The 60,948-nt window shown below is 39.9% G+C and overlaps 1 protein-coding gene across 4 annotated transcripts; it reads right to left on the bottom strand.

Moving 5' to 3' along the window:
• Positions 1–212: 212 nt before the first annotated feature.
• On the bottom strand, positions 213–49,199 carry ARID4A (AT-rich interaction domain 4A). Of its 4 annotated transcripts, none has more exons than XM_053946116.1 (25): positions 49,113–49,199; positions 48,439–48,500; positions 47,148–47,258; positions 44,829–44,894; positions 43,813–43,903; positions 34,320–34,399; positions 34,126–34,220; positions 33,434–33,566; positions 31,956–32,035; positions 30,173–30,249; positions 28,539–28,705; positions 19,016–19,088; positions 16,630–16,724; positions 16,212–16,309; positions 14,581–14,809; positions 12,705–12,955; positions 11,167–11,364; positions 9,978–10,062; positions 9,683–9,815; positions 9,454–9,516; positions 7,345–8,475; positions 6,633–6,737; positions 4,946–5,161; positions 4,575–4,721; positions 213–4,120 (listed from the first exon to the last, which is right to left on the bottom strand). In XM_053946116.1, the coding sequence occupies exons 2-25, from the start codon at positions 48,442–48,444 to the stop codon at positions 4,017–4,019; spliced, it is 3,834 nt and encodes a 1,277-aa protein (XP_053802091.1). In that variant the 5' UTR covers positions 48,445–48,500; positions 49,113–49,199; the 3' UTR covers positions 213–4,016. The 4 variants fall into 4 exon arrangements, with proteins under 4 accessions (XP_053802091.1, XP_053802092.1, XP_053802090.1 ...); XM_053946117.1 differs by lacking the exon at positions 49,113–49,199 and adding an exon at positions 48,160–48,345 and having other exon boundaries at positions 47,148–47,254; positions 48,439–48,573; XM_053946115.1 differs by lacking the exon at positions 49,113–49,199 and having other exon boundaries at positions 48,439–48,572.
• Positions 49,200–60,948: the final 11,749 nt, after the last annotated feature.

The following is a 60,948-nucleotide window of genomic DNA, read 5'->3' as shown; positions in this document are numbered from 1 at the left end:
CACATCTCCAGAGCCTCACACTGTAGCAAATAATAAAATCCCAAGACCAGAGAAGGAAAAATAACCAAGATTTCGGTGCATAATTTTTGCAAAGGGCAGGGGCACAGTGAAGTAACAGCTCAACATATTTTGTGAACACATTAATCTTTTATTTCAGCTGGTAAATCTGGCACATGTCAGATTTCTTTCAAGCCATCAAACCAAAACTGCTCTTTTCTTAAAAAGAAGACAACAGCATTTCTTAAGACGTACTGCTGTTAAAGAATTCCAGTAAATGCTGCCCAGAAAATCCACGTGGCTGCCTCAGCTATCCAAGAATATTTTTAATGGGAAAAAAAAAAGAACATGTTATGAAAGTATTAATTTTTTAATGTAATATTCCACCTGGTTGACAAACCTGTCTGCAAAGAGAAGGCTCTCTCAGCAGTGGATTTTCTGACTGAGGCACAGGAGCTGACAATCCTTAGATTCAGATTCTCTTCCCAGCTCCACATCAAAGCCATCCTGAGTAATTTTGGTAGCCATTTCTGCATGGCTCCCCCTACAAAAAATGAGAATATGTAACCATTTAAAAAACTTCCTTCTATTCTAATACTGCACCTTCTAAAAAATGAGATTGAAGCATGCATAAAAGCACAAACAGTGATTTAATCACCTTTTCTGCTGCTCCTTGTGAAGGTCATATACATCATCCTTCATGAAACCACACATTTCTTTGCCCTTATTATGCTTCTCATTCACTGATAATTACTACTGAAAATCTGTTTAACCTCTGTCAAAACAATGACTTGTCATTATTGTTCTGACAACTCTGCTTCTCTTGCCTGATCTGTTCAGGCTGATTAAACAGGAGAAACTTTCCCAGCCACCAGCAACCTGATGGAGGAGCCAAAACCAAGCAGGGATTTAACTGGGTGTTGCTAAACTTTCACATTAGAAAATAAAAACTCATTAGTACAAATGTAGCTGATACACTTGATGGAAAGTGAAAACTAAAACAAGTAAAGAAATTAATCTTACCTTATCTCCTTGCCTGGAAACGTTCTGAGTTTTCCATCTTTCAGATTTTTGCTAATACAAAAGTAAGATATCTGCCAGCAATCTGACAGCTCTTCGTATCAATTGCAGAAAATTGAGGAAGATTCTCTTACAACCTTGATCTTTTTAACAGTGTTGGATCCCATATCTTAATTTTTTTTTTTAACCTCCTAAGGAAGCTTGAAATAGCAAGGATCATTTTGAGGAAAACCTGGGAAATCAGAAGGCATGAGAACAGCACCAAGAGTGCCAAAAGGGTGCTTTATTGCTGCTTGGTCTCAGAAACACAATCTAATCTCTTATTTTAAAAAATCCTAATTTTGTATAATCATAATTACTGTGTCTTCAACAGGATAAACTTCCAGCCAGTGAAAGACACTTTGGAATTTATATCAACAAGGCTTTAATAAGGGGATTATTGTAGAGTTAGAAATCGTAGATTTTATTAGGGTTTCTTCTTGATTTCACCTTTAACCCAGGACAGCCCAATGATCCCAGTTAGTTTTCTTTTCCCCATGATATTTTTAAACAACACAGGAAACTACTGCAAACTTCTACTGAATAATCTGATGTGCTCTTTCCCAGGAAGATAAAAACCAGGAAATCAGTGACATGCTGGAGGGCTTTGCCAGTGGCTTGGCACAAAATGCATCTTTTCCTGCAGGTTCAGTGCTCTGCCAGAGTAACACCAGCTGTTTTTGGAGTGAGCACTGTCAGGGAAGAAGGTGGGAGAGGAAGCAAGGGAGGAAGTTCTCCCTGTCAGTGGGTTGGAATGAGTTTCCATGGTCCATGGGAGCATACCTGGAGCCTTCCAAGTAGGGTTTTAAACATTCCTAAGAGACAGGAGCAGCAGTCAGCTGAGAGCACACGAGGGGAACATCCAGACCAGGGCAGCAGCTCCTCCATGCTCTGTGCCTGTTTAAGATCTCACAGTGTGCACACAGGTTAGATATCACAGATCTGCACAAGATGTCATTAATCCTCTTATTTCTCTGGATTTTAGATTGCTTCTGTAAATATTAAACATGTGACCCATGTTACTTCCTTTTAAATGAGTATTGCTTTTTATTCGTAGCTATTAGAAGATTAACAAGTTAGCTCTGAAAAAAGTCTTTACAGTAATTTATGGAGATTAACTTTCCTATTTAGGGTAAAGTCCAGACATTTACAAGAACAATCACTTAAATAAAAATAGAATATAAAGCCTATGTTTAAAACATGGCCTTTATTAGCGCTGTCTAGTGAGCTCCATATTTATCTTACATTGAAATACTTCTGCTTTGCTTAAGAAAAGACAGAAAAAGTGCATTTACAAGAGTACTTTTTCTTTAATTTTCTGCGAAAATGGAAGGAATTGGAATCACAAGTTGACAAATGCTGTAAAATGAAATTTCAAGAAACATCAATTTTAGTAATGCTACGCCATCACTAGTGTTTCCTCCTGACCTTCTGCTGTGTGGAACCAGAATATCCTGATATACAGTCTAGAGCATCTATGTTATTACTCTACAGCATATTAAACACAGAAAAAGGGGCTCAGACCCCCTTTCAATGTACAAACATGAATAAAAAAATTGTTTAAAAAATCACTTTTTATACATAATGTATATGCAAACTGCTTTAAATACATGGGTTTGGAAGAGTTATTTACAAGCTGCATCTGCCCGTGGGACAATCCACAGGCAGAGCACACACAGTTGCTTTTACTTTATTGGTGCATCTCAACTTTGGGAGATATAAATTTATTCGGCAGTACAGCAAACACAAGAACTTGTGACAAAGCATCTTAAAGGGCAACCCAATAAATTTTGTTCCTCCAAACAAGGTTAAGTACTAGGACTGCCAAAGTTTCCAAATCAGGTTTTATTTGAACCCAGATGCCTGCTGGCAGATCTGTGTGTTGGAGGATATGTAGACAGACCCATTGGAAGTACAGGTTTGGCTACTGGATAACTCCTCCTGAAGAACCAGAACTGATAAGGATGTTTTGTCCAAAGAGTGAACTAACCTAGAATTTTTTTTTCCAATTTTATTAATATTTTAAAAAATACATAAAAATACAACATCCAATGTCTGAATAAATATATTTAACAAGTTGCAAGATACCTTATTTTACACAAAAATTTCAGCTTTAGAAATCTTGTTAAATAACTTCATTGTTGTTATATATTTCATTTTTCGTCTTTTTGTAACAAAATAAAAACTCTGAAATTACATAGAAAAAAGACAAAATATTTTTGTCAAGGGATAAGATAGTCCACTGAAAACCTATTCACAATTCCACTGTAAACATTAATAAACATTAAAACATTTGCATAATTGTGTGCTCAAAAATCCTATAAAAAGTGGAAGACTTATTACAACTGTAGTTTTCAGTCAACTACACTTCCTTTCACAATTTATTTTGTCCCATTTACAGCTTTAAAACTGGGCACATTGCTGAACACATACTTTGGCAGTTCTGTATAGCAAGTGCTTCCACAAAGAGGAACTACTCACCAAGAGTTACCCACAGCTCGGTGAAAGTGCAGCAGTTACTCAGTTCTTTTGGATAATACTCTGATATCTGCTTGGTGCACTTGCTGGTTTTTTTTTGTTTTTTTTTTTTAAGATCACCCTAGAACACCTGAATGCTTCATTGGACATAACTTTGCAAATTTGATAAGTGCCCTTCCTCTGTGTTAGGAAAAAAAAAAAACAAACCCAAAACAAAAAGAAACAAACAAGGAACAAAAACAAACACAATGACAAGGATGTCACATTGTGCCTACAAACCTTCAGTTACCAATGAGCTTAAGTTCTCTGAACAGTAAATTAAACAAAAGAAGAGGGTAGGAGGGGGGAACAGGTACAGTCCAGCAGTGGAAGTGTGTACAGGATATACTTGGCAATGTCCAACCAGTTGAGTGCTTTCTGTGGCTGAATTTCAGGGTTTATGTCCATGGCAGCGAGCTGCTGGCAAGGCAGAGAAATGTTTATCACCTGCACTCCACAGCCAGCACGTTCTGGGGAGGAGAGGATGATGAGGGGCTCATTCCAGTGTCTGAGGAAGCAGATGACATGGATGCTCCTGTATGGGACACTGAACACACAGAACAACAGATCAGCATTAGGTTGTCCAAGCTCACAGCTCACAAGGAAGGTTTCCTTGTTTCTTAGGTTGTGTAAAAGACATCAAAGCAGTAGCACAGGCACAAAAAACTGATATAGAGGTTTTGCCATCTGCTTTCTCTGCTGTATTCACAGACACAGGATTAGCCTTCCCCAGTTATTTGAAAGGAAACTCAGATGAGTCTAATGGAAATACTTGCACTGGGAAGTCCAAGTTTCTACTACACAGTTATAAGTCAGCAAACGTTTCTGTCAGGTTCAAGTTCCAAAAAGCCACAAATATTCTTTCTAAATACATATACAAACAGATGGTAACACTTTCCTTTCTTCTAAAATATCATTAATTAAACTCAAATTGCTCTGAATTATGCACTTCCAAACAAATTAACCCCTCATGGGAATCATAAAGCAAATCTCAACCTCACCTTCTCTGTCTTTCTTTTTTAATCGTTTCCTTCTCCTGTCTATGGTTGCTACTTCTGACTTCAAGGACATGTAGTATTTTCTTATCTCCTGGAGTTTTTCTTGTAGGAAGGAGATCCTTTCAGTGCTGCTCATATTGTCCAGTTCATCTGCAAGTAGAAAGAAAAGGAAAAATAGCTTTGTCAAGGTGATTTTAAACATATGAATGCAGTTCTTAAGAGGATGTAAGGCACAGCATGGAAGATAACACATTTCCATAACTACGCCAGAAAAGGCCCACACCTAATTTAGAATCCCAAAATTTCCATGTTTTTCTTTCAGAACAAATTTTCTCACAAATTCCCTGTAATCAAATCATTTCAAGAATCCTTACTGAGCTGGAAGCTCCATTTGTACACTCTGGGTGAAGCATTCTGGTGGTGGTGCTTGTCCCTGTGCTTGTCCTTCTCTCCATCCTTGATGTGAGGAGAAATCACCCTGGCAGGGGAGCGGGAAATCTTCTGTGGTTTGGATGTATTGATGTGTTTGACAGGAGTACATTTACTGGAACTGTCCAGGACAGGGAGATCTTCACTGTCACTGCTTTGTCCTGCAGGAAAAAGAATTAATTTGGACTTCAAACCTTCACCTTGACATTTTAAAAATCGGGGTTATAGTAAAGAAACAATGATTTAAAATCCCTGCTGCTTCTTGCTTAGAAGATCCCAAAACACACCCAAGGAATAATGATCTCAGATTTCATGGATAACCTGATCAGACACATCATGCACTGAACTCTCAAGTGGAATCATCGTGGCTGATGCAGGAGAATTCAAGGGCTGACTAGGCCTAGTGAAAAAGTAATAGCCAAACTTCTGTACAGAAATAATAAATAACTGCACCAAAATTAGAATATTAAAGCACTGATAAACTGTCTTCCATCACCTATTTTAGCTTTCTAATATAAAGCAGACATTAAAACCCCTTTCTTAAAGATTAAACCTGTATTACTATGGGTAGGTAGCACATGATTGTTTAGTTGTCAAACTGCTTTACACATCTAAAGGAACAATTCTGAAACATGACTGAAACAACAGAAGTTCAACATGTAACAGAAAATTTTTAGCTCATATATTGAAATATTTTAGATTCCCACAATAACTGCCAAGTTTTCCACAGGCATGTTAAATATATCTGAATAGTGTATGTCAGATAATTAGTATTTTAGTTTGATATTTAAAAATATAGCAGTCTTGCCACAAAGCCAGAACCACTGATTCAGTCATGCAATGATTGTCAAAAATGTTGTGACAGGACAAGAGGGAATGTCCTTAAGCTGAGGGAGGGCGGGGATAGATGGGATATTAGACAGAAATTCTTTATTTTAAAGATGGTGAGGCCCTGGCACAGTGAGCCCAGAGAAGCTGTGGCTCTGCCATCCCTGGAAGTATTCCAGGACAGGTTGGATGGGACTTGGAGCAGCCTGGAATAGTGGAAGGTGTCCCTGCCCATGGCAGGGAGCTGGAACAAGATGATTTTTAAGGTCCTTTCCAACCCAAACCACCTTGTGATTCTCTGAAAAAAATGAGCTACAGAAGCACAAAAATCCAGATTTCCACAGCAAGTTATAAAATAGATGCTTGAGAGAAAAACTAGACAAGATCCCCTTGGATGAAAAACTTTTCTTTAGCATGCAACACTTTTCTATATTTCAAGAACGTTGATTTTTTTCCCCAGGAGAAACACCTGTTTTAAGACTTTAAGTGTGCCCTCTGCCAAATTCATAACCATTGCAATATTTAAAAATCAGCATAATGGTAAATACATACCAGCTACTAATATAAATAATAATTTAGACATTTTTCTAAGTAATATAAAACAGGCAAGAGATTTTCCAGTTACACTACAGAGCTCAGAACTCCTCTCCAGTTTATCACCAATAATCACGATGAATAAAAATTTAAAACCTTGAGAGGGAAGCCCCATCCACTGGAAACTGTTTGTAGCATGAGAACAGTAGGTTCTTACACATATTTACAGGCCAGGACAACCTTCCCCCTCCTCTCCCTGCAGGAATATACCTGTTCCATTCTTTTCATTTTTGGCTGCAGCGCTGGTTCGCTTTGGAGTTCGCTTTTGCTTTTTTGCCAGTGTTCCACTATTGCTGTCACTGGGTCGTTTTTGACCTATGAGAGGAGGGGAAAAAATCAAAAATAAAATATAAGACACCTTGAATACTTCTGCTACTAAAAAGATCTTTTTATAAGCAACAAAGAAATCTAAAACCAGACAGGCTGAGAGAGTAGAGGCTGTTCACAGCCTGGAGAAGAGGAAACTCTGGGGAGAACTTAGAGCCCCTTCCAGGGTCTAAACGGGCTCCAAGAGAGCTGGACAGGAACTTGGCACAAGGGCATGGAGTGACAGGACAAGGGGGAATGGCTTCAAACTGCCAGAGGGCAGGGTTAGATGGGATATTGGGAAGGAATTGTTCCCTGTGAGGGTGCTGAGGCCCTGGCACAGGGTGCCCACAGAAGCTGTGGCTGCTCCATCCCAAGAAGTGCTCCAGGACAGGCTGGATTGAGCTTGGAGCAACCTGGGATAGTGGAAGGTGTCCCTGCCCATGGAAGGAGACTGGAACAAGATGGGCTTTGAGGTCCCTTCTAACCCAAACCATTCTGTGAATCTATAACCAGCAGATGAAACAGAGCAGCAATTTTTAGCCAAGTGACACCAGTCTCAAGCCACCTTCAGCAATGCTCAGAGCAGGGAGTGACTCCCCCAGGAACCGCTCACCTTTCTCTCCCGTCTCCCTCTCCTGCCCGGCGATGCTGCAATTGCTCGACGTGGTGCTGGCTTCGAATCCATTGGCAGACTCGCTCTCACAGAGCCCTTCTTGAGACTCTTCTGCCACACTGTCCACCTCGATGGTCATGTCACTCTCACTCTTGATGCTGCGGGACTCGTCCTGGCTGAGGGCCAGAGGAGAGGCCACCGGGAAGCTCGAGGGGACGCCGGGGGCTAAGGCAGAGGGGGCAGAGTTGGAAGCATTGGGGTCTGGCTTTTCTGCTATTGTGTCTTCAGTGCTGCTCTTCTCCTTCTCATCCAAGTCATCCAGGTCTACTTCATGGCACAGCAAGGTTTCAGGACCAATCTGAGGCATTGTGTCATCCTCATCTTTCAAGGGAACGCTCTCGTTGGCTTCGACCGGACGTTGGAAGTTGTCATTCCTTGGCTCCGGGCCGTGCGGAATCGATTCCGCCACCAGGGACGGCATCTCCTCGTTTTCAGTTCTGAGGGACTCCTCAGCATTCAGCCCTCTACATTCCTCTGCTCCAGTACATTCATTGGTCCTCTCTTCAGAGACAATATTTGGCACTTCCATCTCGCTCTCTCGCCGATTTCTCTTCTCAGGTGATGCCTGTTCCAAAGTTTTCCTTTTCAAAAGCTTCTTATCTTTTGTGGAGGGCTCCGTTTCACTTTCAGTAGTGCTGGAAATGTCTTTACAGTCCAAGGAAGACACATCTAATCTTTCAGGTTCTGTAAGAGACTCATTTGCCACCTCTTCCTGGCTTCCTGGTGCAATCTTCGCATTCTCCAATGAGGGATCTTTTGTCTTGCTCCTTCTCCCTTTTCCCTTAGGTGATTTTTCAACCTCTCTTTTGATTTCTTCCATTTGATCTGTTTTATTTCCAAAAATTTGAACAATTTGTTCACTTTCCTCAACTTCCAGTTTCAGTGTTTCTAGTGGCTGTACTTGAGTCCTGTCGTTTTCCTTCAGCACATGAGAAATCTTTGGGTTTTCCTCATCCAGCTTCTCATCACGGAGTTTTTCACTTTTTTCCAGTTCTGAAGTTTCTGGAGAAAATTCTTCATTCAAATTCTTTTCAGATGACTCATCTGCTTCACTATCAGATGTGCCAGAGTCTAAAATAATTTTAAAAAGAAGCAAACAGCACCCTAAATAATTGCAGCATGACTTTTTATTTGACCCTCACAAAAACCCTGCTTTCAGTAATCTATGGTGTTAACATTAGTTTACAGTAATAATTTTAAACTTTAAAAATCTTGCATTACTCAATGCATTTGCTACAGTTCTTATCTTTACATAAAATTTCTATGAAACTGCAGTAGTGGTGGTGCTGTCAGAGTTCAGGAAGCATCTGGATGATGCTCTTAACTCAGGTGATTTAGTTGAAGTCTATGATTTCCTACTATTTCCTAAATAATCCAATACAAATGAATTACATTTTTTGCAGAAAAAAAAAATCCCATGGATACTGCCTCTCCCATGTGACACTACAAAACCAAAAAACAACACTTCTCCCCTCCATGCAGAGAAAAAAAACCAAACCAAAAATAAAAACCTTCTAAACCCCAATATGGACATTCCGTTGTGAAACTTTTGTACAAATGATGCATCACACAGAGAGCAGGCATGAGTACATTACCAGAAGATTACTCAGGGACCTGTACTAAAAGGAGACAGTGATTTCACTTCAATTCTTGTTCAGAGGCTTAGAAACACCAAAGATGTGCTGCCATTTGTGTATAATTAACAGCTCTGCTGGATGATGGAGTATTGAGGTTGAGGACTTAATTAGCACAATAAAGACTATCATTATAGCACTGATTTGGTCTGTTCAGGACTGAAAGGCTCTGGCTGAAGAACATGGGATGACTTGTACTTGTACAGTCACTGCTCTTCTGTGAGCAAGCTGTGCTCCTCAGCAGTGTCAGCTCAACTGCTTACTCAACAAAATTTACAAGGAGAAAGGAAAAAAACCCAAAACCAAAAAAAAAGGTTTTTTTTAAAAAAAAAAAAAACAACCAAAAAAACCAAACTTCTTTTCCAAAAGGTACTGAAAAAGCCTCCAAAGCATACACATGGCTGAGATCACTCACCGTTTGATCCTCTATCAGAATCAAACATTCCTGAGCTACGTCTGGTCTGCCTGCGAGGTGTTGCTAAAATTAAAATCGAAAGAATTAATTTGTATCGAGAGGAAGCAGCGCCGAGCCCCGGCGCTGCCGGCCCGAGGGGCGGAGCGGGAGCTCCGGGCTCACATGCAGCTCCAGGCCGCCCCAGCAGCCTGGGCTCCCGCTGCTCCTGCACCTCTGGAGCCGCATTTACCTTCGCTGTTGGGCGTTTTGGGGAGGCTGCAGGACGTGTTGGATGGGAGAGTGGATTTCAGAGGGGGCCGCCCACGCTTGGATTTTTGTTTCTCCTCGTCCTTCTTCTCATCCTTTTCACCATCTTCTTTATTCTGCAGGGGAAACAGTGGATTTTTATTAATGTTTCACTGCTGATTATCAAACCTTTTGCTCTATTAAAAAACTAGACTGTGGCCTAAATAATTTTTTTTTTTAAACAGGGACAGTGCTAGTCAGTAAATACAGTAGTACAACAAACTTATTGAAATTATTACTTTTGTTTTTTTCTTCTGTTTTCTCTTTGGTCCTCCTTTTTCCACTGGCCAGATAATCCGATCAGCTTTCACCCATTCGTCATACCTGAAAGGGAATGAAACCATGCTGTTATCACTGCACATAAAAATGTTGTTTGAATGAGGAGTAAAAGACTTGAATTAACACAAAATATTTATTAATGAGGTAGGAAAAGGCTAAAACCAGGTTGGATGGGGCTCAGAGCACCCTGGGATAGTGGAAGGGTCCCTGCCTATGGCAGGAGGGTGGAATGTGATGGGCTTTCCTTTCCAACCCAAACCTTTCCATGACAGCAGAGCATGTATTTACAACTCATGCAGCATTCTGGCCTTAGAAAGCTGAATGATATTTCCAGTCCATAAAAAAACCTTATGGGATGAGGGAATTAGGGTACAAACTTCCCTGTCTCTCACTGGAACACTCAGGGGACTGAGTCAGCTCTAAAGTGTCAGTTATTCCACATCATACACATAAGACAGTTTGTACCACACCATACCTCAGCAAGAAAATGTACTTTTTTTTTTTTTTTTAATTATGGCAACAAACAGATGAGATTCTGAAAAGCACAAACACACTGATGCTCCACAAAACTTCCTGAAGGTATTAATAAGGTAAAGTGAACCTGTAAATATTTGGGGAATATTGCCAGACTCAAACTTCATGTTGCCACATAAAGAAACTTGCTTATGGATTTGAAATACCACAAGTTACATACCAGAAGTATATAAAGTACTATTAAGACTTGCTGCCAGAAGCATTTTTACAATCCCAGTTAACGTTCAATACAAGAATATATTTTATTGCCAAAATTCCAATGCTTAATACATTAACTGTCAATATCTTCACCATTATCAATGGTTCCCTCAAAGGAAAGTTTGCTAGTGCTAACTCTGATAGACACAATAAATATCAGGGACATTCCTGGAAGGGGTGAGGATTACTAAGGCAGATGGACACTTGGAAAAACACAAGTATATTCTGACATTTCAATGCAACACCATGAACAGAATCACCAACACTGAAAAGTGAAGAAGTCAGAGCTTGTTATGTTGATGATTCAATATGGAGCCATGTCACTGACCAGATCTCACTTTATTTCCCTAAAAACAAAAATTTCTTTTGTAAATAAGCCTTTGAACGAAGAAATGAAAGGCAGTTTGTTATCCTCACCTTACATTCCAACCGTAGTAATGAACTAAATATAAAACCTCTCCATCATCAATTTCTGTGCTTTTAATACTGGCTTCATAAATTTTTTGAGTTTTTCCACGTCCATATTTTACTTTCACTTTGGTTCCAGTCAGGCAGGGTTCTGTGTCCTCCTCATCTTCTTCACCTTCTGATTCTCCTTTGTTCTCAATTTCTTCCCTGCAGTAAAATGTATTTAAAATGCACGAATTAGTGACAAACATATTTTAAAATTTAGAGAGTAGTCAAGGTAGAAAAAGGCTGCAAAAAGAAATTAATTTTCTGTACCCTGTCCTGTCTCTGAAGCTTGCTCAGAAACAGGTTTTTTAAATCAAGAACAGAACTTAGGGAGAATAGGGCTAAGTGCCAAAAATATCCAGAAAGTTTTATTAAAATTTAAACACAATTTATAAAGCATACAACTACCTCAAAGCTTAAAGATTATTTTTAAATTGATATTTTGATAAGACAAAGAGGAATAAAAGTTAATTCAGTGTGTGTCTCCTAAACAGCATAGGAAGAACTAACTTCAGTTTCTGAAATACTGATTTTGGCATATTATTTATTTTAAAAAAGGTACTTTTACAATGGGCTTAACATGCTACAGTTTATTAACTGCACAGGAGTTTGAATTGCCATCACAGTGATCCTCTCATGACATAAACAACATTCTACTGGAAAAAAACTTGATCACAAAAGTATTCAGCCAAGCTTAAAAGTGTCTGCACAGCTCTTTATTAGAGACATCCACCTCTCATTACACCTTTAGCAACTGTTTAAATATTATACTCAAACATATTTTCAAGAACTACAATCTAACCTATTTTTAGCTATAATTTCATGCCTATTTAAGGGACAATTTAGGAGTTACTCTACAAAAAAGGAGTTACATAATTTAGAAGTTACTCTACAAAAAAGTCAGCAAGAAATAAAATACTAAAAAGGACTATGGGTTTGCTTTTAATGAAATAGATTTGTTGGTCTTCAGTGAAAGATCACAATTATCTTGTGGCAAGTAACTCAAAGGACAAGTAACACCCTCGCAGCTTAAAGAAAACTCTTTGATGCCTTGATAATCTGACACACAAAAACAAGGAGCTTACAGCTTCACCAGCCATCAGGAAACCCTTAAAAGCACAGGAGAAGAAGGATTTGCCATTTCTGTTTCAACTGCCCAGGGAAGTGTCCCCAAGCTGTTCCCACCCTCACAGCACCTGGCAGACACACAGCCTGGTCAGCTTGGTGTCTGGAGGTATTGGTGTGCTGAAACACCAACACAGCTTTGGCAAGTAAAATGACAGTGAAAAATACAGCCTGGAATCGAGCACAAGAAGATGCTTCCAGAAAGTACAGCAGGCTCTACAAGCTTGAAATAAAATGTTCCCTTCCCTGCCTGTCTGAGAGAATAAGGCTTCTGATTTTCACACTTCAGTCAGATCAAGTCTGTGTTCTCCTGCCTGGAGAACAGCTCAATCAAGGCACAGAGAAACTCAAAGAAGGTGATACAGGTTAGTGTTTACCTCTCCCTCTGCCTCTCTTCCTCCTCATCTGACTCTTTATCAGAATCCTCCTGCTTTTTAATTTTCTTCTCTTTTTGCTTTGGTGTGCTTTTCTTCCCTAGCGGAGTTTCATTTTCTTTCTTTTCTGCATTCTCAGGTGTTTCCTCTACATCTTTGTTTTCTTTGTTACTGTCTTTTAATTTGTCTTGGGTTTTATCCTCTTCACCCTCTTTTTTAGCAAGGACTGCATCACGAGCAAGTCTTCTTCGTCCCTGGAACAGAAATAAAATCAGTTTAATGACTCCTGTCCCCTGCTTTCTTCATAATCTCTCCAAATCCCAGCAAAAAAGTGAGACATGCAACTCCTGTAGAAAAGAAAGGCTGGAGATGACAAAAAAGTGCAAAATAGTAACATTAAAGTTTTTATATTTGCTTCATTTGGAATAATGAGGATGAGTTTCTGATTAACTGATGGAGGATTTCAGGGCATTTGTTTGGACCTGTAATGCTTGTTACTCTGATAGGAAGGGCCAAAATGTCTTGTTTGCCTACAGCAATAGCATTACTTGAAGTGCTTGTATAGGAATATTGAGGGGAGGCATCTTCCCCTCAGCACCTTCAATCCTGACAGTCACCTGTGCACATCAAGGGCAGAAATTTGTCAGCTTTCAAAAAACTCTAAATATCCCATTTTTAAAAAGTACCTTGAGTACTCAAGACAGTTGCTGCCTGAAACTATCTGCAACTGATTCTTAAGACATCTAGCACAGGACTATCATTTGATGTATTAAAAGTCTCTTGATAGAATTATTGCTTTTTAGTCAGAACAAAGAGCCAGTTATTAAAAAGACAAAAAATTCTTACATTTCTTTATCCTTCTTTTGAGCATTCTCAAAAAGAAAAATTAATTCCAAAAATAAATGAACAAACTAAGAACAAAGCTAATGTCATGTCAGGAAGTTCAATGAGGCTGATGTAGCTTGGAACAACCACTTTCATTTAAACAGAAATATAACACATAACAGAAGTCTGTGTTTACACCATGTCCTTTCATCTATTAATCTATAAGGCCATATATTTGCTTGAAAAGCTGGTTTGCAAGAAGGACTTCAACAGAATGACATTTTATTCAAACAGAATCTTTAGAACTTGAACAATTTAAAAGCAGCAATTCTTGTCCTTCAGTGGTCATACTCTATTGAAGAACAAAAAATGTTCTTTTAATGTAATTAAATGAGTGCTACAGTCATATTCCAACACCTTTAAAGTACTGTCTGTACTCCTCATGGTGTTCAGTATCCTCCAGCTGTTGGGCCACTGATCTGATCTAGGTAGCTACTAATACAACCCTCACCTCTACAGCATTTAAAGACAAATGAAGGCTAAACTTAATTGTTCCTCCCTCTACTTTTGTCTATGTACTCTAATATTAGAGTGTTTTTTTCTATTAGAAGAGAAACTGTGGTAAAAAACAACTCAGAGAAATGGGTCATCCTTTGATTCTTAGATCCATAGCAAGTTTTTGATATTCCTGTTTCTTGCCAGAAGGCTCCAAGGTTCCATGTGCCTGTGGAAAAACCCTCACCCACAACCAAGACTGTCCTGCTGTATTTCACTGTTCTGATGAGAACAGCTCCAAGCCATCCCTGAACCACAGCACATCCAACTGAGCCTAAGCAAATCCCATGCATGGTGTGAAATATGAAGGCATAATCAAACCAGACTCTGTGTCCAGGTAGAACACAATTAACAGTTAACACTCACAGAACTCCACACTTGTACAAATGCAACAATTCCAACGTGCAGCTGCTCCACAGGGAAAACTCATTATGGAAACTGTTCACTATACAAAGGGGCTTTGTTAAGGACTAAACACAAATCACTTCAAACAACTCACCCTTGGGGATCTTAGTTCAATTTCTTCTTTCTCACTTTCACTGCTGGAAAAATTTTCTTCTGCTTCTTTTTTAACTTCTGTTGGGGGCATTTTTTGTTCCTCTTTCACACTTTCCTCCATTGGTTCCACGAGTTTCTGTGTCTCTTCTACCACTTTTGGTTCATTGTGATGGATGGTCCTAAACTGAATGTTTGCAGAACGGCAGTACTCTTCAAAACCATAAAGATACCTACAGACACAAGGAAGGTCCCATTTATATTCCATGGTTTATTTTCCATTTATTGAAGTACATAAAACCTATTTTCCTGCTCAGTAACTTCAGGAAAATAATAATAAAGAAAAAAAACCAAAAAAAACAAAAAAAAACAACAACCAACCAAATGCAAATAAACATATAAAAGCTAGAGAAGATTTTGAAGTGAAACAAGTTCAAGTCGAATGCTGAAAAAGAATACACAGAGGTGCTTCCCACATATTTAACTTCATCCCCATCCAGTTAAGAATTCATGACAGTAATGCCATGCATGAGCTTGTTCTCTGGAAACTGCCTGTGCACACTCTAATCCAGTTATAGGTGAGAGAGGTATGAATTAGCTTATTCCTCAAAGAATTAGTATGCGAGTTACAACACACTATCACTGTCACAGCACACATTCGTGTGTCCACATTTCGTGTGTCATCATTATTTCCACTGTAACAGCAACCCAGTACACATTTACCTATTAACCTTTCCAGGATAAACACTCTTCTCTGTAAAATACAGACCTTAAACATGTGCCCAGTTCAAATCCCACTGAAGAGAGTCTCAATATTCTCATCTTCATTGACATTAACATGAGTTGAGTCATTAGTCATCCCTATTTCCAAATTTCCTTAGGTTTGGGTCAAGAGAACCTCATTCTTCCCTTTTACTCAAAAAGCCCAATTGTTTCTTGTCAAACTTCCAGGAGGATAAACAATAAAAACAGTTTTTATTTAGAAAATGAGCTTGGAAAATGTCATTCCTGAAAGATTTCCAATTCAAAAGTTACAACACAGCTGAAAACGAGGGTCAGAAAAAAAGATTTATGCATTTGGTCAATGTAAATAATGATTTTACTATTAACTCACATTCACCATAGCAATGCACACAGTTAAGCCCTACTGCCATTACTCTACAAATTCTGCAAAGATTATATGTAAATATACAATCTGAAACATGTCTTGTTTCAGTCAACACCTTTCATGAAGTTAAAGCAACTGGTAAAAACTTCTCCTCAATGCATATGATATCTAAAGAGGAAGGAGTCTGTTACTGTTCATTGCCTTAACTGGCAAGACTGAATCTCCCAAAGTTTATTTTATAAATTTCATTGGTGTACTCTGGAAGGCCATCAGCACAGGAGCAAAGTGAAAGTTTCTTGGTAAAAAAATGAGCAGAATTCTGATGTACTGGAGCAACAGGAACTTCCAGCCCTGACTGCTCCCCCCTTTCCTCCACATCAGCACTGGAAAATGCTCAGAACTGTTCATTAACTGAAGAATATCAAGTGCTGTCTATAACTACCAAAATCCTCTTGAATATTGCACAAGCTACAACCAGGAAAAAGACAGAAAAAGTGTTTTCACCATTATCCAGTAGAAGAACTTACTTTCTATAAGCAGTTTTTACGTTGTAGGAAGCAGCTGAGTTCAAAATAGGAATGCCAAGGTCCATATAAATTTGCTTCCATACAGCACCACTTTCAATCTTTGAGGGAAAAAAAAAACCAAAAAATGAAGTCTACAGGTTTTGTTAAAAAAGAACATTAAGGAATAATATCTAACAGAGTTACAAGCCAAAGTCTTTTATAACCATTGAACATTTTGGGTTGGAAGGGACGTTAAAATCACCCAGTTCCAACCCCCTGCCATGGGCAGGGACACCTCCCACTATCCCAGGTTGTTCCAAGCCCTGTCCAACCCAGCCTGGAACACTGCCAGGGTTGGGGTATCCACAGCTTCCCTGGACAACCATTTATAGATATGAATGAACAGCCAGATTTAGTTGAGGGAACATCCAGCACTTACATTGTCACACCCACCCTGCTGATAAACCAGCCTAAAAAGTTTGAAGAGGTTAAGGTCCTTGTAGCCCAGAACTGGTGGTTTATTGATAGGAGTACCTGGATAAAACAAAACAGAAACAAGTTATCCCAAAGAACAGCACAGTGCCTCTTCCATTCCTTTAGCATACATTTGATTACAAGTATTCTTCTGCATTTTAAAATTTGTATTTAATGGCTTAAGGTATGTTCCCAAATCAGTAAATTCCAATGACCAGTTAAGGCTTCACCCTGTTTTGAATGCATCATTATTTCTGGGTGGTTTATCAGCCTCCCAGGTTTATTAACAACCCCCATTGACCTGGCTGCATCCCACTGCTCCTCTCGTGAGCAGGAAGGACAGACAGAACTACAGAAAGTTCCAGAGAACACCTGAGGAATGCTGGAACAGAGCAGTGTGTGAAGAGATTAACTAAAAACACCGTGGGCTGAAAGGAACGAGGAAGAAGCAGAGATGCTGGATTAGGAAGAGACTCAGGAAAATTGTCAGAATGTGGAAAAGCACAAGGCCCTGACAGGACATGAATATTTGGGACAGTTCCAGGGAAAAGAAACAACTCAGATCAGCTGAGTGGCAGTGACATAAAGAACAGTAATTGTGACATAAAGAACAGTAATTATCTGCAGAAGGAGAAACCAAAAGTGACTTAGGGCAAGTGGCTTCATATGTAGACAATACTCCTCCCAGCAAGGAAGAATACCAAACTTCCTCCCTGCTGCTTTGTATCTTCCCTCATCTTCATGCAATTATATTTGGAATCATTAAAATAATTTTATAGGACTTTGGGAATACTGTCATGATTCCATGAATCAAAACATTTATACTGAGAGAACAGAATGTAGAACAAATCTGCTGGGAACAGAAGTCTTGCTATAAGGATGGAGAAGGAAAATAAAAAGCAAACAGGCGAGGGGAAGTCCCAGTCCTGAAGAAGTCCTGCACATTGCTCAATCCACATACTGGCTTAAAGAATATTTCATGGACTGAGTCTTCAAATTAAGCATACAAATGCTTTCTTCTTCTGCCTTCACATGCCTACCTGTTTTGTAGCCTGTGAGTGTTAAGAAAGAATGAGAAAGCAAGAAAACAGAGAAGTGCTAAGAATCAGGCTACATTAAAGGAAAACTCTGGATTAGCGCAGCAGCAGAATGATTTCTTTTTTCCCCCCTGACTTAGCCTTTTATTCCTCTGAGGCAGCTCACTCTTCAGAAACACTGGTTATATACACAGGAGGCCTTCAAAATTATATTGGATGAGCTCCAGAACACTTTGCTATAATACATGCTCAATTTCTAAAGCTATGATAAGAACTGGCAGTATTGAACAGCTTTTGAATTGTTCTTTTATGATTCTGTGGTATAGAACACACCTTCTTAGAAGGCATACAGACCCTCTTTTACAAAGGCAGCTTGATTTCCCCATTGATTTTAACAATCTCCCCCCCTCAAAAAAAAGAAAGGGGCAAATATTCAGACTCTGCAAGTACTTCATGTTTTACCCTTAGCTCTGGTCATTTCAAATTCAAATACATCAACATTTGCTGCACTCTGTACTGCTATGGAAATACCATTCAGGTAGTTGCTATCAAGAGAAAAGAAATATAAAAAAAAGGGAAAAGGGCAGTAATTACACCTATGATCTACCTCCACACCAAACAAAGCTACTGCAGGATAAAAATGGTGTTTGAAATACAGGATTGAAATGGTGACTTCATGAGTAAAATTTATCAAACCAATATACTCTAAAAGACAAAACTCTGCAGGCTTGGATATATATTTTTAAAATGGAGCATAAAAGCTTCCATTTTTGTGTCAGTCTCATCACAACTGCAAAGGCCTTATGCAACAGCAGCTCTCCCAAGGCAGCAGGTACATCCTGCTCCCTATGCAGAACACATGCACTTCTGATACAGCTCTGAAGCCAAGACTTCAACTATTCTAAATTAAGTCTCACTTAATTCTGTAAAGACAGATGTTTAAAATACATTATTTTATTGCTCTAGCTACAGGATAAAATAAAATCTTTTAAATTGTCTCTTCAGTTATCACTGCTTCATTTGTGCACGAGACTAGAGGAGGGCACATCTTCATTCTCTGCTGGCTGGATTTCACCATCCATGGACAGACTCCACAGCTTCCAGCCTGGGATTAACAGCAGCAGAACTCTCAGCCATGGCTGTCACAACCAGAAATCAACCAAGGGCTAATTGAACAGGTGTTGTGAACGTAAAAAAGGCTTTGTGAAAGCAAAACTAAACCAAAACACCTCAGGGAGGATGAGTTCCCTTTGAGTGCTGTGCCATTAAAGAAGTGGACTGGAGATTAAAAAAAGCAAGAAAATTCAGTGGTACCTCTGTCTTCCATAAACTTGTAAAGCTGTTGGAGGAAGTTGTCCCTCTCTTCAGGATCAAGCTCTTCCTCAGGCTGTGAAAATAAATGCAGTCATAAATGAAAACAGCAAATATGCTCATTTGTACAAAAGCCTAAGAGCAAGAACTAAACCCAAACCACTTCCCATTTGGCCCTGAATCCATGTAATGGTGAAATATGCAGAAAACAAAATTTACTCAGGAGGACTGAAGTGGTACCTCAGGAGGAAAAAAAGAAAATGCAGGTCAGGGAAAGCATCAGTCCATGACAGAATGAATGAGTGCCCCTCAAAATGAAAACACTAATACACGTAGTGTACCTGCCTAACACAGAAGAGGTCTGGTATTTACAAGACTGAAAGAATTCATAGGAATTCCAGGGTTTTTTTAGTTAGGTTCTGTTTGTTCAGGGCTTTTTTGTTTAATTCATTTTCCTTATCCCAGCTTTAGCTCAGGTTACAGAACAATTCTTTCTCCAACAATACCTGTTGGAGATGCTCCAGACAGTATTTGTTTTGTAATTAAGCTCCAATGCTTGATTTCAGCTTATGTTTGGAAACACCTTTAAAATCACTTCTATAATTTATTATTATTATAAATTCCTTAGTTTCACCTTTACAACTTAAAGCCTCAAAGAGATAAACACTATGAGATAAATTTGTGGCAAGTAATCCACAGCATGAAACAAAGATATTCTTTTTATTCCAGTGAAAATTATTTAAAACAAAGTAAATGTATTGGGGGGGGGAGGGGGCAGTGGAAGGGGCAGGCAGAGGAAATAATGTCTACATATCTTTATGGAATTTTGAGATTCTAGCAGAGAGAAAAAAAAAAAAAAAAAAAAAAAAAAAAAAAAAAAACCACCAAAAAAAACATTTTCCCTGCAATGCTTTCTGCATGCCACTTTCTTCCTGCCAGCCTGGCAGTTTGCACAAGGCAGGCTGCAGCTGTCTTGAAGGAAAGACGTACAGTACATGTCAAAAAATCTTATCATTACATTATTAAAAATAACAGGAAAGTGACAAGCAGTTCCAGAAGGAAACCAGAACAACAATTTAGATTTCAGTCATCCCTGCATTCTGTAAACTTTAAGCTTCCAGGCAAGGAGATAGGCAGGGAAATGGGGATGTACATGCTAGTGCCTTGCTAACCAGCAAACAATCTGCCCAGCATCAGAATGAATCCCAGCCCTGCCTGCTTCACTGAATCCTGAGCTTCTAAACCCAACAGGGCTCAGCTACAATCAGGCAGAGACAATATCTGTGCCTTACTTCACTAATTTTTCTTCTGGAATAATTGGAGGAAATTAAATGTGTAATCACAATGCTGTACAGCATCAGTTACCATTTGCTCAGCACATCACAGGGATTATATAAGGAGAAACAGTTATCTATAGAATTAGCATGCTCTTCCAGGTTATCAAGTGAAGTATTGCTATAGAAACCACAGTTTTTTTCTCTCCATCCAGACTGCAAAATAACTTCAAGATCGAGAAATTTCTACCATTTACTGTAATGTTTACTGGCTGAAGGCAATACAGCTCAAACTGTGCAAACTAAATACATCTAATAACAGTAAACATCCAGAAATACTTCTGAATAGTTGAATTAAAGCCATTTCTTCTGTGTGGGCACAAAGCCAAACCAGAACTGTGGGTCAGAACAGCAGAAATGCACATTAAAACAGCAATCCTGCTGCCAGAATTTAGCCCTTCCACTGAGACCAAGTGCTTTCAGCTGAAGAAATGGCAAAAAGGAAAGATGAAAAGTGTTACAGGGTGGGGGCATAAAACCTAGCTGCAATAATCATCCACCTGTGTGAGACATCCCAAAGTCTGCACCTGCTTCTCTCTGTTGATGGTGTATGAGCCCCTCGACAGAGGGAGTCTGAACTGTGCCTGGTACTGACGTCAGAACAGGCAGCAAATCCTTCTGAGAAGTCACTTGAGTAAGCCCTGAGTGACTGCCACCACAGAACACATCTTGGATCAGCTGTTCTTTTGCTTCTGGCCAAACTGAGAAAGACCAACCCTTCCTGGATATGCTTACTGCAACATGAAGATAAGATGTCATTTTTTTTACCAGGGTTATCTGGTCTGTTTGGAACTGGACATTAAAGAATTCCAAAGAATGTCTGCTGTTCTGAGAAAGTTTTAATTTAAATATATCAGCTGTCATAAAATTATAGAATGGGTTGGGGTGGAATGGACCTTAAAGACCATCTAGTCCCAACCCCTCTACCATGGAGGTTCATCTAAGCTGCTGTAAATCTGCACCCAAATCAAGGAAACACCTGAGAAATGTTGATGCCACAACTTGTGATCACCATCAGAGAGCAAATGGAGAGTTGAAATTCCCAGCACTGCTTTCCTGCTGGAACCAGGATGACAGTGCTGCTCTCCAAAACTCACAGCTACTATCCAGACATTGGTGCCCATTTTAGACTGGGCATAAGTAAGTTCACAGTGATAATTGTTTAAAACCAGTTAGTGAAGAGAGTTCTGTCTCTCCATTTCATTATTTCTTATACACATGTTGCAAAAAGGGGGAGAGTGTAGCCAAAGATAAGTCCAAGTGAGAGGCAAAACAACATGAACATTTTAAGCTGCAAGAGTTCAAAACTGAGACCTTTCTGCTGTTCATCCAATGCCCACAGCTAAATGCAACATGAGAAAACCTTTTTTATTTCAGAATGAAAGGCTGAATTTCATTTAAATGAAAATAAATAAAAATCTCTAAGATGCCCCTTTTCTAATTTAAAGATTGAAATTTTATGGGTTTGAGATTTTTTCCCCTCCCTTCTGACAAGTAGGCCACATCTGTTAGGAAACACTGGAAGCAGTAAAACAATAAAATTGACCATGAACATAATCTTTTTATCTTTGTATAAATGGAGATGTTCCCTTCTCAGCTCCATTTCTTATGGTTTTCCAAACAACATTAACAGCATTCATATATTTTCTAGAACTATCTGGTAAGTACCAGCAACATGAAGCACACAGAAATGTGTAGAACACTTGTAACTGGTTTTGAGCCACCTAATTTACCATGAGCTTTGTCTCTGTCCTTTGCATGATTTTCAACGAGAATGTGGCTCTGTTATACTGACTCATCATTTACTCTACAGAAAGATGTTAAAGCTTCTGTGGGTGCCAACCTTTAGAGCTGAGTGGGAGCACAAAGGATGAAATAGTTTCTTCTACAAAAGAAAGAATGAATCTCTACCTACAAGCACGTACACCCTGAACTCAGGCAATCCGAGGTGGAGCTACCAGGGACAGATCTTTCTTTTATGTTATAAATAGACTGACAAGACCATAAATGCTTCTGTGAAAGAAATGCAGGTGAAGAGGAAGAGCAGCATACAGAGGATTTGGAGTTCAGAGGAAGAGATGATCAAGACAAGCTGCCAGAATTACAGTTAATGTAATTTTGTTGCTTCACAGTACTTCAATGAGATTTCATCACTTGCACATTTGCTTTCTAACGCCAAGCTTGAAAACTAATTAAGGAAATGACAAGAATTACACTGATTGCAACAAGTTAACAGCTTTAAACCACGTGGAGATGAGCATGGTCTTAAAATGTTAATTTGTACCAACAAGAAACCAGAAATTCCACAAACCAACAATGACTCACTCCAGAGCTGCACCACAGTTTGCAACTTCTTTTGGAGTGACATTCTGAGAATGCCTCTTTGCATAAAACTGTGAGCAAGAAAGTCTTTAAAGAACATTTGTGCATGGCATGATGCAGGCTGTGCTTCACAGTAGCCAGAACTCCTACAAATGCACACATGCATGAGAAGGAGGATTAGTTAATCAATGTTTAGCTATTTTTAAAGGCTATTCTGTGCATTACACATCACAGCTGCTTAGGGGATTTTATATATATAAATCACAGAATCTTAGAATGGTTTGGACCGGAAGGGATCTAAAAAACCATCTTGTTCCATCTCCTGCCATGAGCAGGGACAGCTTCCACTAGACCAGGCTGATCCAAGCCCCATCCAACCTGGCCTTGGACAGTCCCAGGGATGGGGCAGCCACAGCTTCTCTGGGTACCCTGTGCCAGGGCCTCACCATCCTCACAGGAAAGAATTTTTTCTTAGTATCTAATAAACCACTTTTTTCTGGATATCACTCTTCATTAACTTTGAAATGACTGTTTTCCTGTATTGAAATTTCTGAGTCAGCTATTTCAATGTTATTTTAAAATACAAATAGGTTGCAATGGCAATTTGGGTATGATTTTATGTGATCTCCCACAGTTACTTAGAGCAAAGCCTACACAGGAAACAAGAATTATTTTGAAGCAGAATGTAAATATTTTAAGAGTTGACTACTGATTATTTGTAGGAATTTCAAGCCTCCTAAAACACATCATGGATTTCTCATCCTTCCTTTACGGACTTAATGCTAATAAAATATATGGAAATAACTTATCATGAGAACTGAAATCTTGCTTATTTGCAGAATAGGAACATTGGAAAATGTCTCTGGCATCTTCCCTTTTCAACAATGTAAAGCAACCATGACTGATTTTTTTGATGCCATTGTGATGCAAGAACCTTAAAAAGTTTAAATGAATGCACCCCATTAAACATGCTACACATACATCCTCAGGTGACCGTCAGAAAGAAGCCTTGAAGAAAATCCCTCTTAGCAAACACCTGGAGGTGCCACAACTCTTCCCTCAATGAGCCATGGAGAACAGCTAGCTGGAATTTTTTTCTGAAGAAATTCCTTGCCTTTACTCTGGTCTTCAGTGAATGTATCTGTTGAGAATGTGTACTGAGATATTTGAAGATATTTGAAATAACTGCACATTAAGATCTTCATTCTAATGGAATCAGAATGGCTTGCAGGGAAACAGAGCCAAATCCAAATACTGCTTACACATCCCCTTGTAAAACAGGGAGTATTTCAATACATAAGCTTGAGAAAGAAATGTGATGGATCACAGTGGATTCCACAGCTTCTCCTACCAGCACATTTACCTGTCTGGAATCCTTTGCTTCACTGTTTTATGTTTAGATTAGATTCTTCTTCCCTGAAAGAACAACTCCAAGACAAGCAAATACAGTAGTAGACACAACCTATTTTGAATAAAAATCAGGTAATGCTCAATATTCCAAAAGCTTTTGTTTCTAGGTGGAGATACTGGAGTTAAGATTTTCTCTTTCCTTTTAGCTGCAGTGCATAGACTGCCAAATGTACCCTCCAAACACAGCTGACTATCTTCCTCTGACATGTTGAAAAATGGGTAAGAAGCAAAAGCAATATCCAGATTTTTATCTGGATTCAAATTAATTGAATGGTTCTTTTAATTTTCATTCAATAAAGAATTTTTTTTTAATACCTCTGGATTTTTTTCACTTTTTATGAAATGTGTTATTAAACTCTTAATTGCTAATGGAAGGTAATCCTGAGTTGCACCACGTATCACCAAAATTCCAGGATTCTGAACGTGCTGAGTAGCTCTGTAATGCAATCCCTGTTAGAGTCCATGACAAGCAATTTCCACATTGTCCTCCTTCCCAGTCAACTCTGGACCACACAAGTCACTCACCACGGGTGAGGAGGAGGAGCACCAAACCAACCCCGTGTTTGTTTCCCCTCCTTAGCTTACAGAAGCCACCTCAAGCCTGGAAACCTGGTGGTACCAATTCTACCACCTCCAAAGATGTCATAAAAGACAACACACTTAGAAAAATAATTTCTGTCAAAATAAAGTTGCAGATTTTTAAGCCAGCTACTGAAAAAATGGCAGGATCTAATGTCACCAGCTACAGCAGATCTCTCTGCTCCATTATCATCATAAAAGATCCTACTTCAGAAAAATAGGATTCTTTCCATTCCAGAATTAGACTTTTCTGACTGACTTTATCCTGTGATTATATATTAAGTAGGTCTGTGTCCATTTGATTATTTAATAATGGCCTATCATGGCTGGGCAACAGCTGGACAGGCCCTGTCAGCAAAGCTGTTGTGCATACCAAAAGATGGGAATGGGGGGAAATAAAAAGGTATTTTTAATAATCTCACTCCCATCTCTAATAATATAACCAATTATAGTTCTAAAACAAAAAGCCCACTGAGAATATTCTGGGAGAGGATGGACAGAAGCAATTTTTGACCTTGATTAATAAAAGGAAGCACTCTATAAAATGTAAAATTTCAGTAATTCAACATCTGTATTCAAATACAGGCAAAAAAAAAAAACCCAGTCACTCACTTGTCGATTCTCTCTGCAGTATTACTGCCTTTCTAAGGAGAAAAAAAATAGAATTCCTTAAATTCCCTAAATGTTCTCTGTTGCAATATCTAGCATGGCCCACAATTAAAAATGTGTATTTTAACAGCTGAACCAGGACTTTGACTTAATAGGCCATCATGTCAGTTCTGCTCTGACATTATCTAAAAAGATTCATATCTACCTTCTGCTACACAGCTTCAGCATGAAGATGCTCACCTTACATTCTTACTTGTCACCTGGAAAGGAAATAATGGATTCCACAGCTTCTCCTATCAGCACATCCACCTGTCTGCAATCCTTTGCTTCACTATTTTACATTAACATCCTTCTTTAAAAATAATCTCTGTTTCTTTTACAGGAATGCCTTTTTAAATTTTTTTTTAAACCACCAAGCTTCCCCCTCCCCCTTCTTTGTTTGAAACACACAGCATTTTATGCAATAGGCATGAAAATGATAATAAAAATGGATACTAGAAAACTAGTACAGCAATCCTTGATTTTCAGTGACTGATACTCTGAAATTTTAACCAGTGTTAATACAGATAGAGCAATACAGCCTGCAACAGTTCACACCCTGCAAAATGTGGCCTATTCAGTCTTTTTCACTGCAAACAGAGGGGAAAAACCCAGAGGATTTTACATTTCTGCACACATTTATCTCAGATTTATCTTATCATACCATTATTCTTACAAAGACATCTACTCCATTTTCCAAAACACTGATAGCCGAGCATAAAATTCCCACCTAAAAATACATTTTTATTGTCTTTTTTTTTAATTTATTTTTACCTGGAAAGCTCTCCCCTGGCTGCAAGCTCCACGAGACAGTTCCCAGATCAGAAACCCAAGTCAAACCCCCATCCCCAACCACCACGCTCACATCACAGACTGAAGCACACGATCCTTACCTAGCAGCTGCATTCTTTCAAACGTAAAATGGTTTTACTTCCTTTCTATCTAATCTGCCCACTGCCTGGACATATTTTCAGCCTGACTTCCAAATATTCGCTCGCGCTCGCTCTCTCTCCCCGCGCGGCGGCCGCGGTTAACCGGCATTACTTACATTCTCTTCCGCACGGAAAAAAAAAATTAAAAAAAAAAAAAAAACACTAATAAAACGAACTAGTAACGCTAAGGAGAACGCGAGGCATTAGATGAAAGGCAGAGGAAGGGCCAGCCCATCTCCGAGCCCCCGGCCAGCCCCGGCTCCCGCGGCCGCTCCCCGCGCCTGCGCCGCGCCCGCTCCCGGTTGCCCTGGGAACGCCGAGGCCGCCGCCAAGCGCCATCGGCCATTCCGTGTGGGAAGGGAAGGGAAGGCCAGGGGAAAGGGAAGCGGCCTTTGACCTTCCTGCCGGCACACAGGCCGCACCAGCAGTTTGCCGTTCATGTTTTCGGGGTGTACTGTGAGAATGGCGCGGTGGGGAAACAAATAAATCCCGCAGTGCCTGCTCTCCCCGCCCCCCACCTCCGCCCGTGCTTCTAAACCCAACATCCAGGTTGCAAGCAGGGAGCACAAACAGCAGAGAATTCTGTAAGGACAGTTTTGATGACACAAAGAAACTGGCTACCTTCATGGAAAAGGAGCCACTTTAAATACTCGAATGCAGGAAAAAACTTACTATGAGAATCATGGAATCACATTCCATGATATGGGTTGGAAGGGACCTTACAGATCATCCAGGTCTAACTCCCTGCATGGGGACACCTTCCACCAGATCAGGTTCCTCCAGGCCCTGTCCAACCTGGCCTGGAACAATTGCAGGGATGGAGCAGCCACAGCTTCTCTGGGCAACCTGTGCCAGGGCCAGCCAAGAACTTCTTCCTCATGTCTAACCTAAAGCTCTCGTTCAGTTTAAAGCCTTGTCCTATCACTCATGCCCTTGTCCAAAGTCCCTCTTCTCCAGCTCTCCTGGAAGGGGCTCTCAGGCCTCTCCCAGAGCCTCCTGCAGGTGAACACCCCCAGCTCTCCCAGCCTCCCCCAGCCCCGGAGCTGGAGCAGCCTCCACAGCGCTCAGGAGCCTGGAGCTGCACAAAGTGCTCCGGTGGGGTCTCACGAGAGCAGAGCAAAGGGGAGAATCCCTTTCTTGAGGCAGCCCGGGACACGTTCAGCTTTCCCAGCCACGAGCGCTCGTTGCTGGCTCATATCCAGCCTTTTTATCCATGAGAACCCCCAAGCCCTTCTCCACAGGGCTTTTCTCCATGAATTCCTCTCCCAGTCGGGACAAGCCACGGCACGTTAGACAGAAAGTCCATCCACCACATCATTCTATGATTCCCAACCTAACAGGCACAAAGGTCTGTCCTGTACTGCTCCTAAGTAGCATTTACTGCCCTGTGAATCAGCTCATAGTTTCAGTCAACCTCCTGCTTTTGCTTGAAATTTTTGTATCTTTTTTTTTAAAACCACACTACTGTTTTCTGAAACAACTAACTTTTATATAATCTACGTACATGAGTTCTATAGTACTTTATTAATAAGTTATAAAATGGTTAATTATTTTTATAAAGATTTTTAAGGTTATTTAATTAAGAAATGATAATTAAATTATTTTTCGTTTAATAATTAGTTATTTGAAGTCCACAATGCAGACTTTTTTGTTTAATTATAAAATATTATTTAAATTTATGAAGAATAAGGTGAAGAAAAAGGATTAGTTTTTGGTTTAAAATTTTTATTTTGTTTCATATATATTGCTATATTTTACAACTTTAAGTTTTTTATTTTGTGATATTACAATGTTTTATTTAAATTATATACTCATAATTTTAGTGTTATTAATTAATTTTGGAAGCTTTCTCTATGGCTTCAGGTCAAATGTAGTGCTCTCTTGAAGGTTTGTGTTTTTTAGTCTAGAAAGTTTAAAATTCTTAATACCTAGAGTTCTAACACATACAAAGAAAACTACAAAAGGAAATTACAAAAGAAAAATACAAAGATAGTGTATTTAAGGTGGAATTACTACTATTAGGTTCCACAGAAGTTGTTTAGTTTTGCATTTTCTTTTGACCCAGAACCTTTCACTCTTCTCTGCCTGGAAATGAGTTTCTGAGATTGCTAACTGGAGGCAACCTGCCACTGCTCACAAATCCCAACAGAGGCAACTGCAGCAGAGAGAAAATGAGCAGGACTGCAAAGACACTGAAGTGAGCTGAGTCTGAGAATAGGATGTTGGAATAGTAGGCAGGATTTTCAGGCAAGCAAGTCATTAAATTATCCCTGAAAAATGACTGAAATTGTCCAGACTCACCGCTACTTCTTCTGTTTTCTCTTCTCTTTTTTGTTCCTCTTCATCAGTTTCTGCAGCAGCTCCATCCTCCTCATCACTGCTGGAGGACTCCAGGATTTCACTGATGTCCATTTTCCAGTTCCGAGGAACTCCCCTGGTGCTGAGAAACGTTGTTGCCTCCTGTAGCCCTACAGAGGAAAGGGCCCTGGCTTTACCTCAGCTGCAGCATTCAGTCACAAAGCATTTTATAGCTCTTTTTCACCTTCTTGTAAATCACAACAACAACTCAAACACCATGAATCCATCACAGATCAAGAACCATGGCTTTCTCTGCTCTTTCCAAAATACCATACTTTATATTTAAAAAAAAAAAAAAGAAGAAAAAGAAAAGAAAAAAGAGCACTGCCCAAAGAGATTTGACATTAATGTTTGGAACAGAGGGAAAACGTGTTAGTGAGCAAAGAAGTAATGGGACAGGCACAAGTTACATTTGTAAAATGGAAATACCTCAAATTCTTTTCCTTTAAAAGGTGCTCCAAGGGTGGAAAACAACAAAGCAAAACAAACCCAGATAACCTCAAAATCTGCCCCTCAGTCACAACAGAAGACTTTAATAAAGGAGCCAGAAAAACACCCAAAAGAAGAACATACTGCAATGAACTGTTCAGTGTTACCAGAGAAGAAAAGGCACCAGTTTTTAACACTGCTGACAGAAAAACCTCCAGACATTGATCTCAATTCTTTTTTTTTTTTGTTTTGTTTTGTTTTTGAAACCATAATCCATTAGTATCTTTGGTTCCAAAATACTCAGTTGTAGCAAAGAATGTCACAACCCAATTATGTTCTGCACAGGAAACAAGTCCCTTTCTTCAATTTATCTCAAACCTGGCATCTGCTTTTTTTTTTTTTTTTTGGCTGTTCTAAAGTTCATGTACTGTGAAACAGCTATTAAGAACAAAGGAGGAGAGAAATCATGTAATACTAGACAAATCAATCAAAACCACCTCAACCTTTCATTTGAAGCATTTTAAATCTTGACTTGCTAAGGAGCTGCTGCACACCTTTACTCAAACCAGATACTGTTGTTGTTGGGTGGGGATTTTTTTGTTGCTGGGTGGCATTTTTTATCATGATTCTTAATAAATACTATCAAAACATTTCTCCTTAACACATTGCATGTTTTGATGGATTGTGGAATCCATGTCACCCATCCATTCATCCATCCAATTCTGTAATTATGTTTTAAAATTAAGTATTAATCACAGACTGTTGTTAGTATGACATTTACACCTTGCTGTCTGGATATCTTTAAAGCAAACAGAGTATTTTGAGCAACAGCACAAAATTTTAGCATTAGGAGAGGTAGCTATATATTCCATTGCTCACTGACACTTCAAGTAGACTACAGTAAAAATACTCTATTCATTTTCCACAAATTTGGACTGGATCATACCAATGAAATAAAAATCAAATAAAGAAGATTTCTACTAGACACAGCTATATCCAAAGTTTCTCTAATTTCTCCCATTTAAAATTGTTTACAAAATATCCAAGAGCAATTATCAGAGATCAAAAGGTCATTTATCAGCAAATGTTAAAAGAAACTTTGTATGAAATTACTTCTTTTAAACGCCCTAGAATTTATTCTAAATTACCTTTCTTAGGAGAGGACTCTGATTTTGGTAAGTTTTGAAGATCTAGTTCCTTAATGTCTTTTCTTGCTATTGAGTAACTGTAAAAGAATAAGGTTTTGTGATTACATCACAGAAAAACAAGCATTTGGCTTAGAAAAACAGCAATTTCTAAAATTTTCAAGTTATCATTTACTTGCAAGGTCTTTGCTAACAACTGTCTAAGGCACTTTTTATTGTATGGTCCAAATTCCAGAGTAAGTTACCCAGGGTAAGTTTCCAATCTTTGACATCCAGGCATTAAAGCATCCTTAAGTAATTAAGAAAACTATGTAAATGTCCTTTAATTGCTTAACCTCCACAAATTTGCAAAGGTTAAACATGCAGGCAAAAAAAAAAAAAAAAATTTCCAAACTGAAAATATGTACAAGAATCAACAGCTGCTCTCCAAAGCAAGGATCTAGCTAAGAGGACAGAATCAAGTCCTCTATTTTCAAAATGCCTTTTTACTAGCACAGAACAACAGTGAAGCCAATTCACAGATTTGCATTGATAGACAGTTGATTTTAATTTTTAAATTACAAAAGTGTTCTCATAGCAAAACATATGGAGTTTGCTCTGTTCCAAAGTCATACTGGATATTCAGTCACTGAGTTACAAGAGAAATCCTAACCAAAATGCAGGGAGAGCCTTACAAGTGAGTCTAACACATTTTTTTTTTCCTTCTTTCGTTATTTCAGAAAATCTGGAGTAAAACTTCATGAATCAGAGGCTGCCATTTTCTGAAGTTAAAGCTATTAGGCTATGGGGAGGGGAAAAAAAATCAGACAGAGCAGATCTGAATGTTTTACCAGTAACATTGAACCTTCAGTACAGAGCCAGGCTTATCCAGAAGGCTGATGACATAACCACATGAATAGGCCAAAATGAACCAAGTCTTCAGGTACTTGAAATACATTTCAGTAATCAACTGAAATAATCTACTGAAAATCATGGCTATCAAAAATCAAAAACTGCTCACTGAAAGAAAGAGGGTGACAGGCGGCTTTTGGCAAGGAAGTGTTTAGTTACAATGTGTTACCACAGATGCAATACAATAACAATGAAGAGAAATAAAGGGGAGCAGCCTTTTAAAAAACCCCAAAAACAGTCTTCATGCTCTTAGGAATACATTACTCATTATGTAAGACACACATCTCTGTCTCTCTCTCCTCCTCCCTTTTTGGAGTGGAGGATGGACTAACAGGTCTTTTCTTTCTGTTTGAAGGAATATAATTCAGATTCTGTAAACATTTCATTAGTAATTCTATTTGAATTCTCTTTTCTATTAAAAAAAATAGATTGAACCCTTATAAACTATCTAAACACCTATGGACATCTGGGCACTGGAGGTAATGAGGTAGATACCCAAACTACTACAAGTGACACCCATACAGAAGGTAATTTAAGTCAGAAAGGGAAATAAGTAAAACCAAAACTCAATTTAAAGGATAGAAATTACGTTTAAAAAAAAAGGAAAAACATCCAGGTGTTTACACTTTAAGTTGTTGATATTTTTACATGAAGATGCACCAGAAACTTTCTTGATTCAATGAATTCTTATTGTTACACACAATGGAAAGAAGGGCGAGGAAGCACAGAAGGAGGAGTCAGCTGGAAATTGACTGTGAATGCCAAATGTGTCCATCCAGCATTACAGAGAACTGTACCCTTTCCTTTTGGAAGAAATAACATCTTCAGGAGCAGTGTATGATTAGTTTCCCAGTTTCCTCCCACAGATATCTAACCAAAGTGAGCTATCACTTACAATTTGGAATCTGCAAAGGATCGAACTAAACACTGGTCCTTTTTCACGGTGACGTCGTCATTGCAGCTCGGTGACACAACCTGAAAAGTCAAATAAAACATTCCTTTATCCAAAAAAAACAACCAAACCCAAACAAACCACACGCCAAAAACAAACAAAATAATGTCTGATCTTGAAAGGAAAGAAAGACAGACTGCAGGAAAATTCCTGTTTTCTGTTTCTTCTATTGTATTTTCAGCATTGGGTAGACAAACTTACTTCCATTTATACTACTAAGGCAAACAACAAATTTCAAGAAGCAATTTACCCCAAACTACTGATTTGTTATGTACAAGGCAAAAATCTAAAATTTCATTTGAAAACAAATCTGCTGAGGTCACATCACAGGACCCTGTTCATTCACTCTGTTTTTTTGTCCTTGTTCACACAAAATTTTTTAAAAGTATCTATTTAAGAAGTCACAAACCCACTTATTTTATACTAGCTTCTGATTTTTGTCATTTAAACTGAGACTAAGGTGATTTTTTGGTTTGTTTTGTTTATTGAGGTGTGGATAATATAAACCACTGTGAAATCCACCACATCCTTCCACAGCAGTATCATCTCTAGGCCTAAAGCAAGTGATAAAAATGCATTTGCAGTATTTGTATTGCCACAAACAGAACAAGTTTATGTTTTGCTCTAGATCATATGCAAGTAGAAAATGTTAAATGCAAATATATGACCTCGAAGTACTTAACCCACCAGTTAAGAACCATGTTAAATAAAAATCTGTCATTACTAAAGGGAGCTACAACCAGAACATGTATAATACCACATTTTAAACTGAGGTACATACAGGTGGATAAGGCAGTGTCAACTGTTCACCCTACATTACATCATGTCTGAAAATAGCAAAAAGTTTTCTACAGAAAGCAACTTTTAATATGCACATGTAAACTTCTCGTGTATATCAATAAGATGTAAAGTGTCTGCCTTTACAATACAGGTCTACTTGAACTTGGATTTATTTAATGTATATTTATTATCAGCAGTGGCAATGAACAGCTGTATCATTTATTGACAGTCAGATAAAAATAAGCACCAACATCTGCTCCTGGAGTAACTGACCACTGGTAGAAATGCAAGCATCAAAGGAATCAGTATTTCATAAAACTGAAAGTTTAGGGAAAAAGACAATTACATTAAAAAAAAATTAAATCCCACTACAATCAAAATTCATAAATCTAGATCCTGTTAAATTGCCTGGGAGTGCAAATCCTAACATATTTTATTTCTAGAAGAAAAGTATCATTACACACTGATCATTTTGTATGCAGTTCTAAAACACTTTAACGCCATGAAACCAACTTACACATAAATGTTAATCTCTGCTTTCCTACTCTTCAGAGATACTGCAAAACACTTGTATTTTTAGCCAACATGGGAGTAGAGCTTAGCCTGACTGCATTCACAGCTTTGCTGCAAAAGGAACTCACCAAAGCTGGGTACCAGTCTGCCTTCTCTGAATTACAAGTCACACTCACAACCTTGCCAAGCAATTCATCGTTGAGGCGCCTCTTATCTTCATCCTCTTCTTCACTACTTTCTTCTTCCTTTTCATCTTCAGTACTGAATTATCAAAATGTATAACATTTTAAAGTTTGTCTGAGGTTACTACTTGAAAACCAAAAAGAGCTTACAACAAGATTTTCCTTCCTATTTTGCAAAGCTTCAAAAACAGTTATAATTTTAAAAGCTGAAATTGCTTGAAATACACTTAAATATTAAGTGCACTTACTCAGTAAGAGGAATTTTGTATGAATTTTTAGTACCAGTATTTTAAAACAGCATCATGTTAGAATTGGAGACATGACTCAGGTTTTGATTGTGCACAGACATGAAACAAAGAAAAATGCTCTCTACCCCAAAAATTAAAAAGCACATTTTATTTTCACTGTGTTCAATATCAAGAAGGTTAAAAAATCCTACATTTCCTATTAGATGAAAGAAGCATAAGTGTTCTTAAGGATACTACAGGGAAAAAACCCTTCAATTTCACAGTATTGCCAGCATATGACCATGTCTATCATCTGTGCACAAAATTCAGGTGACAGAGCATTCATTCAATGGGACTGCTTCAGTTTTAGCAAAGAACACAAAGGAAAAGCAGAACACTCTCAGAACTCACACAGGAAGAGAAGATCTTCTCCCTCTATTGGATTTCTTCCCAATAACTGGAGTTCCAAAGTGCTCTGGATTGGTTAGTGGCAGTTGATCAAGTGTCTGCATGGAAAAGGGAGAAACAACAATGGTTTGCAGTATCTTGCTATGAAAAAAAATTAATTATCTATATTTTTAATTCCATGTCCACCACTGTCTTACCTCACTTTCTGCAAAGTGCCTTTCTCCCTTCAAGCATAATGAAGTTCTTCTCAAGGTCCTTTCATCACCGTCATCAAAAACTAGGGTGAAGCCAAGAAAACACATCAGCACAAGCTGGTCAGACCTCAATCCCAAATCTACTGCTTCTCTCACAATCAAGAACATTCCCTAAAACATCACTTTCAAGCCTAATTTACTCACTCTTTAGTCCCCAAGCAAAAGGAAAGTCAGTATTCAGTATTCAGTCTTGGAACAGATTTTCACACAGACATTCAAGCCAGGACAAAGTAAGGTTTTGGATGCAAGTCAGTGTAATTTAGACATTCTTCTTATCAATACAACTGCACCTTTCAAACCACAGGCCTGGCTGCACACCAGTTACTGTTATCTAGCAATCTCTGGGGTTTGTTTGGTTTTGTGGAGTTTTTTCCTACCCTATACATTTCTTCCTTACTTATCATCATTTAGTAAATATGGTACCTTTTACTTCTCCTCTTGCTATGAGCAATTCCACAAAATAATCAATGGAAAGAAAAACAAGTTTCTGATACACTATCAATGCCATCTCAAAAAACAGATTAATATACTGGAAACCTGCAATTCCAGGTCTGACACTTCATAAGGAATATTTAGTACACATCCTGTTGTGTTATATCCCAAGAATAGGAAGTTCCATCAATTTCCATCAACACACAGCAGAAGAAGCCTAGAACACTATGAGGCTACTACTGCAAGCTTTGCCTGAGAAAGAACTACTCTTCAGTTTAGATAAAACCTCTTCATGAAAATTTCCTTGGAGAGAAGGAAAGCAAAATTACCAATTCCCCCTGACTGCAAAGAGCAGAGCCCAGGTGCCTGCAGGCTGGAATCCCAGCAAGGTACAAGTTTATTTGTATAGGGTCAAAGTACAGAACAGAACACTTCTCTATATTTAAACTACTTGAAACAGGCTTTGTGCACTAGTTAAAGAAAGTTTCAAGTGCTGTGCATAGCAGTATGGTAATTTTGGCATACTTATAAAATTAATTAAGTTGTATAAGATAAGCTTTAAGGTTCCTCCATCTTCAGAGTAAATACTGCTGTGGTATGCTCCATATGCTCCACTAGCAAATTATCTTAATGGCTTAGAACACTTGTACATACAAAACAATTAACTTTTCCCCCTCCAAAAATCTCAAATTACTAAATTTTCAAGAATAATAATTTTAGGGGACAAATGGCTGGTGATTGGCAACAAGTAACTATATTGATAAAAAGCAAACAGAACCTAATACTTGACAATAGAACTAAATTGCTTCTTTTTATTTATTATCCCTAAAATTGGAAGCTCTATCTCTTTATTTAAAGCTAGTCCAGTAGAGGGATAAAGCAAATAAACTGTTCATAAAGCAGATGACATATAGCAGTTTTTCATACTTAAAAGATTGAATGTTATAAATACTGAAGGCTAAGTAAAATACCCTCAGTAAAATACACTTAACTCAAATTAAGACACATAAGGAAATTATGACTATCAAGAGTAACAATTTATGTTGTGGACATGTACAAAGTACCTGCAACTGCCAGCATAGCTGCAGAAATTAGAGCAAAACATCCTTGCAGAACAACAAAGTGTAAAAGAACAGCATAAACAGAAAGATTTCCTTATCTACATAAGTGATCATTTTAATAAGTTTCAATAGAGAAAGGATAGCACCATTTGCCATACAAAAATATCAATTATTTGAGTTACTAAGGTGGAGCCAAGTAAGGAGTCTCTGCAATTAATCATGATGCTTGAACTATTTCGTAATTGTAGCTACTTCAAACTTGCTTCTCCTCTAGGGAAAACACTTGACTGTGCATTATTGAAAGGGCAATCAGAAACTCACACTGACAAACTCAGCACCTTTAAAAATACAAGCATTTCTTAAACTAAATAGGCCTTGTGGTTTCCATCTCACTCTTCAGAAAAATCTGCTACACCAAAGTACTGTTCATATTCATGTGACCCTGTGAGTGACTCTTTAATGCTAGTCCTAGAGGATCTAAGGGAATGTCTTTCCAAGGCACACTATCAAATATTAAGGATTCTGTAAATATAAGCAGTAAGGCAGATGGCACAGTTTTTGGCTATGAGATATTTTGAAGCTGTGATAACAGTCGTGTCAGAAGAAGTTAATACACTCTAAGCTGCAAATTCATCCCTCTTTTTAATCTCATCCAGAAACAAGGTTGTTTAACTCTAGCTAAAATACCTACAACTAACAATCACACTAAAAACTTTTAATTTAATGTTGAATAACTTGTATCAATTACTTCATTCCTTCAACAGGTTATTGCTACAACTCCAAATTTTTCAAAAGCAAAAGTCCTAAAGGTTGTGTTTTATAAGGAAGATTCACTGGGCAGGGAGAGGGCAGGAAACAGAAACAGAAGACAAGGAGACATCTCCCCATCCACACACACACAAAGGATGTGTTTACAGTGTCACGATTCTCATCTTAAAGAGGAAATTACTGTCCTGTCTTTCCAAAAAAACAAGGGTGAAAAAGCAGAAGTCCTTGAGGTCCTCGCATTGCCTCATCTTGCAGTGGGCTTGCTGGGGAAACAAGGTGCAGCAGCTGATTTCAGGGAAGGGAAGGATACAAACTAGCCAGGGAACTGCTCACTGCTGCCGAACAGTCAACAGAACATCAGGGGAAGGAAGGGAAGAAAAGCGACATTTCTGCCGGGCACAGCCCTTTCTTCCAAACATGCTCCTTAATGAGGAACACTGACAGAAGGGGAGAAGAGATGAGTAAGCAGCACAACCTGGAGGAACAGTCTCTGCCATAATGCTTGGTCTAGTCCCAAGAACTGAGTCCAATATGTTCCATACAGAGCATATTGAAACAGTGACAATAAAATGGAAATTTTCAGAATTTTTCTGCATCTCGACCTTGTCTATGATAATAGGAAAGAAACAGAATTGGGTTTTTTTTCTGTTTGTGAAAATCTACACGACCCTAATTTAGGACAGAAAAATAAAAACAAACTTCTCAGTGGTGATCAATACAACACTTTGCAAGAGCTAAAAAAAAAAAAATTACTAGAAGTTAAGTACCTCAAAAATGCAACTTTAAACTCACTATTGATGAGCTGGTATCTTCCATTTCCTGTCTATAGCAGACTTGTATACACCATCAGCAAAAATCCACTAACCCTGTCTTTACAATAAGGCTGTCTCAAGTTTGGTTTTCATGTATTTAAATATATAATGTTAACCAGCCAACTAATCAAAATCATTTTTAGGAACTGGGAAGAAGCTTGTCACGAAATACTACAGATCAGTTTGACTACATCTTGTTTAGAAATATATATATAGCTATATTATAAAGATACTTAAGGAAAAAAAAAAACCACCAAGACAGAAAAAGGAGAAGAGAGCAGAACTCTAGAGAGAACATCCTCATAGCAGTTACGAGATGACTTCCACAGAGCCACCAGTGTTACCAGGACAAGGCAGCTCTGTGGCACACAAGTGCACAGGGAAAACAACCCTCAAGGCTGCATCTTGCAAACTTCAAATCCAACAAGTTGTGTTACTGCTGCTGCTGCCCAAACCAAGAGAGATTAGATTCTACACTGCACTGCAAGGAAACGATTCTCTGTCATTTCCCAACCCATTGAGAAACTTTTAAGTCACCAAGACGATTAAATGAAAGTACGTACCACAAATTAAAGCTGTTCCAGTGTCACTGTGCACACTGAATTATTCTCACTGGCTGCCTGGCAAAGCAGCAATTTATGAACTACAAGAGATGCTGTCTAGGAATAGCTTGACTAATGTGTGCAGATTTTGCAGATATTTGGGATTCAGCTGTGGAAACAATATACAAAGTACCAGGAGCTGTGCAGTCTTTGTTGAATGGCCTTGTAGACAAGGGCTGTACTACTGATTCATCACTGTAAAAGGACTTAAGAGCAAGTACTGCACTGTATTGTGCTGCTGAGACACCACACAACTCAAATTTACTATTTTTAAAATAGTTTTAAGTGAGCCCAAATTCCTTTTACAAAAATATATTTGAAATATCCCAGAAATCAGGGAAATTTGAGCGGCCTTTGAGGCTACTCGTAGCAAGCTATTACCTCACAGACAAAAGCTTGCTGCCTGAAACTGATTTTTCTGAAATGTTAATCTTACCATTGTTACACATAAAGAGATTAGAGAAAAAAAATCTACCTCCTTGCTTTCCCTAGAATATTGTTTATACACAATTTTAAAGTATTTTTAACATGTAGTTCACATAGTAATGAAGGTGGTTTTAAAAGCAAAGGTTCAATCCAGTTGATTTGTCACAAGGTTCTACTGTTAAAATACTATTTTTCACTACAAAATCTTGCTCCTCCTTGCACCTGTTCCCTAAACATGCGTAAACACAACACATAGTGCTGTTCTTTTTTTCTAGATTCTCCAGAGAGCAACCAACAGAGCTACTGCAGCATTTTTATGTGCTACAGGTGTACTTATACAGCACATCCCATGGAAGGGCTCTGGACAAATACGGGGTTTCCTCAAAATCCACACCAGCAAATTTTAAAAAGAACAAATTTATGGTGGGTCATGGTGGTGGAGAACACCAGCCAAGTGGAGGCAAACACCTGTGGTTTTGGATTCCTGGATGACACATGCACAGCCCAGAGATGATGCTTCTGCCACGTGGAGCTCAACAGGATGCTGGGAACTGGTCAAACCAGCCCTGCAGAATGGCCAGTGCCTGGCACACAGCACAGGACAGGTACTGGTCAAGCTTTGGAGGGACAAACCAACAGCTCTCTGGCATGGATGGACTCAGCTCAGCTGCCTCTGGGGGCACTGAGAGCTCCCAGCACCCTGGAGTAAGAGCTTACAGCCGTAGTGGACCCAGGACCAAGCCTATTCTCCCTCTTAGCATAAATATCTCCACAAAGCATCAGAAGAAAACTTCTTTTAAAAATAGGAAAATGTGACTACAAATAGCTCCTGTCAGCAACCCTGCTCCTAAAGTCCCAGAACATCAATGCTGGTTCATTTGCTGATAAATATCCTCAACATTATGAACTGGAATTTTCAAAATCCATGGAACATACAAGATTACTACAACCAAATCCTCAGTATCTTTCATTTCCGTGACCTCACCACCACAGAAACACGAAGTGATGCAGTTGGTGGCTCAGACTACACTTCATACCCAGAACAAGCACCCAGGTCTCTAACTCCTCTCAGCACACACTCAACTCAGCATTTCCTGGAAACTATCACCATGATTACACGAGAGGAAGAAGCCACCAACAGAGCTGTGGGGCTCACTGAGGTGCCTCAGAAGTGTCTGAAAGGCATAAGTCTCAAAAAGTAAGGAATCACATTCCCTTTCACTTTAAACAGTACATAAAATCTTAATAACTGACAGCAAGGTCTGCTAGAAACTGCAAAGACCTCTCACTGTTTCCCTCTCCTATTTCCTACTCATTCCACAGGAAATATTACTGAAAGTTAATACATGTTTTTTTATTTCTTTCTTTAGAAACACTTTTCCATTAGTCTACCTAGCAAAATACAAGGCTCAATATATTTGATCTGGTTTTGTTTAAAGTTGTAGAAATTATATTACATAATAAAAGGGACCTAAGCAGACACAAATCACTGCCCTGAGTTTTTTCAAAGGAGAAATTACATGGGGCAAACCAGGCCATTCTAACAGCAGCTCCTGGATGCTTGCCCAAATGGAATCCTGTTTCTCACTTGTATATATATATTACATCACTTCTAGTTCTGTGCAGAGGTGACAGAAGAGTGTTTCCTCAAAGAACATCTACATAAGGATTTATGTCTTCTGAAATTCTGGTAATGCTTGTAAGACTCCAGGCAGAGTGTGAGAAGGAAAATACAAGTATGCACCTTGTAAGGTGTGGTCTGGCTTGTGGTTTCTTTGTTTGTCAGGCATTTCAGACATTATTTCAGTATTTACCTGAAGCATTTTACAAGTTAACAGAGAATCAGGTGCATGGTATACTCAGTAAACTGTAATTCAAACCTTGTTCAGCTAAAGCAGATCTGACAGACCATTTTAGTTCTATGCAATTATCACCTAACAATATATTCAGCACTTCAAAAGCATCAATGCAGCACTTTGTAATTTGTAAATTAAAGAAGTTCAGTTTAGATAACAGCATTCTAAAGAAAAACATCATCAAATCATTGAATCACTTAGTAAAATCACCAGGTCCAACTGAACCATTTGTTATCCGAAGAACTTAAACCCCTATTAGTGTCACACCACTTTGGATTTGAGGAGTGCCTTGTGCGGTGACATTTCCCAGACACTTTTAAACTTCCACTCCAAACAGCTTTTGCCTCTTTACATGCTTATACTGAAAAGCTGAATTTCAAAGGTAATTTCAAAAGTATTTCCAAATCACAGCTGAAATGTTCAATAGGACTGCATGGCTAGATTAACATCATTGTCATATAAAAAGAGGTCAAAAAGTGATTCTGTTGAAGCCACAATAAAAATAAAGCCTTGTTTATTCTGGGTACATGAACACCATTAACAGACAGGAGATACTGTTGAAATACACTAACTGATCATCACTGTGGCTCTTGCATTATAGTGGTGGCAAAGTAGCCTATTACAGCAAACTCAGCACTTCCACTGGTTCAATTTATTGACCAAAGCAAAACTGTTTCAGGTGACTTTTCTCCTTTACATCCCTACATGAAACAGAGAAACTGATATGCAAAAGGGAACATCATCACTTCTCGCTAGGCACGCAGGCAGTTTGTTTTGGCATTTTTCACACATCTGTACTTAATACTCTGAAAATGTTTGCCTGTATATATTACTGGTTTCACTAGCCAGAGAGCAGTTTGCTTTCAGATCACTAAGAAAGAGATGTTAGGTAACAGAGAATAAATGGAGATGCACAAATTACTGAAATACAAACCTTCCATCCCAAAACGTTCAGGAAGGCATCCTGTAAACCTGGAGTCTGGTTAATCCACTTCCCTCTCAGCTCTTCAGCTGTGACTGCATCAGTCAGGGAGGCTGTGGAGCAGCACACCCACCAGCTACTAAAAAGCAACCAATTCAACTGTTTGCTTTACAAGCAACATAAATATACACCTCATATCTATCCAAAACTTTCTGCAAAGACACAATGGAAGCAGCAGGCTGAAGATAAAGCTTATTTTTCACATGTCAGTATTCCTGTACTCAACCTAAAACACTTTCCCAGTTTTAACTGCAGAAGAACCACAGTGCAAACTCGATGATCTGCTTCCTCTGGTTAATGTTACCTGTGCTTTCAACTCCAACAAGCAACCCACCACATAGAACTAACAAAAATGTTCCTAAGATCTAAATCCAACAATTACAATTGTATTTTCATAGTTAAAGCACCATGTAACAGCTCTGCATGTTCATTTACCATAAAATTACTTAAATCCCTCCTGAGCTCCAAACTTTTACAAAATCCGAGCAGTCATAACACATTTGCATGTGGAAAATGTATTTTTTCCACTCTGCCTGTCAAAAAATATTATTTGGGGAAAGAAAATTACCGTAGTTAATTAATCCACTGGTTCAAGTTTCTGAGGAACAGCACTTAAATAAATGTGTGAAGTAAAAATCATGGCATGCATGATTTCTCTCTTACATAATTGGGGAGAGTTCAAAAAGTTGTTAAATATAAACAACAATCCATTAATGCAGGGCAGAGCATTTATTCACTGTTCAAATTTCCTGCTCATCAAGTAAAGATTGTTTGGCAGAAATGCACTGCTCAAAAGAAAAGGGAAAAAAAAAAAGTAAAAAAAAAAGAAAACACAGACAAAACTCATCCCCCAAATAAAGGATTTAAAGTTCACATGTCAAATGTAAGAAGACAAATATCTTCTGGCCCAAATTCAAACAGAATTAGCTGAAAGTGCTACTTGAAAACTGAAATCACTTGGGAGTTCTACAATTAAAGTGCTAAATCATAAAACATGAAATTGTGCAAGACCGTGTTTCTTATCACTTCTGTAACAGAATGGTGAACCTCTGAAAATATAAAGAGAAGTTAAAGGTCCAGTGCTCTACCTCGAGTATGTCACATCATAGTACTAAACTAAGCAGATTTAAAATCTTCTGCACTCCAAAATAATCCTGCCTTTCCTCCCTGACCTGACATCCACTACAATTTTACAGCAATGTTATAATCCTGAAGAAGAAGGCAAGGAACAGTGAGCTTTGTCAACCAGCTTAAAGCACTCACTAACAATAATAATCATAAAGCAATAAATCCTTCCAAATTATCTGCAGAGCTTTATCCTGATCCCACCAAAGACAACATAACCTCACCTACTGCAAAGGAAACGCTGAATTACTGAAAATAGCTTATTTAAATCTTAAAGAGGGGTTAATGAACCAAAATGATTAAGAGTTCATGGGACAGAGGACTCCTCAAGAGAAAATGGAAGAATATGAAGTAAAGCTGAATAGATTTGGTACCCAAGGCAGCTAATGAGAAACACAGAGTTTAAATTTACAAATCCTAATCTCCAAAGCAATGCCCAAGAGTAGCATGTACAGGACAATTAACAGAAGCATGTTCCTTCTAGGCAACTATTAGGGAATAGAAGTTTCCACTGCTGTAAGAAAGTTGTGCAAAAAAGGATGGGTGCTTGCAAAGCCCTCTGATTCAAATACTGTCCTTTTGTATTTGCTTATGTACTATTACTTGAATGTTCCTGAGTTTTGTCATTCTGTTCTAAAGCTGTTTCAGAAAAACCTGGAGATCAGAATTATTGAAAATGAGGAAACTTGTCTTACAATGAATTCTTGTTCAACACTGGCATTTCACTGACCCTGCATTCTGAACTTTCTATTTCAATAACTGAGCACCACATGAGCCTCCAACATGAGAAGAAAAGTAGTTTTCTATTTTACTTTAGATCATTACTTGAAAATTTTATTAACAGAAACAGCTATTCACATTATAAATGAATGTCTCCTCTTTTCATTTTATTGTGTGGTATGTTGCTTCTTCTCTTAAAAAGAAATAGATTCTGTCTCCTGTCCATGTTTTCCTTGTGTACAAGCTTGCATACAGTGCAAGGAGGCTCATATATTTCAGTCATTCATTTCATGCCACAGATTTTCAGCTGGAAGAATGATTTTACAAGGTTTATGTCTTAAAATCTGCAAAAATTATTCTGAATTTCACTGAGTGCAACCGCTATCATTACAGGCACATTGTGTCAAATAAAACTTGACTATTCAGCCCTGCAATTACCTGTGCAAAAGCCTCCCTGAACAACAATTAATTATTATCCTACTTGAAATGGAAAAGGAATCCAGATGTGGACAACTTTAAAAAAAAAGTCCCCTCCAAAAACTATCTTAGATTGTGCAAAACAAGGTGTAATTACTGACATTGTTACTTATATTGTATATAATATATACATTGTTCAAAGATTACAGCCCATAAATGAAACGTGGCCACTCACCTACAGTGTACCAACTGGCATCTGTCAGCTTGCTGATAACTGCTTCCTGAAAAGATCCATCGGGCATTTTGGTTTCAACCATTGCTCCAACCTGCAACAAGGAGCAGCTCAAGGTTACCTGGAAGCCCACACTCAGAAAATTGATAAAAACACATTGATCCTCCCAGCAAGCCAGGTTTACTTTTTAAGACTCCATTTAGCTAAATGCTGCTTTGAAAGTTTAGTTATTGTAAGACCCTGTTTAGTTACAGGTAAGAACAAAGGTCCTTCAGCAGGAAGGCTGAACTACAAGTAGACACTAAAGCACTGAGAAACTCAGAACATCTAAATTTAGCATCTAAATCATCTCAAGAAATAAAAGATCAATAGAAAACAAATATCCAAAGTCATTAATTCATTAGTGATAATCATTCAATTACTAGTATTTCTTAGACTTTAAACACAGTTCTACTGTCAGCTAGATCAGAATTTCAGTAGCAGCTTTGGTGTTCCTGCAGAAGCTACACAGAAAAGACAAATACAAGCAAGATGACCTTCTCTGGAGAACTCTATTTGCATTCAGTGCTTATAACACAGCTCTGCATTTTAGCACACAACTGTTACACAGAATGAAAATACAAACAAACACCTTTTTATATAAAATACGTTAACTATTCTAAAACACTGAGTAATTGTATTTACTCTTGTCTAATGGACTTGAAAGAGGCTTGGCACTCGGGTTTGTTAATTACTTCTGAGAAGTTTCAATGTTTCATTATTTATAAGAAGTTTTGCATTTTATGAGAAGATACAAAAATCCCTGAGCAGGCAAAACTGTGTATCAAGTACAAAACAGAGAGAAGCATAAATAGCTACAAAACTTAAGACTAATTCCTCAGAACCCATCTAATCTAAAGTGATGAGCCTCCTTCTGCTGATTTCAACTCTGAAGAACAGGTACCCACCTAAACAACACCAACATTTCAGAGTTTTAGAAATGTATGTGATTACCAAAGGAAGGCATGCAATATACATACTCTTAGAGGTCCTTTCACTTGGTCATCTTGCACTAATTGAGTTGAGTTATCCCCTTTCAAGACCACCTGAAAGATATTCATGAACTTTTTAATACACATCTGATTTCTTAACAGCACACAAAAACCACAAGAAAATGTGTATATATATATATAGAGAGAGATCTTATTATCCATATTAAGATTATCAATTAGACTCAAATGTTACTCAACAGAAAACACTGGGCATGGCAAATTTTACTGACAGGAAGCCCCATGTACGACATTTAATTTTTAATCTGAAACATCATCATTAAAGAGCAGGGCAAATCAAACACCAGTCATTCCAATGCAAAGAAAATACATTTTTAGGTGAGTTTAGAATTTGATACAATCCAGGGCAAACCTGGAACTGGGCTTCCAGATGGGAAGATTAATCAGTGGGGTTTTTTTCTGTCTGATTCAACTGTAGCATTTCACTGACAACACTTTCAATACTGAACTACAACCAAAATAAAAACCTCTTTATTAAAATTGTATCAAAAAATCACCACACTGGCTGTGATAACAGCATTTCTGCCACCTTGAGCAAATTTTTATGGCAAAGATGTGGAACACCACCCATGTGATGAAAGTAAGGATCAGTTACAGTGTAAGTAAACTCTTTTAAATCCTACATTCTAGAAGGGAACAGCAAGGAAACAGAGTGAACACCAGCCTATACAATTTAATTTTTAAAAAATCCAAAATTTCTGTTTGTTTTCAGGAACCAAAAGTTCCAGAAACTTGCTTTGGTAATGATGTCCAGTTTTCTGGCTCCCTCAATTATTCTCCAAGCACAGACTACACTGTAGCTGTATTTCTAAACACAACACCAGTTGCATGCCAAAACAGCAGCTGTATTAACACACATTCAGGTTAAAAATGCACTTTATGCTGATACAAAATTTAAAATAAAAATTGCAGAGGGATGAATACAGGCTGTCCTGCTGCTCAGGAAAAGGCTACCAGACGTTTTGGACTTTTTGCACTCTTGGCAAGCGTGCCAGGGTGTGCCTACACACTCTTAATTACAGTATCAGGCTTAGCTTGTTAAAACTTCTATTGTTATAATTGAGAACCAGTGACAGGAATTTCCACCAAGTCACAGCAGCCTCATGTAATTCTAAATCTTATCGTGGAGTAATAAAGCATCTGATTCTAATGAGAAAAAGAAACTCCTACCTATTAACAGGCTAAATACTCTACCAGACCAAAGATGCAGACAAAATCAAGCTTGTCAGACCTGCACGCTGCTTCCTACAGAGCTTCTCATTAAAACACATTTCAAAGAACACCACAAGTTCCCCTAAGTACTTATTAAGAACAAGCAAAAGACTCCAGTATCTGAATTACATTTTCTTCTATTGATGAAAAGCACTCTGATAAAGTGATATGATCTATATATGTAACTGAAGAGGCTGATGACTTGTTCTACTTGATCTAAGCATTAAAGCACACAAAAGCTTGGATGTATAGTTACAAAAAGCAGCTTTCACCTCAATTTCTGGGGATTTTGGGTCACTAATGATTTATTTACATATCTTGGACAGCAGGCACTAAAGTAGGAAGTGGGAAGACTTTAACAAGACAAAGAACAACAACAACTTCTGCATTTACTTTCAATTTTAACTTGCATTTAACAATGTTTTATTCTTATTCCCACATAGTGGCATTTACAACAGTATTACAACACCAAAATGACAACTTTGTCATTTGGTTGTTTTTCCAAAAGTCCTGAAAAGGTGAATGAATATTATGTTCCAATACTATCCATGCACAGAAATTCAGCTACAGCCAGGGTATGCTGCTTTAGAAGCTGCATCAAGATGCTCAAAATTTAAATATTACCCTAGGCATTGCTAAAACCTGGCCTAAGAAACAAATGATTGCCATCTCTCTTGCTGTTGACTTATTTTTGCATTGCCTTTTCAGTTCCAAACTGTGAAAGTGAGAGTGTCAGTTGGTATGAAATGGAACTTTTGCTTCTGAAGAGGTGGATCTTATTCCTTATTATTCATGTAAAGCCATAATCCTGTATTTGTGACATCAAAACTTATTGCTAGGAAACTGATGCATTTGAAAACAGAAGACAAATGCAGTCAGGAAAAAAGAAGCAAGAAAGCTCATTTTTGTTCCAGCATCCTACTACAAAATATAATAAAAAACCCAACATTTCGCTCCAAAATAAAGCAAAAACAGTGAAGTGATGAACGTTTTCTAATCTTCAGGAGTAGGATCTCCTGTGACAGCCCTTTCAGCACAATGCTTTACCAAAACCAGCAGCAGCCTCAGCACACTTACCTTGACTTTCACAAGCCTCTTCACTGTCTTAATCTTTGCCTCACAGAAGGCACCACGGTACTTGGCACTGACATCAGTCCCCACTGTCAGGTAGGCAGGCTCATCTGCTGCCTGGAGGGGAACAAAAACAAACTTTAGCTCTTACTAACAGTTACAGCTGCATCATGATGTATTTCATTTTACACCTAGGCTTTTAGACCTGTTGGATTTTTAATTGATAAATTGTCTGTCCTTGAGATTGCCATCGCAGACTTCTTCAAAAGGGAAAAAAAAAAAAAAACCCAACAAACAAGTTACAGGAAGTTTTGGTTTGTCACTGATGTTGACACACACCTCCTGTCAATCCATTGTCAGCCTCTCCCAGAAATGTTTTTGAGGGTATTCACTGATACTTAGGAGATCTGCTTATAAAGAGGGCACCAAAGTAAAGGAGCAACTATTAATTCAAGTAGGTTCTGTACAAAAGGAAAACATTGCAACTGCTGTATTTTTTCAGCTATAAGCAATCCAGTGACACAGATTATTTAAAACATTTGAGATTGGTGTCATCCCAAAACTTACAATTAAGTCTATAACATTCTATATATAGGATTTCTTTCCTGGTGACTAAAAGGAGACCTCTAGAGAAATCTGTTGCAATCGTTCAAACAGCTATTAACAATTATTTTTCTTTCCTGGAATGCCTTTATTAAAACTTAATTGCCAGTGCATTTTTAAAGAGAAATATTCATCACGTTTTCCTTAACCTGGACTTTAATACTCAGCATTTCACTTTGCTGTGCTTATTGCAACTGATAAACAAGGACAAAACAACAACATTGAACAGACAGGAAATGGGTGCAGAATCTAAAATAAAATGGGATATGCACGGGTTTTTTTTAATAACTTGATTATTTCATTCAACTCTGAAGGGAAAAGGAAAAGTTTTGTAGATTATACTGCAATTGTTGAGCCTTTGTACTGAGCAAACCGGCAACAGCAAAGGCGGGACAAAAGCTGTGGTTTTGCAAACTTGCCATAGCAGCTGCTGATACAGGAAGCGTTTAAAGACGGGAGCCCGAAGGACAACAACAACTCAGAGGCGATGAGGATGTTCCGAGCGCTCCTGCACGGCGGTGAGAGCTTTAAATCACCTGCACCTCGCCGGGGAGCAGGAGCAGCACTCACAGCACGCACCGAACCCCGCGTTCTCCCGCTGCTGCCGTGCCCAGACGGAGAGCGATTAAAAATGAAATCTCCAGAGCGGCGGGCGAACAGGGCGGCGATCCCCGCTCCCGCCGGAGCCGCCTACCTTCATCTTTAAGGGTTATGTGAGCGATTCCAGCTCCAGGACTTCTCCTCGCACGGGCAACACTGCAAAACAAGAGCGGGGGAGGCTGAGGGCTGAGCGCGGGGCTCCCCGCGAGGGGCGGCGGGGGGAGCCCGGGGAAGGCGGAGGGAGGGACGGAGGGAAGGAGCCGCCGCCCGTCCCGGCCGCGCCGAGGGAGCGCGGCCGCCGCTTCCCGCCGGGCGGCCCCGCGCTCGGTGTGTGTCACGTCGCCATTTGCTCCGCGGGGCTCAGGGGCCGCCGCCCCCCACCCGCCCCGGCCCCCCTCTCAACTTTCCGCGGCCCCGCCGGGCCCCCTCCTCCTCCCGGACTTGTGCCTCGCAGCCCCCCGGCGCAGCGCCGCAGCCCCCCGGCCCAGGGAGCGCGGGGGCCGATCCCGGGGATACCGGGACAGAGTTGGGGGGTCCCGGTCCCGAGGGTCCCGGTGCGTGAGGGGGGCGGCGCGCGCGCCCCTGCGTTCCCACAGGGCGGGGGAGGGGGGCCGGGTGTGTGGGGGGGGGGGCGGTTTAAAGCGCAGCTCCCGGAGCCGCTTCGCGTCCCCTCCCCCGGGACGGCGGCGCGGCAGCCGCAACTCCGCCACCGCCGCCTCCTCTTCCTCCTCCCCCTCTCCCTCCTCCTCCTGGCGCGTCCCTTCCTACCTGCGAACTCCTCGTTCCGCAGCCCCCGCGCCGCCCGGGCCCCTCCGCAGACGGCGGCGGCCCCGGCTGAGCGCGGCCCCCGCTCCGCTCCGCCCCCCCCCTCTCTCTCTCTCTCTCTCCCGCCCCCCTCCCCCCCCCGGCGCGCGCGGACCCGCCCCGCGCCGCAGCGCGAGCCCCAATAAACAAGCGGCGGGAGCGGGGCCGCTCCCATTGGCCGCCGCTCCGACGCCCCGCGCGCATTGGGCCGCCGCGGACAGCACCCCCATTGGGTCGCGGCACGGCCCCGGGCGCACGGGATTGGCGAGCGGCGGGGACCGGAAGGGCAACGGCGCGATGTGATTGGCTCGAGGCGGGACGGGCGGAGGGAGGGGGAAGGGACGGGGCGGGGGCGGAACGGTGGCGGTGGGGGCGGAGCCGGCGCGCGCGGCGCGCAGGCGCGGCGGCCGCGGCGTCGCAGGCGCCATTTTGTGCGCGGCTCTTTCCCATTTTAGGCCGCGGGGAGAGGGAGGAGCGGGAGCGCCCGTGGGATCGGCGGAGGGAACGGCCGGGAGGCTCCTCCTGAGGTCCGCTGAGGCGGCAGCGCGTCTCTTCCCGGCAGTACGACCCCGTCGCTGCGTCTTGGTGGCGGCCCCGCTTGAGGCGGCGATGGCGCAGGAGCGGGCCCGGCCGGACCCGGAAGTGGAGCGGCCGCCATGGAGGCGCCGGGACCGCCCGCCGTGAGGGCGCGGAGCCGCCGGGGCAGCCCGAGCGCCCCGCAGAGACACACCCGGGGTGCAGGTAGGGGCTGCCGGCCCGCGCCGCCTTCCCGCGGGGGAGGGCGCAGCTCCGCCGCCCTTCATCGTCGCCGTGACGCGTGTGGGGAGGGAACGCGGCCGGCTCCTGCTGCTCGAGCGCTTCCCCACGGTTCCCTCCGCAGGAAGGCGCGGCAGGGACGGGGATGAGCAGCGCGGAGGAGGCCGAGGGCTTTTTCTGGGAGATGTGTGGGGGTGTTGCAGTGTCTGGTCCTGGAGGTGTGGCCTTACGAGGCGGGATACCCGCACCTGTCGGAGTCCTTTGAGAGAGTTTAGTCTTAGAGACGAGCTTTGACTTTACTAAGTAGGAGTTACAGGCCGAAGCCTATAATAAAGCTAAATGTTTTAAATTTAATTTCACATTATGACATATTATACAGAATTTATTCTGTGGCTTATAGTAATACAGATGACTAATTTTTATTCTGAAGTAACGGATCTATAATTTTTATTCCAAAGCGATTAGCATCTATTTGACACTGCTCAATGTGAGCTCAAAGGCAGCTCTCAGGGTTACCTAAAGCAACAGCGGGGGAACCATTGTGTTAATTTGACAGAAATAGATGGTTAATTTAGGTGTGGTTCCTATGTAAGTTCTGCCTTTTTTTTTTTTTTTTATTAAATCTGATGCTTTGGAAAGTGGCAGAGAGTCCTCTCTGGGAGAAATTGGGAGAGTCTTCTAGGGAGTTCAGTGAGCAGAGGTGTGTGGTGCAGGTAAGCTCTGAAGGGTTAATAATGCACAAAGCCCTCAGAGCTTATTTGGAATTGACTGCAGGCAAGACAAGGCACGGAGGAAAGGTCTGGAATTTTGGTGTTTGGATCTGGGTTGTAAATATCAAGATGGTTGAAGATCTCTACAAAATGTCTAAAGGTTGAGGCATTCAGTGTTGAGGGAGCTTTGATTCTGTGCTGTAGTTCTCTTTTATGCAGGAAATAAACTGGAGAATATCTGAGGGAACCTACAAGAGACCTGGAGAGGGACTTTGGCCAAGGGCATGGAGTGACAGGACATTTGCACTGACTGAGAACAGGTTGAGCTTCCATATGAGGAAGAAATTCCTGCTTGTGAGGGTGTGGGACCCTGGCACAGGGTGCCCAGAGCAGCTGTGGCTGCCCCTGGATCCCTGGCAGTGTCCAAGGCCAGGCTGGATGGGGCTTGGAGCACCCTGGGACAGTGGAAGGTGTCTCTGCCCATGGCAGGGGGGTTGGAATTGGATGATGCTTTTCAGGTTCCTTCCAACCCAAACCATTCTCTGATTATATGACTTAGAATATGTTATGTCTAGCCTAAATGTTAACAAAACTTCCAAAATTCCATTTGAATGTGAACTTCTGATTTCTCTGTGGAATGTGTTGGGAAATCCTGGCTGGGATTGTGAGCTTTCCAGAGGCATGGTTTGTATCTCTGTACTGAGTGTAGAACCATTCAATAAATAACGGTTTGTGATGGAACTAATGGGTCTTGTTTTTGATTTCTAGCATAAAACTCCTGCCCCTGTGGATGTATCAATTACAGCCAGCACAATTAGGAGGCTCATGGCACATCACCCACCCAGCTGCTGTGAGCAAAATCACTTTATTTCTGTATAGCCATTGAGCAGGACAGGTGACTTGTTCTTTTATGGTATTTTAAGCACCTAAGAATGCCCAGTGCTCAGCACAGCACAAATGTTCTCACACAGCTTAAGGATGATGTCTGGTGTCATGGAATGAGAACACTGTGCTTTTGGCAAGGCAGGAAAAAATTCTAATTTTGGTTTAAATATCTTTTCAGTGGAATAGGAACTTTAGGACTCAAGAGTTACTCCATGGTACTGAAATTTTTCATCCCAAATGTCATTGTTAAGCACCTCTGAAACTTGAAGCCATCCTGGCTGTGCTGGATCTTTGCACTGTGCCCCATCCCCCTGTGCAAACCCTTACAGGGAAACTGTGGGAGTGAGTGGAAGAAATGAGCAGAGGAGGTCACTTTGGTGAGCCTTTTTATCATGGCCTGGTGTGTTAACTGCACAGAGTTAACAGCTGAGAAGCTCTAGAGTGGGACAATCACAGCAAGTCCTTTTATGATCTAATCTCTCTGTAAACAGACATGCTGTGAGATAGAAACATTTCATTTTTTAGATCATTGTTCAAAGCAGCAGTACTTGGTTATCTGTACTTTGTTAGTACCAAAGGTCTTGTAGGTGCAGCACAGGAGATTTGCCTGGGGATATGCATTTGAGCAAATTAAAGACTTCTTAATTTTAAAACAATTAAAAGCATTAAGGCACTCGAAGCACGACACTGGTCATTGGTCACATGGAATTCTAAGTGAGGGCTATAAGTAAATTAGTAAGCACTTGAAAATGTGTTTGGTGTATTAGTTGCAGAATATAATTATCCCAGAAGTCTTGCCCAAAGTCTTCCATACATGTAGCACTTGATAAGAAAAAGCAAATTTAGAATATCTGTATCTTACAGTTCTCTTTATAAGAACAGCAGAACAAGTGACTGTTGAATGTATCACATGGCTTCCTTCAGATCACAGATAAAGAAGATTTCTGGGATAAGGGAGATGGTTTTATTCTGTTCAGTAATCACATATTGCTCTTGACATAGTGTATTTTTTGTAGAGAAAAGAACTCAGAATACACATACAATTGCAGCCAAAATACTGTAGAAACATTAAAAATAGTGGATCTTATTTTAACACTGAGCTTCCTTCTATGTAGTGAAGCACAGTGCTACTCTGTCAGACTTTGCAGTTGTTAAGGAGACCTTTAGCTTTTATTTCTGTTTCCGTTGTTCTTTTTTTAATGTTCTTCCCCTTGGTGTTTCTGTAGTTAAATAGGCAACACTTCTGCAGATCCTCTGTCTATGTGGAACTGCAGTATTTCTGTACAAATTAAGGTCACAAAGCTTTATTATCGAAATGATTGCAAACTGCTCAGAGGAGCATGGTTAGAAGCTGTGAAGTGCAGGTATAAAGAGAAAAAAATCCCAATAAATGTGAAGTTGACAGCAAAAAACTTCAGCCAGTAATAGCTAGATTATAAAAATGGAAGATCAAACCTTTCCTGGTCACAGAGAAAATTGTGCTGCACTGTTAAACTATCAGCATTAAGTTCCTTCATTTTTATAATTATGTGTGTGAGAGAGGGGAATAAAAACAAGCCAACTTGAATGAAACCTGTTAAATGCTTACTTACATTTTCCCCAGCTCTGGGGCATTTCTGTCCTCAGGTTCAGAAAATGGACATTTAATTATTTGGACATTTAATTATTCAAACATAACTTCATGCTGATTTTAATCATTGCCTTGGGAGGGTCCCCACTGGAGAAGACACAAAGCCTGGCAGCCCTCAGGAAGCCTGAATTGATGCATTCCCTCCACTGAAGTTCAGTGCTGATTTCTTGGATCTGCTCTGGGGATGTTTTGCAGCAGTGCAGTATCTTCTGGACATGAGTAACAATGAAAGTATATGTGATGTAGAGCACTGTCAGAAATACTTGTGTGAGAAAAATCTCAGAATTGGGATTTCTATCAGCTCTGCAGAAATAATACTCACTTTGTAGTTGCTTTTCCCAGTAACACCAGTAAAGTGATCCGTGCTCAGCTGGCCAAGCTCTTGGCAGCAGCCTCAGTGATCTCCAGGGAGGAGCAGCCTCGTTTTCCTGCATAAGCCATGTCCAGACTTTGTTGTGCTTCGTGGCTGCAGATCTGAGCTGCCACCCCACGTGTTGCAGCGTGTGCAGGAATCAGAGATGCATTCACTGAGTGTTGGCAGCCCAGCACCACCAGAGCACTTTCAGTTCTCAGCTGACGGAGCTGTGCTTTCCCTAGGCCATGAGCTGAGGCCTCTGTCAGGCAATCTTTTAATGCCAGACAGAAAATGTTCCTTAATTTAAGACTGATTTGGTAATCTTGTGTTTGGACAGGACAAGAGCTGTGTTGTAAGAGGCTATTTTTATTCTTTCTGGTATGGAATTTTATGATAGCTGACATATTTGTATCAAATGTTGGCTGATTTAGGAACTGCATGCTTATTGCCAGGGTTTACTTCAGCATGGATTCAAAAGCCAGTTTCTGCATGTTTTGGCACATGGTATTAAGTTATCTGATTATAGATGTTTAATTTCTGGTTTGTTGTCTAATAAAGGGATGCAGGACATGGAATTTGATTACAAATACACTGAATTTCTTGTGTTATTTCTCAGGACTGCAAGTTCACGTTGGTGATGATAGTTACAGCTATCCTGGGGAAGTCATGCAGTGTTGCAAAACAACCACACAGCACTGCAGGGAAGCTGAAGATCTGTGCAGCAGCTTTAATTTAGATGTGGCAAAGGATTCTGTCACCACCTGCAATCAAGTGATCAGCCTGTCTTTCAAAACTTGAAGTAGGTGCTTGAAGTCAAATGAGAATTTAGTTATTGTTCTGGGTAGCACTGCTCACAGGGCTGCTGAAGGAGAGTGTTCTTATATATTTTTCAAAATAACACTTTGGATGCCAGCAGTGAAGGTGAAGGATCAGATCTTTACATCTATCTTTCATTAGTTCTCTTTCAGGCTTTCTGAATAAGATTTTTCATGGCAGGCACAAGACAGTGGTTAGTACCAGAAATTTATCTTGTGCATGTACAGGCTGCATCAGTGCATCAAGCATTCCAGTACTGTAAACTTATTTTTTTTAACTCTCTGTGCTTTTTAACTGGCTTCCAAATTATCTGCAGCATGCAGCCTTTTTTCTTGGCTTTTGAGGTGGAAACCTTATTCCTGATGTAAATTCTTTATCTGTGAAAGTTTTGATCTTTCAAGGGGAGAAAAAATGTTTTTTTTACAGGAATGAAGGAGTAGTTTTTTTAGTAAATACAGTCAGTTACCCATCTACAGATTGAATATATTTTATGTTCTTGAAATAAACTTAAATGGAAAACATTTAAACCTATACCTGAATCTCTAAATAGTCTGTATTCTTCCTAACAAAGTCAAATCTCTAGTTTATAATTACTGCTGCTTTAGTAAACTCCCATCTAAATAAAATGTACAGGGTAAAACTTGAAAGCAAAACCCATGTGGGTTTGGGAGTGGCAATTACTTATTTCATTGCTATGAAAACCATCAGGAGAAAAAGTCTTTGAAGCTCTGCATGTTGTATTTGAAGAACCCTACTGCAGTCTTCTGAGTAAATTAAGATGCTGAAATAGAAGCTACTCCTCCATAAATATTTAACTTCTAAGATCTACTTTGTAGCAACAGTGTGGTCACTTTTTCAGCCTTTTGTGATACTACACTGGGAGGAAATGTTTACTGAAGAGGTGTCTAATGCTGCCCATAGCTAAGATATGACTTGCTTCTGACACTGGAGAGCTGAAATGAGTGTTTCACTTTGGTACAGACAACTAACTCTGGCTGGATTAATTTCTTTACCTGTGTTAGATTCAGGGCTTCTTCCTTGTCAGTAGTTTGAGTGATCTGTCATGAGCAATCTGAATACTTCAAGAATTTCCCTGTTTATCCTTTTATCCTACCTGTTGCTAGTTTATATCTTAGACTGATTTTTTTTCCCACTGCTTTCCGGGAAGACTTTTTGCTGCAGCAGTAGCCATGTAAAAAAAGTACAAGAAGGAAATAAAGTATGTTCTCATATACCAGTGTCTGAAAAAGCTTGTGCAAGTGGCTTGCAGAGTTCAGCCTTTTACTAAAATGCATCTTTCCATACTTGTGGAGATAAAGCACAGGGTTCTACCAATGGTGAGTCCTTGGACATGGTCCACCTGCCAGAACAGGGGTGTCTCAGGCTTGCCAGCACTGATAAGCTGGTGATTAAAATACTTTATTGTTACAGATGCAGAGTGTAGAGCAACGTGATCCATCAGGATTGTGGATTCACATCCTTCCTTGTAACCCTCCAGAAGCACTGTGTGTGTCCCTGAAGTGTGTGACGCTGCAGACTGTGTGTCACTGCCAGCCTGCAGCCTGGCACAAAGAGGGGAGCAGCAGCACTGCTGTTCAGCCTGGCTGCTCAGCAAAAGAGGTGAGGGCAGTGGTTACATGGCCTTTCTTCCAGGGCTTTTGCCTGTCCAAATTATTTCAATCACTGCAGGTTAATTTACTCTTCAGCCTCAGCTAACAAGACTGCAGTTGGTCAGTATTGATTCTTACTTAAAAGTATTAATGCCTTCAGTCTTTGAATTAAATGTTTTGAGCTGTAAGTAGCTGCTGTTGGTGAGAATCTACAGTTCAGCCAGTGATTAAATTCTGAATTATTTTCCCCTGCTCAGCCATCTTTTCCAAAGCTGTTTTTTGTTAGTGTCTGTGTCTTTTGGAGGATATTATTCCAGGTAGCTCATTTCCAGGTGGCCAGGGAGTTGGCTGTCCCATCAACACTTAAGCTGTTAATTAATTGCCAGACTGTGCTGTTTGCTGGAGTTGGTACCTTCAGGGATGTGCTTTCCCCTGCAGTGCTCCTGTGTAGTGTCACCTCATTAGCTACAGCTATAAACAGAGCTGTGTTGTGTGACATTCAGAACTCTGACAGAGCAAAAGACATGGCTTTTTAGAGGGTTGTGTTATTCTGGATCAATGGAAGATGTATTTGTGGGAGTGATCTGTCATGTCCTTGCAAGCAGCACAACAGGATACACTGGTGTGAGGCTAGACACAAGCACTTGGCTGGGGGAAGCAGCTCTTGTTAAACCAACTGATGGAAAACACATTTAGCTACATTTTAGTTCTGCCCCAAACAGCATTTCAGATTTGTTTCTGTTCCTGATGTACATAGGAAAGTGTCTGGGGGAAATAGGCTTTCACTTGGTGGGCTTTGGTGACTGTGGGAGCAGCTGGGGTTAGAACTGAAACTGAGCTTTGAACATTCTGCTGAAGTAGCTGGTGCTTCCTGTGCTGCTCTTGTCACCTGTTAATGCAGTCTCATGGAATAGCTCTCTGTTCTTTCTGAATGTAATGAAAGGAGCAGATTTCCTGCTTTTCTAAAATTATAACAAACAAGATAAAATTTAACTTAGAAAAATTTAGGCATCACTTGGGTGGGTTTTGGGAGTGTGTTTTGTTTGGAATGCATCAGTGTTTGAGTGAATTCACTATAATTGGACCTACTCTTAATCTGGTGAAATTGGAATCCTAATGACTGATTTTGGATATGCAGACAGTATGTGTACCAAATTATATCTAATTTTATGCAGCAATAAAGCACACCATTTTCTTTCTAAACCTTTGATTGGCTTGTTTTATCATGTTGCCAAAAATGGTATTTTCAGTGGGCAGTTCCTACACTGTTTTTAGGGGAGACTGCAGGGGATTTCAGTTTGTTCCTGTATCTGAAGATATGCATGTGTTTGGACTACAAACTGTGTGATGCTGCTGCCGGCTTCATTCTAGTTGTCCATTTTTGGTTGGCACAGCAACTCGTAAGAACCATTTTTAAACAACTGTTTCAGAGTCCTTTAATAGCAATGTACTGAAGATGAAAGAGCACTGTGTGGGGGTGGCTGCATCCATCTGAAAAAAGGAGACTTGGTTTGAGCTTGGTAGTAGATCCTGTGTTCTAAAATACTAGAATGTATTTACAGTCAGGCAAGACTTAACTCTGCTACCACTTGTTTTCTGCAACTCTGGGTAATTGGACATAATAGGCAGCAAGATGCTCTATAAAGGAAAGTTACAAGCAGTTGGTATCTCAAAATAGCTCTCAGTTCTTAAGTGGAAGTAACTTCCTTGCTGCATGCAACTTGAAAAACTGGTGGGCAGAGGAAAGCTGGTCCTTGTCTTACAGACATGCAACTGAAAGAAAATGAGGGGGAGAGAACAGACTCTGTGCTGTATTTCTGGTGCAATCACAGCGTCAGAATTGTCATGACAATCAAAACTATTTTTCTCTTTGTAACCTTTAAACTGTGTACTTCGTTTTAAGGTCATGCTAAGACGTGTTACTGAATTTGCTGTTTTGCATTCCCTTTTATGGCTGTGGTTTTATCTTCAGGAAGAGACTTGCAAAACAGCCCTGGAGTTGTTCCAAATCTCCTTCCTTAAGGGTGCCTGGGACTAAACAGGCAGGAGCATCCCAAGCAGTGCTGCATCCACATGGACATCACACTCTCAGCATGTGGGGCTTTAACCTCAGGCCATCGAGCTATTTTTGGTGATGAGAAGTTAGAAATGAATGACCCAATGCTTGGCATACTTCAGATCTGCATGAGACACGTTCTGCTTGGAATGTTTCCTTTCTGAGAGTCAGCACCAAATACAGATGAGTAGTATTTCTTTTAGAGATGGCCTTGTGGATGTCTGCCACACAGGAAATTTCATATATGGGTTACTTCTAACAATCTTGCCATCATTTCATCAGCAGTACTAGCAGTTGTAAAGAGGCTATTATCCAAGCCAGTAACTTTTATGGCCATATTAAAGTAGCATAAAATTAATTATCTTGATACAATAGCCTAAACTTGCTTTTTGAACTCTGCAAGTGCACTTTCATATTGTAAAATCTGCCCTGGTGCAGTCATGGAGATGGATGTAAGTAAACCAGACACTGGATATTAATATTAAAACAATATTAATATTGTTTTGTAATTTGTTACCTGCAGTTAACCTAGTCCCTTTTTCATTTTCTTGAGCAAAGCTACTGTATGTGGACTTGCTGACTAAATAATTATAACAAGGAATGTGACATAGCCAGCCTTAAAGAGTAGTGATTCATCTGGTGCTGAGTAACAGCCAGTGGATGTGTGAGACTTAAGGAGGAAGCATCTTACTGAACAGGCTACTCTTGTGTCATTGTTGGATCTGTACTCCTTAAACACTCCTTGGGTGGAGAGATGACTGAGCTAAGAGATTACTTGGTCTGTAGACTCTTCCTTCCTGCTGTTCTGTGTAATCCCTGTGCTTTAGGTCTTGAGCAAGAACACACCATTGAAACCCTGAGCATGAAGTGGTTCAGCATGGCAAGAACTGGAGTTATGCATTCCAAGTGGGTATTTAACTTTCTGCTGTATTATGTGTTCCCATAAATGGCCAGAGTAGGACAAAGTAGGTTACTTGTGGAGCCTGAAGCAAGCAGTGCTGCTTTTCTGCTATCTTTAGATCTGGAACTTCCCAGTGCTTTGGGCAGAAATAACCCAAGCGAGACTCTTAGAATCACCTCTTGCTCAAATCTCTAATTCAGAAGATTTCACCCTGCCATTTGTTTGCCTTGCAAAGCATTTCCACATTTTAGTTACACTGAAGTTATAATTGACCATTTTCAAGCCAGCTGGAAAAGCTAATTTTAATTTTAGGGAAGGGGATCCAAGCCTTACTTCCGTAGGAATGCATGCTGCCTTTCAAACCTTCACGTTGGCTGCCTGATCAGGTGTTGTTCTCTGGGCTTAAATTAAACTCCTGTCCTTAGATGTTGTTTAAGCCTGCAGGATATGGGAGCATCTATAACAGAGCCAGATTTTTCCCCCCTAGTAAAAGACAGCCTCTGCTAAATATAAGCTTTTTGGTTGTTTGCAATTTAATATTATTTTCTCTTGTTCTGAAACGGATCTAGATGTCACCTAAATAATCTCAGATCCATGTTCAGCCCTTCTGGAGCTTGTTCACCAAGTGATTTCCCTCAGAGAGCTCTATATATTTAGGAAAAAATTATCTTCAACATTAATTAAAGTTTAATCATGCTTTGCTGTCCCACTGCATTTTTAGTTCATTTGGTCAGTGGCTGTCATAAGCAGCCACTTCCTTCTTTTTGAAGACTTCTTCCCCTTCTCAACTCCACTGTTTGACGTAGCAACAAGTAAATACTTCTCAGTAGCAAAACTCACTGAAGTTTCTGTTTAGCCTATCAGCTGTGGACTAAATTAGTGAAACATTAGGATGATAATGCACTACTGTATAATTAGTTAATTTTTAAGTAACTAAAATTAGTCAATTACTTGTTAAATACAGTGTGGTTGTCTCATAGAACTGCAGGGTTACAAAAATGGCTGTCACAGGGAAGTTGCAGTAGTTTTTCTGCTGGCATGAGTCTCTCTGGGCTAAAATCTATTCTAATGTTCCTGGGTCTTGTTGACAAGAGGTAGCAATGCTGAACCTATAATGAAAAAGAATTCTGCAGGTTTTCTGTTTCTAAAGTAAAGGACAATGTCAGTATTAAAGTAGCTTGTTTAGAATTCTTCTGCCTTTTTCCTCTTTCACCCCCTCTCCCCCCCAAAAAAAAGGCAAATTTCTTTTCTCACCTTCTAATGCTCAATTTTTTTTTCTTTCCCCATCTGCAGTCAGTGGAAATGAAAGTAAGTTTTTTTCCTTACCATAAAATTTTCATCAACAGGCTGAGTCTATACTCTGATAAATTAAGGAATAAATTTGGAAAATAACTTGACACTAATAATCATCTTGGTAACAGTATTGTTTAACTAAATTTTGCCATGACAGGCAAGACACTGGGCAGCACTTTACATATACTGCTATCTACAGCAGTATATGTAAATTTGGAAAATAACTTGACACTAATAATCATCTTGGTAACAGTATTGTTTAACTAAATTTTGCCATGACAGGCAAGACACTGGGCAGCACTTTACATATACTGCTATCTACAGCCTCTTGAAATTGCTTTTCTTGGGACTTCTTGCTTGTTGTGAAAGGTATAGAAAAATTAAGTGTTGATCCTCAAAGGAGATTTTAGTTTGCCATGTTCTCCAAGCAGTTATTTGGTGCGGCGTGGGTTTTCTCCTAATCTAAACCCAAACTCCAGGATGCAACAATTTGGAAATTTTGGATAAGCAAGTAGGTGGCTGTGCACCTCTTATCTCCTCTTATTCCTTCAGTTTTGTCTTTTAAATACACACAGCTGGTCCTGCTCTTCTCACTGTACCCTGAAATCTGGCTGTGAGTGTTGTTACAGCTCCTGTCCCTAATAGTAAGTGGCTGTCACTGAAAGGATTAGAGGGGTGGATGGGTGGCTGTAGGACAGCCTTCAGTTTCCCTTCAGCAGTTTACAGCATGTGCTAGAAACACCAAGCTCATGGGTCTGATCCTGGACCTGATGATCCTTGTGGCTCCC

This window comes from Vidua chalybeata, chromosome 6 (genome assembly GCF_026979565.1).
Source record: "Vidua chalybeata isolate OUT-0048 chromosome 6, bVidCha1 merged haplotype, whole genome shotgun sequence".
Classification (NCBI taxonomy): domain Eukaryota; kingdom Metazoa; phylum Chordata; class Aves; order Passeriformes; family Viduidae; genus Vidua; species Vidua chalybeata.
The sequence above is the reverse complement of the archived record's forward strand: the minus strand, read 5'-3'. Positions and strand labels throughout refer to the sequence as shown.

What these genes read in the sequence shown, in the direction of transcription:
- ARID4A (XM_053946116.1), bottom strand. An exon ending in TGCCAGTTGGTACACTGTAG is followed by an intron (nt 34,400 to 43,812) that starts GTGAGTGGCCAC and finishes GCTTCACCCTAG; the next exon opens with TTTTTGATGACGGTGATGAA. An exon ending in AGAAAACAGAAGAAGTAGCG is followed by an intron (nt 19,089 to 28,538) that starts GTGAGTCTGGAC and finishes TTATTTTCACAG; the next exon opens with CCTGAGGAAGAGCTTGATCC.